Source organism: Cupressus sempervirens, chromosome 10 (genome assembly GCF_028749045.1).
Source record: "Cupressus sempervirens isolate cs-2001-9-10 chromosome 10, ASM2874904v1, whole genome shotgun sequence".
NCBI classification, from domain to species: domain Eukaryota; kingdom Viridiplantae; phylum Streptophyta; class Pinopsida; order Cupressales; family Cupressaceae; genus Cupressus; species Cupressus sempervirens.
Genome location: NC_143127.1, coordinates 190,432,641 through 190,504,729, shown reverse-complemented (window position 1 = coordinate 190,504,729; position 72,089 = coordinate 190,432,641). Strand labels below are relative to the sequence as shown.

Here is a 72,089-nt window from a genome sequence, read left to right as displayed (position 1 = left end):
AAGCTTCCATTTGGGACTCCATATTCCATTTGGTATCTCAAATAGAAGGGGTTATAGAAGTGGTAATATTTTTTACACACATTTTTTGTCTACAAAAAAATCAATATATGATCTAGGAAACATCCTAAAAATTATAAATATCTTGAAAAAAGGTTCATCTTAGTGAAAACCTAGCAAATAGACACTGATATATTTCCAAAAAAAATAAAAAAGTCTTGGAAAAAATAAATCATTCCAAGTGGTGAAAATACTAGAAAGAGGTGCTACTTGTGTCCAGTTGTGCTTTCAACTATCAACTCATGGCTTTGGAAATGAATTAGCTGGCTCTCACAACACTTGTCTCTATGGTCAAGAATTGATCCCTATCTAAGTCTTAGCAGGGGTAGCTTTTGCATCACTTTTGTCTCTAGGACAAACTGGCGTTTCTCAACACCACCTCAACCAATGTCTCTCAACACTACCCTATCTAGACATCGAGTTTTTCTCAACACTTAGATAGATTATCTTGAACTTACACCTTGTTAGCATATTTCTATTGCACTTGCAGGCATAAATCTTAAAAATATCAATAAAAATCTTTACATCGTGCTTAAATTGAAATGATCAAGTTGTGCTCAATGATATTTTTATTTATATGTTATATGTTATTAATGACTTTCATTGATTTTCCCTCCTTATTATCCCCAAGACGTCACTTGACTAGAGGACTAAGGGCATGGGGAATATAGTTTTCTTTGTCTTTTTCTTGTGAGTGTGGTTTTGACGACCCTATATGTTTGATGCATCAGGCATCTATGATAAGTGCATCCATCAAGATTGGAATGTCACATATACCTCAACATGTTTCATTTGAACACTTAGGTGAATTTGAACTACGTCTTTAATTATTTACATCATGTTTTTTTATGCAAGATTGTACTTATGGTTATCTTGGTGCTTATGTCTCAACACTGGTGTGATCTTGCAATGCTAATTAGAAACTTAACTTAATCATCTCGACGTATGTCTTTGATGTATACATTAGTTTCCTCCATTCTATTTGATAAAGATCATGTTTATATCTTCATAGTTGTGCTAGCACTAGTGAAGGTTGTTGCGATGTACCTTAATAAGGCTCAGTGATGAAAATAAAGACCTAATTAAGAACCTTGCACTATACACTTGAATTTTCATTCTAGGTTGCATATTAGACTTTGTATCTTGCATAGAGTGAGGGAAAGTCTTCTTATCAAAGAAATTTAATTGGTCAAGTACACTCATTTTTCATCTTCATCTTTCCTCAATCATACCTTTGCCATATCTTAGTCTATAGATCATGATTGTCTCTTCTCTATCTTGCAATGAAAGTGGTTAATCATATCATCATATCCGGTCTACCCAAAATGCTAAGTTTTAAAGTCATGAGGTCGATATCCAACATGAGAGAATTACATCATGGTCTACTATAAGAGTTATGCATGTATATCACAATATTGGGAAGATAAAGAAAGAGCAACTATTGATCAACATTGCATGAGCATGAAATTAAAGTACTAAAAATAAGAGCATCCATGAGTATCAACACAAGTGAAGGAGACAAGCACATGAATTCTCAAATATCGAATCTTGTATCTCATATATATATAAATGTTGTATCATGTGCAAGAACAATGAACTCAAATTTTTGATAATATCAAGATCTTGATTAATTCAAAATCTAGTGTGAGGATCTAGTCCTAATTGTATAGGGGGAGATGTGAATCAAGGATATAAAACCCTAAGTTCATCGCATAACCACTCTTACACAAATCAAAGATGGAGTCAAGGAAATTGATTTTTTTAATCCTAATTCTGAAGGACTAGATCTAGAAAGATTAGTGCCAGCCAAGTGAGAAATGATCACCAATATAAACTAGATCTAGGTGAGAATAGGAGAAAAAATACAAAAGCCTTTGATTACCCTATGAGATAATGAGAGCTAGGATATATGTATATATATAAAATAAGTAGATAAATGATAAAGAAGCTAGAGGAAAAACCTTTTAAATATGAATTTGTGCTTGTTTTGCTACTCAAAATTGATAGATAACGTCAATTCTAGGCCTAAAATGCTGAAATCTATGAAACCCAAAAATCGTTCAAGGATCTAACAGGGGTGAATTTCATTGACAAGAGTGACCTCATGCGACCTTGAATTTGAATATGACCTATTCGACCCTATAAAATTGTGTGTGACGTTGATTCTAATTTTTCAATTCCAAAGAAATTTGAAAAGGGTATCTAAATCTACAACTTGTTCGCTAATCCAATATCCACAACCTGCGATTAAAAAAAGAGAGTGTTTTTTTGTTCAATGGGGGATTTTCCTTGGTCAAACCCTAGTTTGGGAATTAACCTTGAATTTAAATAATTTAATTTCATAAATATAAAGTAAGTGTATGAATTCACCTTATAATTATAGGATCTCTCGAATTGAATGCGGTGTACTTACTTCACCAATTGATTTGGATAAAAAACATGAAGATGGATGGATGTAGAAGATGGAAAAAAGAGCCTTGAATGGATTAAAGGAGACCTTGATGATAAAATCCTTTAATTTCTTCAATGCTTTAATCCTTGATCTTCAATGAAGGGATTTCTTAAAGGACGCTTGAAAACTTGAATGCTTGAGTGCTAGTGTGCAAGAGTGCTTGGATATGAACTTGATGGATGAAATGGAGAAATGGGGGGACGAGGGTTTATAAAGGGCTCAAAATTAAATGAATTTCATAGGCCAACCCACCTAAGGGTTATCATCCTAAAACTACATGGATACAAGATTCGAGAAATGGACCTAAAATAGGGCCCAAAAAGGGATGCACCGCATCCCTGATTAGCCCATTAGGGGAACACTACATTCCTATTAGCTAGGGCCCATAATCTTTGAGATTCCCTCAAGGTCCTGAAATGGATCCCAAATCCCAAAAAATAGGTACAAAACTCGAGATGTAGTTGTTTCAATGTGGATAAGAGATTCCAAGTGATTGGATGAAGGAAAGAGAGGACCTATGAGGTTATATCCTACCTTGAACAGTATTCCATAAAAATAGGATCTTTAAAGAGGATTAATTAGGTCTTACCCCAATTTTACCTAGGAGAAAGGAGAAGAAAAGGGAAGAAAAGAAGAGAGATGAAAGGACACGACGATCTCACATTAAATAAGTGTTAAACCATCACTAAATTAGGGTTCTTCTAATGTAAGATGCCACACTAAGTATAAGCTATATAAAATATCATGACCAGTTGTCTCCCTCGTGATTTGGAGGGGGAGGTAGAGGATCTTGCATTCTATATGGAGGTTGTTCTGGTCCTTATGACCATCTGACAAACTATGAGTTATCCATAACCTGCTTTTCTGCTAAAACCACCACTGTATAGATTCCATAATAGTACCCTAATCTATCTCTATGCCTCTTATCTCACTTTATCACACTCTTGAGTTATGGTATGCTCTCTATTCTAGCCTCCTCCCTAGCATCCACTAGTTGTTGATCCCTCACTTCTATAGTAATGCAAGATTTCTATAACTCTGCCTATAATGCCCTAATATCTACTTAGAGTTACACCACTATCCCATCGTCTGTTGACTTCTCTAGCTCCCCCTATTGCTATTGCACTTTTTCCACACAATATTTAGTCAATTGTGGTCTCTTGACCTCATCCTTCTCCATTATTGGTTCAATACCCACTAAACCATGTGTACCATGCTCACCTCTCCATCTCATCTAAGGTCTTGATGAACTACTGGACGGAGCACTACTCTCAGCCCCACCATTGCCACATGTACCTCTTCCTTTATCTCACCCAAGGTCCTGATTGACTATTGGAAGGAGCACTTGTCTTAGACCCACTTTTGTCATGATTACCTTTCCCTCCACCTTTTCCACCATTACCTTGATCTCCTCTGTCATCACCATTATTCACATCCTCAATTTGGGGGCCCTTTCAGTTAGATTTGTGAATCTAGGAAATAGGTGCTCTTGTAACCATTGATGATACTTTGGAGTAACCTTGCATCCATGATCTATGGTAACAACTATCTTTTTGTCACTAAATGCAAACATATTTTTGATGCTCGTTCATGGGAATAATATTCTCTACCTTTGACATTAGTGGCAAAAACTTGATACTTCAATTTTTTTAAAACTTATATACAAATCTCTTCAACTCATAAACTCCTCCTATGTATATGCCTCCTCGATAAACAATGTATTTTTGCAAAAAAAAAATCATAACCATTTTTATTTGAAATAGTAATATAACTCCTTATATCTCTATATAATATAAAAGAACAAGCATACAAAACAATATCTCATCCCCATTCAAAATAGGATCTTAATATCTCAACCCCTTATTTGACACTAATGTCAAAAAGTACTAGTAGCAAAAATAAATTACTTTGGATCCAAACCGAAGTGATTAATAAAGTTTTTATGTTTCTTGAGTAGAATGGCAAAAATTATGTGCCAATGTGTTCTAATAAGATCAAGTGACTTTTGATCAATTTGTACTTCAACAGCAAGGGTAGTCATGTGATCTGCAATGGAGAGACCTGAGGAAACAATCAACTCCTTAGTAGTCTTAATATGATGTTCAATGACATTGAGATGTGCTAATAACAACCCTTTTATCTCATTTATTTATGCCCTTAATTTGTTTTCCTCTTCTATCATACTATGTTCAAAACCTGTATTACCTTTGCCTGATTTTGATAAGGTTTTTCAAATTGAATGTGATGCAAGTGGTAGTGTAATAGGAGCTATGTTGAGTCAAGAAAGTAAACCTGTTACTTCTTTTAGTGAGAAGTTGAGTAATGCTAAAAATCTCAGTCATAACATTACAAAAAGAACTAAGATTATTTATAAACTTTCTGCTCAAACTATCCAAACCATGAAATGATCTTACCTCACCCACATTCTTAGGTGTAGACCACTCTAGAATTTTTTTAACCTTTTTAGGATCCATTCTCAAACCACTAGCTAAAATCACAAATCCTAAATACACAATCTCTTCTTGCATAAAATAATACTTCTTCAAATTGATCAACAACTTCTCCTCTTTTAACCTCTTCAACACTTGCATAATATGCTTAAATTGTTCTTCCTCAGTCTTATTGAATGTTAGAATATCACCCAAATAAACAATCACAAACTAACCCAAAAATCTCTTTAGGACTTTATTCATCAACCTCATGAAAGTACTTGGTGCATTATTCAAACCAAAAGACATAACCAACAATTCATACAAACCATCTTTTGTCTTGAAAATAGTCTTCCACTCATCACCTTCTCTAATTCTGATACAATGATAACCACTTTTTAAATCAATCTTGGTACAATACTTTTTTCCACTCAAACAATCCATTATGTCATCCATCCTTGGCATAGGAGACCTATATTTTACTGTTATCTTGCTAATAGCTCTAGAATCAATACACATTCTCCATTCTTCATTATTCTTAGGTTCCAATACAAAAGGTACAACACATTGACTAAAGATTTCTCTGATCAAACCTTTTTGCAACAACTCCTACACTTGTCTATTAAGTTCTTCATTATCAATAGGTGTCAATCTATATGGTGCTTTATTCGGGAAACTAGCTCTAGGAATTAGATCCGTCAATGACTTATACTTTGTACTGGTGGTAAACCATCAAGAATATTTTCTACAACAATCTCCTTGTATTCATTCAACGAGAATTCAATTTCTATTAGCACTCGGTTGTTCTAATGTCACTCGGCCTCTACCATCATTTATCACTTGGCCATTACTATTTTTCGTTACTCTACCATTACTACCACAACTCGACCTTCTAGGAATTATAGCAAAACAAACTTGATTCTTCTTCATCTCTTTCTCAAATTGTTTCCAATTAGCCATACAAATTCTAACAGTATTACAATTTACCTCATTTGGAACTTCAATTAGACACAACTTTTTTTCTTTACTGCATTCACCCAAAGAGTATATTGATTCAATCTACCATCATGCACAACATGTCTATCATATTGCCAAGGTCTACCCAATAGAATATGACAGCAATCCATAAACATAATATCACATAGAACTTCATCAAAGTAATTTCCAATCTTGAATTTCACAACACATTGCTCACTTACCAACAACTTATGCTCATCCTTGATCCATGAAACTTGACAGGGCTTAGTGTAACGCCTCACCAAGGGCTCGAAAAGATTTAACCTAAATTTTTACTAAATTTGCCAAACATTTTTTTTTAAACATGAAAGATAACTCATTCACATCTAACACATAGTAGCCAAAGCAATAAGATACAATCAACTGTAACCATAGATAACAGGTTACATTCCTTAAGAATCCCAAGACGTTGAGTCACGTTTACTCACATCCACATGAAAGAATAATTAAGAAGTTCAATGTCCATATTATACTCTCTCTCTTTTGAATGCCTCTTCGCAATTAAATTTGGAATGTTCAATCATCCATTGTACATGTCACATGGTATGAAAAGCCTAAAAGATTAAACATATGTAAAAATAAAGATACATCATCCTCATTGAATCCATGTTACAAGTATAATAAAGTAAATGAAACTATTAACATACATGATACATCTATTCATTAATAAAGATATAACAACCATCGTAAAAGCTAACCATCCAACACAACTAACTAAGTGTGCGGTTCCTCCCAACCATCAATAGCATCATTAGACCATCGTGGGCCCTAGCCATCCCCCGCACGTAACATCCCAAGTCACCAAAGAGATCATCGGTATTATCATAGTAGGAATGTCACTCCTAAAACATACTACATCATATGCAGAAAGAAATCTAACATGCTACAACATATGCATAAGAAATCTAATCATGCAAAGTAAGGCATAAGATAATCCTACAAAGCAGATAACATCATCTATCACATGTTAATCATCAATATAAAGAAATATGTCAGTAAATACATCCATCATAATGATCCAAGAAGGTAGATACCAATCAAGAATGCTCCAACTACGGTGTCTTAGACGGATCTCAAATGGTAAGAGTGAAAAAGCACTACCACTCGACTGCGTGGAACCTAAATGGCCCTCTCCCACTATGCTGAGGAGATAGTCTCAAGTCCCAAACAGGATATCAAATCACATAACACAAGATAACAAATCACATAACACAAGTACTCTCTAAATCTAGGAATCCTAAAAGTATACTAACTCAAAGGTTCCGACATATACCGATATCTAATCCCAGAGGCACACAAGAAATGTAGGAAACCTACTATGTAAGCGAGAAAGTGTCATCACACAGATCATGCTAGAGTTACCCTAGTAGTCTCTCACTAGACCCCGGCCCCCTAGTGATCCCTATGTGGCCACTAGTATCCTCTCGTACTGATGAGGCATACTACAGAATGCAAGGTCGCAACCAAGTGTTCTCTCTACTCCCATCCTAGTCTGTACTAGCACTTGAGGCATGGGCGAGAACATACAATTATCTTATTAGGTTCATTTTAATCCCCATTTAGTGTAAATGTTTTCACTTATTAAATAACTTACAATGAGTTACCCTGGCAGCCACTTGGGACCCCGACCCCCATTGCAAGCCACTTCCCAACACTACAAGTAGATAACCTACCCTAGGCTCATGGAATCATAAATCAAAAAATCACCTCAGTCCTATACAAGCGACTGGAAAAATACCCAAAAGATAATCCACAATAAGAACATCAAATCTCCACGAGCAACTGAAAAGCATCCATTGATAATCATGACCACAACAGTTCTCTATTGGCAACTGAAGGTATCAATGATAATCACAATATCCATCGGTCCTCATCGAGCAACCATATATTATTCCAAAATAAATCTCACTATCCATATCAATGATAAATCACAACATCCATTGGTTCTCAACAAGCAACTAAAAAGGCATCTCAAAGCATATAATATTGATCGAAGACTCCAAAATGGTCAAGTCAAAACATGTCACAACATGACAACATCAAGAATAAATCAACACTTCAGTCCCATCATGGCGACTGGAAAGTAATCCAAGTATGATTGATCGGTGACTCAAAAATGGTTAAGTAAAGTGTCTCATACACATAAATCTTAGCTTCGAACAATAAATACAAACATCTCATAGAGCATACCATCACATTACCATGGTTGGGTTTAGAAAGATCGAGATCAAAGAACATCAGCATGCCATCACATCTCACAACCCCCAAGCCTCTAGTAGACATCCTATAACTGGTCAATGGTCTAGGACCACCCAAAAACCCAAAATAGGTAGCATAGAGAAAACACAAAATGCAAGCACTTGTTTTGGTTCATTAAAATTACATAGTTGAGATAAATGTGGGGTTTCAGTTTCATTTCTCGAATACTTTTCACTTGTCCAGGGTTCTTTGTTTAATCTATAAGCCAACCCACTTATCCCCTCGATAGAATTAGGACCTAGAATCATCCCTTCATTATTTGAATCATTAGTATAATACTCATCAACTTTCGAACACTTAATTTATAATTTCCTTAAACACACCAAGGACGATCGTTAGTTTAAAACAATCTTCATTGATTTTAAACAAGGTAACCATCAACCTTTCTAAAGTCAAACTCATTAATAATTCAACAATTATAATTCCACTAAACACTTATGTTAATATCTCATTTCTTCTAATTCGCTCTCACTTAAAAATCCATTTACTTAAAATGACTAGTAGATAATTACACTTCCTCCATTATTAACTTACCTTAATTAAATCAAACTTAATTAGATTAGTTAATAAGTTCTATAATAAGATCCCATTTATTTACATTATTAAAACATTGCTCATTGACTTTCAGGATGTGTCTCCCAACATTTAAATTCTCAAGTTAAAACCTATCACCTTTCCATTAAGTGACCCACAATTTTCCCTGAAATCATTATTATCGATTTAACAATTAAATCTTTATTATCAATTAAATTTAATTAATTCTATAATTAATTAAATTAACTAATAATTACATAGCTAAGTTAATAACTCCATCATTATTTGTTGATTAATAATTTACAATAATTTCGTAGATTAAGAATCAACTATATTTCAATCCATTAATGTTCAAATTAATAATTTAGTAATAACTTGTTAATAACTAATAACAAGTTATATTAAAAATCTCATTAATAAATCTCCAATACCAGATTCATCATTACTTTTAATAAAATAAATTCCACCTATGTACGTTGATCAATAATTCAATTAATTATTCTCCTCCAATTATTAACCAATTCAAATTGATTAATAACTTATTATAAAACTTCAATCATTAATTAACCTCAATTAAATTAACTTTAATCGGATTAATTAATAACTATTTAAACCATTTAAACTATTATTAATTAATAATTTGTTAGACCCAACAAACATTAATAAATAATAAACTCGTTAAAATTGTTATTAATCGATCTAGAGAAACCTTTCATAAACTTTATTAGTTAGTATTTAACTAACTCTAACACAATTAAGGTATATCAATAATTTATTTAATAATACATAATGTATTAATAATAACATAATAATTCAAATTCCAATTACCAATAATAAACATAGCAATGTTATAATATAACAATACATTAACTTTAATATATTTAACAATATATTTTCATTAACATTGAATAATATTAACTCTCACTATATATTACCAAATATATTAATATAAATGTAACCCAATTCATCAAGGTCTTTAAAACATTGCATATATAATATAAGTCGTGCGGCCCAAATGGTTGCCGTAGGCTTTAATAGCAGGTTGTGTGGCCTTTTGAATGCAGGTTTTGCGTACGCGAGCAGAACTCCATGCAGGCCGGCGGCGGTTAAAAAAAGAAGATGGGTTGGGAGGTTGGGACTCATTGAAGCGATATCCTTCAATTCAACATCTATGGTGCTAGCAATGAAGAGACTGAGAAATTCGTTGGGGAAGTTGGTTCCTTGATTAAGATTGAGCAGCCATGGACAACCACTTGTTCAACTTACTAGATGGGAAGTTGTCGAATGGGGCAAGATCCAGAGAATGGGGTTGTAGATTGGAAGGGCGAGAGTTGGGAAGTTGAAGGATTGTTCGTTTGTGATGACAGCTTGCTTCCGACTTCCCTAGGCGTGAATGCCATGATCACGATTTAATCTGTTGCTCTCTGTATGTTGAGGCAGAACTAGATTTACTAGCTTTTTAGACTATCCTAAATAAACTTGAAGCCCAGGCTTGCATTGTGCTGTTGGAGGAAGAGTACATTCAAATCCTAGCTTGGTTATGTTTTAGTTCTATTAACATTATGTATGCATCCTTGGGTGAGATGATTCGGGAATGTATCGGTGTAGCCAAAATAAGTGAAAAGGTGGTTGTAGTTGGTATAAATTGTTCTCCACTAGAATTTATCAAGAATGCTATTAAAATCATCCGACAAGAAACCATTCACCAAACAAAATTAAGTAAAACATATATAAGCCATGGCTTTTAAAAGGAAGGTTGTGTGGCTATTACTGCGCAATGTAGGTATATTGCGTTGGCACAGTACATCAAGCTGTGGACGCCAGTGGATAAGAGGAGAGTGGGGGTAGGGGATAAAGCCTTAAATCAAGGGCTATTGGAAAGGATAGTAGCTTTTAGTCTTGCTCTTTCTAGAGTATACATAAAGACTGATATTGGGACATTGGCTACCTAAGGACATCTTTAAAACATGATCTTGCTCCCTACTCATGTTGCTAAGGTATATATTTCTATATGTGTGATGTTGAATTTAGTAGCTCCATATGAAATACAATGCTACTATTTTATGCATTTGTGTGTATAAATTTTATTTTTCCTTAAAAGTATTTAATTATAAATAAGTGAACTTTACCACTAATATTTTGTTGGTGGAGAACTACTGTCTTTAGATAAAATTGTATGCCTACAGGTGTAAGCACAATGCTCACTACCTGGAGCAAATTTCTGGTTTCACGCATTGGTTTTAATCTTCATTGAGAGTGTTATATTTCAAATAATGAACTATAACTGTCGTCAGATGTGTTTGCAAATTTCGTGCAGCCATTCATATTATTAAATGATAGGACTAAGATTTTGACAACTCATCGTCTACATCCTCCACAATGTGTGACATGGAGACACATACGACATCAGTTTCTTGCCAAGAATTATTTTATTCATATATGTATTAAAAGACAGCTGGCAACAGTATTAGTAATATAGAAACTAAATTTGCAAATAGCAACGAGCCTAAGTCAAGCAGCGAGGAATACGTCCATGCCGAACCATAGGAAAGATGGCAAATATTGTTTAACCATATCGAAGATTCCTAAGGGAGAGATCAACCATCATAGATTATATTCTATTCTCAATTCAACATGCATGAATGAATTCTAAAATTACAAGATTGAAGATTTGTTCACAAATAACTATTCAGACAAACATTAGCAGGCATGAAGAAGACAAGAAGTAAAAGGAGTGAAATAATATGTGTGAAAATCATGAGTGTCTACATGGACACTGATGCTAAATCACTACTCCTTAGAATCTATAGAGAAAAGTCCTTTCCTTCTCCAACATTCACAGTCCCTCCAACCACGAACACCCAAGTGACTAGGAGTGCCTGTAGAAGCCTTTGGGCCTATAGAAGCGTATGAGCTTGTCCATACACACTAGGAGAGCCTGTATATAAAGGCCTCTGAGATGCATCTAGAAAGAACTAGGAGATAAGCATGACAACTAAGCACATAACTTCCACGATAAGAAGATAAACATGATGAGGTGTCTAGAATGTTGTAGACATCATGTGCTCAACAATGCGCTAACTCCTAAGTGTAGACAACATGTGCATAATTAGAGTGCAAACTCCTGTGTTGTCTACGTGACAACTCCCGAGAGTTCGCATACTCCTATGTGAATAAATATTAAAATAATGCACCTTAATTTATTTAATAATCACTTTACTCTTTTTATTTTAATTTATTAATTCTAAATCTCATGCACTTATCATGTGGTCATGAAATTTTAATAAATTAATTTCTTTTCCAATTTTAAATTCATTTTTGAAACTTAATTGATAAAATATTTATTAACTTAAATAATAATATTATTTAGCATTTATTTAAAAATGAACTCTAAATATATTATTATTTAAAATAAATATTATCACGTTCCAAATTTAAATTTATAACTTTTATCTCCAAATTTAATTCTTTTATTTAATTAATTTCCCAATTAATTAAATAAAATAAATATTAAAATATCATATTAATTTTCTATTAAATTAAACCATTAATTAAATCTTTTAATTAGGCTTAGTTAGTAGAAAATTCATTGAGAAAGAGTTCGGCAACAATAGCAAAATGCAAACTAGGGTAGGCACTACACTTAGGGTGTCTCAACCTCTACAACTACAACTTTGTAACTAACTCCTCTAATTCCAAATTCGTTGAACTACCACTGTCAACAATTACTTTGCAATATTTTCCTATCATCTTACATTTGGTCTTGGAAAGACTTCTCCTTAGGATAGGTTCTTTATTAATTATTTTATCACACAACTTTCTCTTATTGTTAGGTTTTCCACAACCTTAGGTCCACTTGATGAACCCTCAAGATCCCCTTGGCTCACAACATTTCAATTACCTTGCTCATTTTCACTAGAGTACCAACAATCAAAGGATCCATGTCCTCCTTTTCCACATCTCAAACAATTTCGACGAAAACCACATGCACAATAAGAATTAACTCTTCCTTGGTAAGAACTAGTACCTTCTTGGTAAGAATTTCCACCTTTCCACTCGTTCTTGCCTTTCTCATTACATTTCCACTCATATTTTCCTTTATCTTACATAGTATCATCAAATCTACCACTATCCCATAAGATCTATCTCTGCCTCTTTGAAATCTACCACTTCTACCTCTTTGTCGTTGCTCATGCTTCTTTGTCAATATCTCCTCATCTTTCAAGGTATACTGGTATGCTTCTTCGACATTATCCAATTTTACAAAACTTTCTTCATCTTGAATTCTAGATCTCAATCCATTCAAGTGCCTTGCAATTTTCTCAACCTCGTCACCCACATATCTAGATATGATGTCCAATCTATATAATTCCTCAATGTGCTCCTTCACAATCATGTCTTTTTTGTCTCAAATTTTGCATCTTCCTCAACAAACTAACTTGATAATCGGCTGGAAGGAACTTCTTCTTCACCTTGTTCACCATTTTCAACTAGGTTATGATCTTTTCTTTCCCTCTTCTTTGTTTATCAGTTTGTAAATGCTCTCACCACAATGAGGCACAACCTCTCAACCTGGTGACTGCAATCTTCACCTTTTTATTGTCAAGAGTGTTTTCAAACTCAAAGAACTTCTCCATATCAGAGATTCAATCCAACACAACATTGGTATCTAACTTTCCATCACAAGGAACAACTCACAAAACAGGCTTTGAATGTGCCCTAGACAACACTCTCAATAATCTTTCCTCATCTTGATCTTCCCCAGTCTCTGGGTTAGGTTTTGGTGTCATTGCTTCATCACCACTTACATCATCAAGATGCACTCCTCTCCTATTGGTTGTCTCCACAATATCTAATGTGGCTGTAATCTATCACAACATGTCTAATATGGCATTATCAACATTTCCTCTACATCGAACCATTTTGACAAATAGGTTCCAAAAAGATCATAACCCATTGCAATTTATAGGTAATATCCTTAAATGCCACCCTACAACCATAATCAATCAAGGTTCTACATGATCCAATTTCTCAAGGACAAATCTCATGCTATGATACCACTTGACGCAGGTATGGATGGGAAAATTAAGGCCAGGGGCACACCTAACAATCCAAACACCCTATAGAGTAAACACAACGAAAGAAAATAATAGAGAACATTGCCAAGGAAAGAAGAAACAACAATAACTTTATTGATTCAACAAACATGCCCAGTTGTAAGGCCTTCTGGGTTACAACCAATAAAAGATGATTACAACTTCAAGATCTTTTGCATCTCTTTCCAAATTCTCTAAGTGGTACTTAACCTAAGGCTAGAGACCTCTACTTATATTTGCCAAAATGGCTTACAAAAGATTCTAGATCTTTACATAAGAGAAGACCGACCTCAAAACAGTTTGCATGAATCCCAATGCACGATCCTTACATTAAATTCATGATTCAAATTAAATGAACAACTCAAATCATACTAAGAACCAAACACAAACAAACTTGACCAAAGAAGGAATCGAGCATTAGCAAACTAGCGAGCTCACTCAATACTTGAAGGAACTCAACAACAAGAGACCTTGGCCAAAGTAGGAACTCAACCAACACTACAAAAACTCGGCCAAAAGAGGAACTCGACCAACACTATAGGAACTTGAAAACAACATAGGGACTCAATCAATACTACAAGAACTCAATGTCAACTACAACTCAATGACAATTGACATAATGCACAAAGATTAGCAAGATAGCAAGGCAACCTAGGATTCTCCTACATTAGTACCCTTCCTCCATTGGTCAAGAAACATGCCACACATTTAAAACTTTGGAAAAAAAAAAATGTAATACAGTGCAAGCAAGAGAAAAGTTGCCTCTCTATGAAGGGCACCTTGAAGACGTTGAATGAGATGCTTTTGTATGGACAATTTGTCATAAGAGAATGAAGGTGGGATTATTGGTCGTATAAATGAAAATGGGAAAAAAATGATCTTGCAACTATAGAGTGAACACAAAATTTGCAATGGCATGCGTATGCATGTTTAGTGGATATGAAAAATATATAAACATAACATTTTATTTGATGTAAGATGTTAACCTTTAGACAATCCACTTCGAAATGTCTAATACAATATTAAATTTCAAATAAGAGTAGTTAAATTACACTTTGTCATGTGATAAAATTCATGCATGAGACCACTTTTTTAGATTTATACATGTCAAGTAAGAACTTCAAAAGGTTTGGGTAGTGGTTGTATCATATGATATTTGTAATTATCAATACATATGTTTGAATCAATACTTATAAATACTCATATGAGGACTTATATCTATGAGAACTCATCTTATGATCATTTTTACTACATAAAAATCAAAATAATAACTTTGAGCTCTTAGCTTGCATATAAAGTTATAATATATATATTTTATTTATTTTCCCCATATCTAATATATCATTAAAAAGTTTCACGTGAGTGAAATTAAAAGATGAAGATACTAAGTCCTCTCCCATTACAACCTTTTAATTTAGTTCTAAAGCAACTAATAAAAATTTGCCACGTGTGCATGACAAAAGAGATTCACAAAAATGAATCAAATTTGTACATTTACAAGGTCCAGATTCATTGAAAGGGCTTTTTTTATTAGTACATCCCGTACGAGTAGAACAAACCAATAAAAATGATAATGAATACTTCCACATGCAAAATTGTTCGGAACGAAGTAGTCATCGCTTGGAATGTGACATTTGCCATTAACGCTCTTAAAGTAGCTTACTAAGTGTGAAACCGAAACGATTCCCAGTATCTTAGATAGACGCTATCAACGCATATGCGCATATTTCTAAAGCAAACAAAAAGACGGCCCCCAAAAAGGAGAACAGCAAAGGAGGGCCATCACTATCTTACGGAAAGAGACTGTATATTTTATTCATGGGTGCTTTAGAGAATAAGATTAAAGTTTTTATTTTATTTTAGCCTAAGTTTTCATCTTGAAAACTTTTGGAATTACGATGTTTTTGATTAAATATGTATTATTATATTATTATTAGAATTTGATTGTGTATCTTTAAGTTAAATTTATTGATTTTTAGTTTAATAGTAATTGTGTGAATTAATGGTTTAGTGATGAATACATGATTGAAGCTATTATAAGTGAATTGTGGGTTCTTTCGATTTAATTTAATTTGTATTTTTTTTTAATAAATATTTAGGTGAATGAATGGTTTTTTAATAATTATATTTGTGAAGTATGTTTTATCAAAAAGAACTATATGTTAATTTTATTTAACTATATTTTTTAAAATTTTACAAACTTTTTAAAACTAGTTCTATTGAAATATAAGTCAATATAAATAATGAGATTATATAGATATAAGTATTTGTGTCTTTGAATAATAAATTTGAGTGTTAAAATTTCAGTTAGAAAGTAAACACAGACAAGTGCCACATAGTGACATATACATGTTGTAATAATTTTATAATAATTAGATGTTTTAATTTTAATATTGAATATTTTCAAATATAATCAATAATTTTATTTTAGAAATATAAAGTTATGATAGTTATAGTACCAGATATGTGTATATATAGTGTATAATAAGTAGTGATATATATATATATATATATATATATGGATAGAGTTAATATAGTATTATATATATATAGTATATATTAATATTTTAAAATATTTTAAATTGTCATATTTTACTATTTTGTATATTATAAGTTTAGTATAAGAAATAATTTAGAATGTATAAAAGTTGTATAATATATTATTGTTCAGATATAATAGTAATTTTTAAAAATATTATCATCATATATTATAAATTTATAGAACTAATTATTATATGTAAATTATTTTTGATATAAAAGTAGTCAAAACTAGAGGGTTGGCCCATTACAATAGTGGTGGAACAACCAACAAACAACCACACAGACTGTCTAACGGTTTACATCAAAAACATAAGTAACAACATAACAATAATTAAAAGTATTAGAGATCCTACTCTTAAAACTAGTAGAGTTTAACAAGTTAACGAAAAGCTTATAGGTGGTCATCGCATCGTACCACCTATAGCCTAGAACCAAGTTCAACACTAAAAAAAAAAAAAAAAAAAAAAAAAACATCACCAAAGGATGGGTAATAACCAATAGAGTACAAAAAAACACCAAGCACCAGGAGGCCACTAACATGCATCTTTTTTCTTTCCTTTTCTAGCTAGGAGAACCTTGGCCCAATCTTCAGTAAGGAAGTTATAGAGTAGCTTTGAGTCCTCCTTCCCAAGGCTCTCCTCCTCCAAACATTAGCCAGTAGTTCAAGAGTGGTCATGGGTCACCTTAGAGTGAACTTTGAGAAGAGGGTGAAACCCTCCTCCACTGCATCGCACCTATCCTTTAGCTCTTGGAGTTCCTTGTGAGTAACAATCCCATTCTCCTTAGTTCCTAGCTTTAGAGCCCTGCTATAATTCGCCAGAGAATTCCTATTGTCCTGCACATCAAGATTGTTAGTGGGGGCCTTTAGGTTTTCCAAACCATCTTTCCTAACCAAGGAGGATATAGTGTCATGGGAGTCGTTAACAGTTTTGGGGTTCTTTTGGTTGTCAGCAGAAGGCAGGGTGATGGTGGTAGAGACATGGGTGGGGTCGAGGGAGGGGTCCTTGGTAGGATTGTCCATATCAAAATCCCAATTGCCACCAAGAGTGTCATCCCATTTCTTCACTTCTTTGTTTGTCTTTTCTTTCCCCTTCTCCTGACCATCCCTCGAGATCTTATCACTCTCCTCAAAGTTGGTATCTTCCTCCTCCTCCTCCTAAGAGCATCTAGCCATTTTTTTGTATCTACCACAAGTCTTAGCAATTCTTCCCAACCTTCTGTTCCCACATATTTCCTCATTTGAATCCCCAATTTTCATTGCCACCCTCTTATCCATTTTTATTTTTTTATTGGCAACCGACTCCAAGGCCAGAGTTTTGGTCTTCCTAGCCTTAACAAGGGTTTGGCTAGGAGAGGGTTGAGAAGTAGAGGCATAACTACCCCCCACAAACTCCAAATGAAGGGGGCCCCTAGAAGGGAGGACATTATCAATGGCTATCACACGAGGAGGGCAAACGGCCAAGTGGAACTAAAAAAGATGAAAGATGAACCATTGGTGCAAGATGGTGAAATCAACCCCTTTCTTCTTTTCTCTCTAACATCCATCATAGTTTCTTCAAGGGTGTGCATCAAAAAGAAGGGAATGCAGACTAACTCCCTTTTACGAAAGTGGTTGAGCAGAGGGAAATGGTAAAAGTAATACACACAGTGTCTACCTTCCAACGTCAGATATTTCATAATCACCAGACACAAATTGTCCTAGGGCTCTAGAAGCTTATCCCTCCTAAAACCACCACGATACCAGTATGGGCCCTCATTGCCTCTGAAAAAACTAGATAAGCTAGCTTCATCTACCACCTTCGTAATCTTCTCTATTTCTTGCCAGTTATGTCCAGGCCAGTCGACATCGCAATGGACTTTTCATTCACCTAAATTGTGATGTCATTGATATTCACCTGCCTGTTCTTCCAACTAGCTATTAATTGTTGCGAACAATTCTTGTCATAGCCAGCCATGGCCTACATGTAGGGGACAAACCCTCCTTCCTTTAACATTATCCAAGTGGCCTGTCTTTTGGAAAAATCCTCCATCTTCGTGGGCTCCAAAATGTTAAGGTCCCCACCCATGGAAAGTTTCTTCTCAACGATATCTCCTTCCTCAATCTCAAGAATTCTCATTTGCATCGAGAAAATCACCAAGATAGGGCTAAAAATGATGTAACCGATGGTTAAGATGCTTGCTTTCTTATGCTTCATGAGACTGTGAATTCCAAAATGTACCGACCAATTTAAAATATCATTACAGGGAGTGCAAATAATCCGCACGTAATACCTTAATGTTCTAGCCTTAATAATAATGGGAACTTTTTCTGTAATGATCCCATTACACCAAATAATGATGGCGCTATTTTTAAAGGCAGTGTTATTTATTGCATATCCTTTTCTGTGCCCTTTCGTGATGCAATCCACATAGTTGATCCACACGAAATATCTTGTCAAAATCAAGGTGATCTTAACTATCATAAGAATAGAAAGGCCACCAAATTTGCACATTCTCCAACATTGAAAGGTCATCAAACTTGATTTATAGGTCTTTTCCCTACTAATAAGGGAATTTATATAGTTAGGTAACATCTCGGCACTCTTCCAGCTTTTTATGTTCTCAAAATCAAAACCCAATCTTGCCAAGGCATTAGCCACCATATTGCCTTCCCTGTAAGTGTGTTGTAAGTCATAATGATCAAGGGTTGTGAGACAATGCCATATGTTGCCCAAGATGCAATGTAGGGCCCAACCAAGTTGAGCACGCCCTTGAACAGATTCAATGACGAGTTCATAGTCCCCTTCTATGGTTAATCTTCTAACCTTCATCTCCAAAACAAATTTTAGCCCTCAAAGTAAGGCAGTGGCCTTCGCCGCATTATTGGTTCGCTGCCCCAAATTTCTTGAGTAGGCAAACAACACATCACCCTTTTCATTTCACATCACATCTCCAGCTGCCGCTTGCCCCTTGCGTGCTGCACATCAAAGTTGAGTTTGACACTAGGCCTAGTGGGAGGGATACACCGGGTATTTTTTCTAGCTACCACTTTTAAGTTGTCAAATGAAATAACCTTGACAGGTTATTGCTTTCTCCAGCACCAAAAAAAACTCTTTATACTTCAGCTCTGATACCACTGAAATATCCCCGGCAGGTATTTGCTCCTTTTACACCCAAAACTTAAAACTTCAAAGGTTTGACATTTCGTCAAACAATTAGCAATCGACTTACTACTGCTGGAATGAATTTGTCTCTGGAACTACTTGCAATAAAGATGGTTATACAAGGGATGCTATGATAACTGGAACACCAATAATATTAAACTCTTCGTAGTAGTGCCATGATTACAGACCCTGTTATAAAATCACTTAAAGAACCAGTACTGAATTATGGAAATTCATCTAATACTTGTCATGAAACGGCCAATATAAGGGTTTAGTCAATTCACCAAATAATATTCAGAAAGAGAAGATCTTATTATCATTAGCTTTTTAGGACTGATCTGTTGCAAGTTCTAATGCTCCTAACTTTCCCCAATTGCATATATTCCCTTAACACTAAAACTGGATGCCTATGTTTGCAAACATGAACAATCAAATCATATAACTTGCCGATAGAGATGCCGATGCTGAAGATGATGTTCAGCTGATAGTTTGCTGCCCGCGTACATTTACAATCTCGATACCACTTCAAATAAAGTCCAACCTGAATCCGACTGATATAAATAATGCACCCGCATGCAATATGGTCAGCTGTGATGAGCTCCCGGACCTCCTGTAATGCAGATCTTGGATTCCATGTTTCCCTGCGATGAATATGGATTTATCCGAGCTGCCTCTTGACCTAGCTCTGGAGCCTTAACCCGTCGCCCACAATGGTTGATGACGACCTGTTCATCACTCCAAACGTATGCTAAAACCTTGGGATTTAGACTGAATAAGGGTCGGATTGAGACCTCTGATCTAATCCGACCTGCTCCTCTTAACCCGTTGCTTGGACGCAGGGGCAATTGAAGTTGTTATGTGATAACTCCGTTCTCTGCAGTGATGCAAATCTGCTCCTGTTAATGATTGGCTCCGCTGACCCTTCAGTCCGACGCGTTTCGGCTTACATAAATCAAAAGTCATAAATACATCCACACTTGATCGCTTGTTATTGAGACAAATTTCACCTGCGGATTCATACAGACGGCTTGAACTGCGTGAAAGTCCTTCTTGCGATCTTCCGCTAAGTGTTGATTTCCAGCACTTGTGTCTTTTCCTTTCAATTTTACCTCCAATGACGAAAATGCCCTAGAGTAGCAGACTCAGACCCAACCACTGATTATACAACGAATATCCTTGGCTTTGGCTGGCAGGTTAATGCTATCGTTGTTCCACCACAAATGATCTTTGCAATTTGCCTACGGTCCAGGTTCGGCCTCTAATGATATATGAAAATGCTGGCTGGAAGGAAAAACTTGGAAACTCGTTCTTTGCCTCCAATCTGCTCACACTGCGACTTCCTAAATGGAATGCTGAAAATGTCACCTTACTCCTCTTGCCGCCTGAAATAATAATGAACTTCAAACCTTGCAAAAGCTTAAATCTTCGAATATCAATTCTCAGAATGATCCTTCAAATTTTGGCCTTGAGCCACAGATTTTGTCCCTGATGAAATGACTGAATGTCACCTCCAATCTGCAATAATTCAGATGATATTTCACACCCTCAAAATTGCGCACCAATTGAGAGTTATCGTTCTCAATGGCCAACTGTGACAATTGCAGAAACCCTAGGTTCCACAATGCACCTGTGATTGAATCACAACCTGAAAATCAAAGAGAGATAATCAACTGCATGATTCGAATGGAGCCCCGTGGTGCCTATTTATTCTTTTCTCTCCATCCTCTCCAGAGACTTCTAGAACATTTTTGATCTTATCTCTTAAGTGACTTTATTAAATATTTTCCAAGTCACTTTATTAAATATAAAGTTATCTTTTAATAACTATTTATTTAATTAAAATAATTAATTAGTCGTCCTTGGACAACCATTAATTAAATTAATTAAATCGAACTGTCACCAAAAAATTGGGGACATGACATCAAATTTTTAGAAGTTAAGGAGAATATTCCATCTCCCAACAGTATCCTCCTCCTTCCTACTCGGGGGTTCCTATGGCACTCTAAACTTAGCCACCATAACATTCTTCGTGATAGCTTTCCCAAAATCTCTCCCACAACCTCCTCATCCCTTTCCTCCTCCCAAAAGACTCAATTATTTCTCTCCTTCTAAACACCCCAACAAACATGTGGGGGGAGGAGATTCCAAAGGATTCTCAGATGAGGGTGGTAGAAGGGACAGCTCCAGTTCTCCATGAATTGTTCCATACCTCTGTTCATGATCCCAACCAATGGGAATTTATTCCATATGTAGGACCAAACCTTTAAAGTATAGGGGCATTCAAGAAAGAGGTGAACAATGCTTTTCTCTTCCTCCTTGTAGAGGTAGCATCTGTTGGTAATCGATAAACCTCTCCTTTGCAGGTTGTCGGTAATAAGGATCTTGTTGTGTATGACCATCCACAAGAAGAAATTGACTTTTGGTAGTAACTCACTATTCCAAATCTTTCTCTAGGTGATCGAGGTCTAATCTTTTTCAAAAATAAGCTGGTAGGCAAAATTAACCAAGAATCAACCATTAGTCCTCCTATCCCAAATCACCTCATCCGACTGGGTATGTAGAGGAAGTATATGGTGGCTAATCATATCCTCCGATTCTTTAACCAAAGGGTCCTCTCTATTAGGAATATCCAAAGTGGAAAAACATTTCCATTTCCTTCGGTCATCAATATAGTCCTCCACCTTCATCTCCACCCTTCTTTTTAAAGGTTCCTAGAGGTCGCTGAATTTGTTGTAGATGAGTGGTTTCCCCCCTATCCAGTTATCCTCCTAGAATTTTATTCTTTTACCATTCCCAACCAGCCATCTCACACCTTTCCTCAAAAGGGGCCTATTTTTGAGGATGTTGCTCCAAATCTTAGAGCCACTGGGGAGATTATTATTAAGGAGATTATATCTAAAATGAGTGTTGGCTAGTTATTTAGCCCTCATGATTCTTCCCCAACCGGTCTTGTTTTCGACCAATCTCCACCCCACTTTAGTGAGTAGTGCTTTATTCATATCAACAATTCTTCTTATTCCTAACCCCCCCTTTATCCTTGGGTTTGCACACAATCTCCCAATTGACAAGGCTCCATTTGTTTCTCTCCTCTATGTCAGAACAAAGGAAATTTCTTTGCAGTCTTTCAAGTTTGTCCGCTATACTCTAATTAATTTTGAATATTGAGAGAAAGTAGATAGGTATTCCCTATACAACTGCCACCTGGAATTTTAGTTTTCCCGCATTGCTAAGTAATTTACCCTTCCACCCAACAAGCTTTTTTTGCATTCTTTCTAGGACAATGTTCCAATAGGTGGTAGAGACCTCCTTGATAGTCAGGGGAAGACCAAGGTAGGTGTCTGGGAGGTTCTCTTAATGAGATCCAAGAATATTTTAAACCTTAACCTGCAAGACCTCAGGCATGTTAAAAAGTAGATCTTACTTTTTACCAAATAATTTGCTAACCTGAACGATTCTCATAATTGGTGAGAAGGATTCTCCAAGCTCTAACTTCCTAGATGGAGGACTCATCGAAAAGGAAAGTGTCATCCATGAATAGTTGAATAACCTCAAGCATCAGTGTAGTAGTTGGTTGGATACCTTTTAAGTCGCTCGACTCAACCAATCTATAAATTGGCCTTCCTAACACCTTGGCCACCATAATGAGAAGGTAAGGGGATAGAAGGTCACCTTGTCTCAGGCCTCCACCAACATCAAAGTTTCCCTAGGGGGTCTTGTTGAGCAGTACCTCAAATTGTGTGGTTTCCACCATAGTTTTTATAATATTCACATTGTCCTTACTGAACCCCACTTGTTCCAATACTTAATTAAGGAAGGTCCAATTGTTAATAGAGATATATAATTATATAGTTTTATGAAATATAGCTATATATTTTAATTAAAAATTATCATTTATAAATTGTGGAGCGAAATTTTAATTATATATTATTGTTCAAATATAACATAACTATAGTATATTATTTAACTCTTGGCATATATTACAATTCACAAATTGAGTATCAAATTTTAGCCGAAAAATATTAAAAAATGAAGATGAATTGAACCAATAAAATTTGAGATATTTAATTTTTATAATATAAAAAATTATAAATAAATTACAGAACTTAAGAAATGTTTAAATTACCTCAAAATAATTATTTTTGATTGGTGCATTTCATGGAGTCAATTGAGTTATCACAATAAGAATCACTAACTTTTGCTCGCCTTATTTACCAATCATTTTTATATTCTTTCAACGTGTTGAAATAATTTAAACAAATAATTACAAGATTGTAGTCCTAACCTCACATTAATTCATTCACAAATCCTTTATTATGTATAACATTCTAATAAATATGTTGATTAGACTTTTGTTTCTCATAACTGGATTCTTTGATTCAATGAATATTGCTCTAGTTTTCTTTGTTGAAGCATTAATCAAATAATTTTTTTTATCTAATATGATTATAACATTCAATACAAAAGTCATCTCTCTTTAATTTAATTATGGAAGAAAAAATAATTAATTAAGTTTTAAAAATATCACAACTACATTTTTCTTACATCCAATTTAATTAACTAAAATAATAATAAATATATTATTATGAACCTCATTAATAAAACAAGAGCTTTGGTCGAGCTAGAGTCCTTTGAATATTGCTCTAGTTTTCTTTGTTGAAGCATTAATCAAATAATTTTTTTTATCTAATATGATTATAACATTCAATACAAAAGTCATCTCTCTTTAATTTAATTATGGAAGAAAAAATAATTAATTAAGTTTTAAAAATATCACAACTACATTTTTCTTACATCCAATTTAATTAACTAAAATAATAATAAATATATTATTATGAACCTCATTAATAAAACAAGAGCTTTGGTCGAGCTAGAGTCCTTGCCTGATTATGTGCGATTTATACATAGTTTTTCTAAATCAAACTTAGGACATTAAGAAGAAAAATTGATTGGGTGTGCACTCCTTTGATATTATATGTGGTTACGTGATTTTATCACATTTTTGACATAATAGATATTTGCACTATCACTTCATTCTTTATAATATGAACTCTCACAATTTATGTTTCCAAATACAATCATAAACTTCATTCTTTATAATATGAAATATGATTTTTGACACATTTTAGTGACATGAATTCGGCTCATTGTTCCATTTAGATTTTGGTTGGAGAATTCATGTTTGATATATATTACAGATATTTTAATTTATCTTTATTATATAATTTTTTTAACTAGTAATTTTTTTATTAAAAAATTACTTAATATAGAATACAATAGAATTGAGGAAATTATAGAATATAATATTAATGTACAAAGTTTATAGAGTAAAAAATTAGTTAAATAATATTGATATATTTTTTAAGTTTTATTATACTCTATTTCATAATAAAATTTATACAATTTTCAATCAGATTATATTTATGTTTTTTTTTTCACTTCTTTTTAAAATGTAGTATCTTATTAATCAAATTATTTATTTTAAAATTATATTATAGATCACATTTTAAAATTATAAAGTTTAAATTTACTTATAAAATTTAAAAGTAGATGTTAAAAAAATATAAAATATTAATATATGTTGTTTTAAATTATAATAAAAAATATTTTTATTAACATTCTGATAATTGATGAACCCGGTGAAATTGGGCTAGAGTAAGTAGGGGAATTTCAATATGCTTGCCAAAGTGATGGAAGTGAAGACGAACGAGCCAGAACCTGTAGAAAATACTACCAGTGGCTTGAGCGCGTACATAGTTGCTCAGCCAGAGCTTCATCATGTCATAGCAAAAGCATTTGAATGGGCTGACTTGTAGACAATCAGTGGAAGGTTGTAGAAGTGGAGAATATTCTAGAATTTTTTTTTTCTAATTTTGCTGTCAAAAAATTAATTATATCCTTGGGAAAATTACTCCTAGCCAATCAAAATTTAAGAATTATTGATTGAAAATTAATTTTAAAATAAAATATTTTTTTTTTGATTGGTAAGAAGTCGAAGCCAAGATTCATTAGAATTATTATGTGTTGTGATTAATTATTATTATTTATTAACCTTGAATAGATTCACACCCAAGACCTCCCAGATAAGAGACTCACAATTTATAGTTGTGTTATAGACTTTTGCCTTTAAAAAAAAAAAAAATTAACCTCTACAAATTCATTTATCTTGATTGTAAAAACTAATTGTGACCACTACTTAAAAAATTAGTTCCACTAATAATAATAATTAAAACCTTTAAAATTCTAACACAATTTTTTTTAATTTTTCAAATTCTAAAAATTTATTGCTCAAACTCTTCTTAGTGCTACCTTCTTTTAGCCAATTCATCAATTTTTTCCACATCACTCGCTAAATATGAAAATCCTTAAAATCAATTATACGAAACAGTTTTTAAAAAGTGCTAACCAATGTTTTTAAGCCGAGAGGCTTTCTATGGTGGCAGCAATCTTCAATGTAAACATTTTCCATTTTGAAAAAAAATTGACATTCATTTACATGTCAGAAAAATAAAATAGAAATAGACTAAATATAATTTAAATCGTAACAATTACAGAGAGGAAATGGAAGTAAAAATGAGGCAGATCAAGAGTCTTATCATTTTCTCATGCCTCTTAGACTCACATAAATATGCGATGATGACAATTATGTGATTATTAAATGTTTTAGATACTATATTTACTTGTAGATGAATTACTAGAACATAACCATTATGTAAGTGTAACTTGAACATAGTGGCTTGTATTTGTCATAAACTATAATAGTTTAATAAGATTGAATAGTATAATAAACTTAAAATAGTTTAATAAAATAGACTAGTATATTAAACTTTAATAGTTTAACTAGTTAGAATAGTATATTAAACTTAACAATTAATAATTATAAAAGAATCATAATATTTAATGTAATTGAATTTAAATTTTAATATTTTTCATCCTAGATATAAAAATATTAATATTCAATTTCTAATTTAATTTTTTTTTTAAAAATCATATTTAATATTTTAAAAAAATATATTTTTTAATATAAAAATATTCATTAATTTATAATTTATAATATAAATATAATGATCTATCTTAGCTATTAATTTTTTATTATCATTTGTAATATAAATATATATTAGTGTCTCTGCATTTGAATTCAAAATCCTTTAAAATATATTTGATTTGTTTAATATTTTCATATATCTATCCCTCCGAAAATATTGCCTCGTAATATGGGTATGCTTCCTACAAATTCGCTCCTATAAGACCCAAATGTATAAGCCAATCATATTGAAATAAAATAATTTTACAGATTTTAGAAATTAAAATTCTTTTATATATACATTAGAAAAATTGTAAATTGAAATCCAAAATAAAAATATTTAGATGTGATTGGTTGGAATAAGAGAGATTAATCACTACTTAAATAGAAGTGATTGCAATAGTATATTGCCTACGACAAATACAATAAGGAGAATTGTAAGAACACTAACCAGTCAATGTGCATATGGCAAGACCTACTTGTGATGAGGACAAAATGAGGTATAATTTATTTTTAATAATAAATTCTGGCCATGAGCATTTGTTTTTAATAATAACTCTTGGCCAAGAGCATTTATTTTTATAATAATTGTTGACCATGAACATACCATGACATATTATTAAAATATGAGGAAGTAGGTACACTAATTTTGTAAATTATAAATTACAATAATACAAAAGTTTTTTTCCAAGAAAAAGTTTTTAACGAGTACTATTATTATTCTAAATACCCGGTAAAAAGTAATCATAATATTAAAAGGAAGGCTTTTATTGTTGGAAAGGTAATCTAAATTAAATATAGTTATTAAATTGCCAAAAACAATATTTCCTTCTTGGAGTAGGTGAAAGTTGTGATCCCTAACTTGGCCAAGACTTTAGACTTAAAAGGCCTATCATTATTATTATTAAAGAAGACCATTCACGCATTTATATAAAACTTCAATTTCAAGTTGTTTCCAAATAGTTGAGTGTGCTTCTAATGTCTTTTTCAACATGTTCACATGGGACTTAGTGACTAGAGTAAATAACTTCGAAGTAAAAGATTATATCAATGTATTTTGAAAAAATAATAATTATACATTATTATTACATAGTTAAAATTTTGATAGTATGATAAGAATGGAAGAGATTTTTGTGTGTGGAACTAAACATATAGTCCTTCATAATCAATTAGTTTTTACATTTGTGATTTACAATTAGGAAAATAGCATCTCTAAACATTGGAGAAATTAACAAACAGTGATTTAATTTCTTTTAGTCAAGTTTCTAGTTGAGTTGATTTAATGTTGATGAATAGATACCAAAGAAAATAAATAGGGTTATAAAATATTCTTTGAATGTTGATGCTAATATAAATTTAACCAAAATTATTCTTTTTAGTGCACATTTTTAGATCCCTTATATCCTTGATAAATCCTATACAATTCAAATGATATATGGTTAGTCCTCAACTATGCTATCCTCTACTATGCATTTAAAAATAATTAATGTCCTAGTTTATCATAAATGTTATTGTTTTCAAGCTACTTATGTGAGACAAATCATAATATGGTCATTTTCATGCTACCATTAAAATAATATTTTCTCCAACTCCATACCAAATTCCAAAAAGGTAACCTAAGATCTAATTCTTAAAGCTTGCATATGTGCAAATGAAACAATGTTCAAATATTTTACTAAATTTTAATGTAGCGAACTTGAGACAAGGTCTATATGAATGAATAAGGTTAAAAACTCAATGGGTTTACAATTCTTCTTCAAACTATCTATCTTGAACCTTGTGTCCATTCCATATGTATAAGCAATCCATCCTAGAAAAATAAAACTGTGTGTAACTTGGTTAATTTAAAACGTAATGTTCCTACTTGTTCAAACATAATACTAAATGAAAATTAGTCTAAATAAATATCACCAAGAAATATAACACCCATCAAATACATCCATGAGCTTTATCCACCACCTTGCTAAATGCACGCGCGCGCACACACATACACACAAATTCTCATGGATCTTAGTAAAGACACTTCTGCTTTACACTAAACGTAGCAAAGAATATAATATATACCTAGTCAATATGAAAAAGATCTTGTTGGGAGGTTGGTGCCTCTATCCCCTCTACATGAAGGTATTGTTTAGCATATACCGATGGATTTGTGACATGTGCTTAACCGCATCCCATGGATCCTTGTCTATGGTTGTTGTGACGTTCATTGACAACTTGAGCTTTTGGTGTAACGACAACAATGATTCCAACAAGTGGTATCAAAGTGTTGGGTTATGGGTTCAATCCCTCGGGTCATGTTGAGGGGGGGATTGTTGGGAGGTTGGTGCCTCTGTCCCCTCTAGGTGAAGGTACCGTTCAACATAGACTAATGGATTTGTGACATGTGCTAAACCACCTCCCATGATCCTTGTCTTTGGTTGTTGTGACATTCATTGACAACTCGAGCTTTTGGTGTCACAACAACAATGATTACAAAATATCTACAATTGAAAAAACCAAGAAATAATATTTTTAATTCGAAAATAATAAGTATAATGAAAAATAAGAATTTGCCTATGTTGAAGTTTAGCAAGATCTCATGTGTGACTTTGGTTTAAGAACACTATGTGTACTTCTAGACAATTGTTTGCTTAAAGATCCCACATGTGCCATTTTTTCATAAGAGCTCATCTCTCCTACAAAAAACATTGGTTTCAGTTTAACTTTCACTTCAAGAATTACTTATTTTGATATAACATTTTTCTGAATTTTGATGAAAGTGGAGGAGCTCATCTTTCCTGTAAAATACTCATGCTCAAGCTTAAGATTCAAATTGGAAAAGACTTCCATGTTTGCATGGAATCCATGAGGGGATTCAAAGGTTTGCAAACTAATGGCTTTACTACAACTTATTAGCATACTCTATTTCAGTTGGAGCTTCTTCTTGATGGTATTTTCTTCAACAAAACTAAAAACTCCCTTGCACTATTTATTTTGAGAAGAAAAATGCATCACAACCCCAATTAGAAAAAATAATTATAGATGCAAGTATGTAGTGGACTTTGTTTACACTTTGCAAGATAGTGCACATAATTTATGGAATTTGAACTTGTGTTCTCAGGTCCTTCAAAATAGTGTAAATGATGCCCAAGAGTTGAACTCGCATCTTAAAATCAACTAGAGAAGCAAAATACAAGAGAGGTGTTAATACAAGCCTAATTACTGAGAGGGGAGGGGTGATGAATCAATAATCACCAAATGCACCAATCAAATTGACTAACTATTCTTCAAAACATTAACCTCTCAAACATTGAATCACCATATTAAGCAAAATGAACAATATACAACCACAAGAAAATCAACTACATAATGTAAACACCAAATTTATCTCATGGAAACCCAATTTGGGTGAGAACCATAGTGTGAGATGATGCTCACAAATTTTGTACTCTTCTAGAATATGTCTTATGAGGAGCTTGCCCGATTAAGGGTTACAATAAACATTGTTAGGTGCTACCTGGTTAAGGTAATTACCTATAAACTTGTTAAAGTCTTTGCTTAGTGATGAGCAACTTGGTTAGTAGATTTTGAACACTCTTTTTGAAAGTCACCCAGTTAGAGGATTTTTACAATAGGACCTTTTAGGACCCAATTTGTTAAGGGATTCTATTGTTATAATGGTTGGAGAGTAGTAGAAAGAAAATTATATGTGATTTGCACTACCTCTGCAAGATTGAATCCAATTAAGTATTGTAACTTTTGACCATACCCAACACTCTTCTTTGGGTTGATCACACTTGATTCTTGCACTTACTCATTTACCAAATCCTTCTCCAACTTTGCAACCAACAATCAACTTCTTCTTAATTTTTTTCTTTAAGTAGAATTGCTTCCACTGCCTTGACAAAACTTGAAATCAATGAACAAAATTTGATTTGATAAGATATGATACCTTTGACCATTCATAAATTAGTTTTCTTTGATAACGCGAGCTCGCGATTGAAACTCACCTTTGAAATTATTCCATCTCATAAGTCATTTTGACTAAATTTAAACTTCTCGAATAATCCTCCTCAAACATAGACTTCGATTAATGTGAAGTCAAACCCTTTCCACAAATTACACAAATATCTTCTTTCATCTCAAATATCATCACCAATCCCAATAATAATTTGAATCTTATGACCTTTCTATAAATCTTCATTACATATTAATAAATTATTCTTGTTTACTTGTTCATCATGTCAACATCACTTTTAAATCACTTAACTACCTTTACACTCATTATTAGTTGCGCTCACCAATGCATCATATGAACATTATCATCAATCATATCCTACAATTGCTCCAACAAATAATTTACCGGTCTAAAATAGCATTCAAATCATTTAACTGTCTCACTAATTGTTTTAACAATTACCCGATTTGAGCTCATCAAACATAACTTACTCAATTCATCATTCCATAAGTTGTGATTCTAAACATAACATCATAACACATACCATAACCTTTTTGTAGAATAACAACTCCATAATCATATTGCAACTCATCCTTTACTCAATGAATATATGGTAACATGCTAAAAATGCTTAGTCAAATAATTGACATAAATCACAACCAAATAAATGATTCACCTGTTATCAAATATGTACCTATCTTCATCAAATCATCATGTAACATCCCTACAACAAAAATCTCTTCAATAATTATGCCAACAATCTCATCAATCAGTTATGCTAACAAGAGCTTCAAGGGATCCAATCACAAAGATCACAACAAAAGAAGAGATCACGAAAAGCTGCATAGTGCGTATTGTAATCATGCTAATTTTAAAAGACATAAATTTTAGAGATTTTATTATTGGTAGATTTTTTTTTTAAATAATAATAAAACCCTCAACAAAATTAAGACCAACTAATCAAAAAGAAAAATAAATTTAAAATAAGATAGTATAAATTTGTCTCTAAACTTTAGAAATTTAATAACTTTTGTTGTAAAAACTAATTAGCAAAAGCAATTGAATTTGTTGTAAAAACTAATCAACAAAGACAATTGAACACATTAGTTCCCTGCCTATATATAGGTAGGAACTAATAAGTATTTTTTTATCATATTTTTTTCATACATCACTATCATTGAACATTCATTTTTTATTCTCTCCCTTTCATTGGGTATTAATGTGTTATCAAAAAAAAATATCATCGACACCAAAACCCATTTATCTTTTCCATTCATCACAAGCCATCTCACTTAGCTAGTCCATTCATTTTGAGAGTATCTCATTCCTTAAACTCATTGATCCTTTGAGGAGATATCCCCAAAATAGATCAATCATAAAATCAAATTCTCAATCACTACACCACACTAAATTACCTATTTAGCATAAATTAAATATATGTAACTATTTTATATATTCTCCACATGTAATTTAAAATATATAGTTATCCGCTCATATAACTCCTTATGACACACTTTTATATTTAACCCATACACAATTAGTTAGTCAAATCAATAAATAAAAATGATCAATTATCCTCACCCATTTTAGATCCCTTTAATAAGTTATCACAACTCTTTTTTCATTGTCTCATTCAATACACAATATTTACACATCTTAATTAATTAATTAATTAGTTTATGTGTTCAAGACTAAATCCAAACTATCTAGTTCTTTAACAAAACATCCAAATATTTATCATACATTTAATTATTAATGTAAAACCCTATTTCATTAACTTGAAGAATGTGTTTGCATCAATAATATTTCTCTAGCATTTTTTTTTGTTTAAACTTTCTTTAGTTTGATTACATACAGGGTTGGATTTAGAAGCAAACACTTTAATATTAGTTTATTTTATAGTATAGATGATTTAGTATTTGTTCTAATGCAACCAAAATATTTTTTAATATGACAAACATAAGATTTTGTCAAGAAGAAAACAATGCAAGAGCAAGTGTGTAGCCAAGTTGGTGTGGAGGCAAGTCGTGAGGCGTAGTGTTAGGCTAATGATCTTGGTACTATGCATCAAGATCAGTTCAAGTCACACCTAGATTACCACACCCCTTAACCCACAAATGGGTCCTATAGGGTTAATGATGCATCAACTTTCGAGAGTCATAACTTTTGACTCAAATGTGAGTTTTGGCTAAAATTTTGCAAGCAGTTGCATGAGGAGGAATTATTTGGATTGCCAATGGAGCTCAACTTGATAAGTGGTTGTTTTGACATTTTTTTAGGAGCCTGAAATTTCAGCCTGACCTCCAAAATTGCATTTTTGTATTTTTTCCAATTTTTTAGAAAGTTGTTTTTTTGTAATAAATCCAAAATCATATTCTTGATTTCGTAGATTAGTTGGCAATTCATCTTGCCTTAGTTGGGGGCTTTTCTTGGGAAAAATTAGGATTCGTAGGATGGGTTTTGAAATATTTTCAAAGTTGGAAGATGGCTAGGAGAGGAAGAGGAAGAGGAAGAGGAGGTGTCACTCCAATGCAAAGATTTATGTTGGATATGCAGAGGCAGATTGAACGACTGAATAAAAGAATAGATAATCAAGGAATACTAGTAGCACAAGTAGAGGATGAATTAGATGAAGACGGAAGTCAAAGAGGTGTTAATCAAAATGAATAAAATGAAGAAGAACCGTTGGAAGAGTTGAGTTGTGAAGATAGAGTTCTTTGGGCTTTAGAAGGAAAAAATGAAGGGATCAAGATCAAAGTCTTAGATTATGTGGGTAGTCTCAAGCCAGAAGAATTGATAGACTAGCTAAATGAGATGGGTAAATTTTTTGAATGGAAGCCTATGGCAGAGGGAAAGAAGATGAAGTGTGCCTGCACAAAATTGAAGGGACATGCAATGATATGGTGGGATCACCTCCAAAAGGAATGAACTAGAAAACAAAAGGAAAAGATCAGAATGTGGAGCAAGATGGAGAAAAAGCTTTGGGAAAAGTTCTTACCTTTAGATTACTCACAAACCCTGTTTCGTAAGTTCTAGAATTTGAAACAAAATTCGTCTTCTGTATAAGAGTACACAAATGAGTTATATAAGTTATCCATGAGAATAGAGCATTAAGAAGATGATGAGCAAGTAGTTGTTAGATATATGAATGGCCTTAAATTCTCTATCCAAGATGAATTGAGCATGCAACATGTTAACAATATAGAGGAAGCCTACCAATTGGCTCTAAAGGCTAAAGAAAATTAGAAATGATAGTACAATCAGAGGAATAGAGGAGGAAGAATGGGTCCCTCAAAACTAGTTTAAGGAGGTTCTAACTATGGCCGAGTAGAATCCTCCCAAGGATTTGAAAGAAATACAAATTCCAGACAAGATCTTGCAAAACAGGAGAGAAGAAGAGGATTTCAGAGATGATGAGCTTATGGTAACGGAAGAGGATGGGAAAACCAACAGAGGCCCTTTACTTGTTTCAGATGTGGAGAAGAAGGACATTGAGCCTTTGAATGCTCAAACTATAACATGCCAGAAATAAATCAAGGAAGACAGCCTAGAGTGAACCTGGCTCAGCCAGAAAAAGAGGAGCAAGAAGTTTCACCAGATGTGGGAGAAACCCTCATGATGAGGAGATCAATGATCACCCCATAAAAAGATGTTCCTGCAAATAACTCTGATGATTCATGGCTCCAAACCAACATTTCTAGAACTAGATGCACTTCTGGTGGAAAGGTATGTCAAGTTATTGTTGGTGGGGGTAGTTGTGAGAATATGGTATCTACATAAATGGTAGAGAAATTAAATTTACAATGTGAGAAGCACCCTCGCCCTTGTCGTATTGCATGATTTAAGAAAGGGAATGAAGTAACAGTTGATAAAAGATGTTTAGTTAGGCTTACCATAGGAAATTTTTATAAGGATGAGATATGGTGTGATGTTATCCCTGTGGATGCTTGACATATGTTGTTGGGAAGACCATGGAAGTATGATAGGAAGGTCATGCATGATGGGGAGAAAAACACTTACACATTTTGGAAGGATGGCTCTAAAGTGGTTTTGTTGCCACTTAAAGATGAAAAGAAGAATGAAACCATGTTGTCTGCAAGAGAAGTTGTCAAAGAAATGAAAGTATCAGGTTGTTGTTATGCACTAGTACTAAAAAGAGGAGAAAAACAAGAAAATTTGGTGCAACCTGCGACAATAAAGGTGCTAGAAGAGTTCATTGATGTTGCTCCTGAGGAACTACATGATGGTCTTCCACCCAAAAGAGATATTCAACCTCATCTTGATCTTATTCTTTGAGCAACTTTTCCTAATCAAGCAGCCTATCGGTTGAATCCAACACAACATGCAAAGCTGAATAAACAAGAGACAAAATTGATGTAAAAGGGTCTAGTTAGGGAAAGCACGAGTCCATGTGCAGTACCCACATTGTTGACTCCAAAGAAGGATGACACATGGAGGATGTGCACTGATAGTAGAGCAATCAATAAGATTACTATTAAGTATCGATTTCCTATTCCTCGGATAGAGGACATAATGGATGAATTAGTGAGGGCTAAGTACTTCAACAAGATTGATCTCCGAAGTGGCTACCACTAGATCCACATTCGAGAGGGAGATGAATGGAAGACAACATTTAATACAAGAGATGATTTGTATGAATGGATGGTTATGCCTTTTGGGCTTTCAAATGCACTTAGCACATTTATGCAACTAATGAATACAGTGTTGCAACCTTGCATTGGTAAGTTTGTTGTAGTTTATTTTGATGATATTTTTATCTATAGTAGAAGCAAGGAAGAACACTTACAACACATGAGAATCATCTTGAGTGTCTTAAGGAAGTAGAAGCTCTTTGCGAACTTGAAGAAGTGTAACTTCATGCAAACTAGTTTGACCTTTTTTGGGCTTTGTCGTTTCTCAAGTTGGTGTTCAAATGGATCCAGAAAAGGTGAAAGCAATCCTAGAATGGCCCAATCCTTTTAGTATAACAAGAGTATGGAATTTTCACGGATTGGCAACTTTCTACTAGAAGTTTATCTAAAATTTCAGTACTATTTAGCACCCATAACTAATTGTACTAGAGGAAGGGAGCTAACATGGACATTGGATGCTATAGAGAGTTTTAGATTCTTGAAAAAAGGGGTAACTAAAGCTCCTATATTGACACTTCCAAATTTTGACGAAGTTTTTGAAGTGGATTGTAATGCTTCACATGTTGGGATAGGTGTTGTTCTTAGCCAAGCAGGTAAGCCTGTGGCCTTCTTTAGTGACAGATTGAATGAAGTAAGAAAGAAATATTCTACCTACGATCTGGAGCTTTATGCAATTGTTCAAGCATTAAGACATTGGAGGCATTATCTGGTCCCACATGAGTTTGTGTTGTTTACTGATCATATTGCTCTAAAATATCTCAACACACAAAAGAATTTGAATAGTCGACATGCCAAGTGGGTATCTTTCTTACATGGATATACTTTTTTCCTACAACATAAGTCTGGAAAACAAAATTAGATTGTTGATGCCTTGAGCAGGTGTGCTACACTATTAACCACAATGAAAATAGAGGACATTGGTTTTGATGTTATTAAGGCCTTGTATGAATTGACGTTGATTTATGGGAAATTGTAGAACAACTAAAGGCTTCATCTTTTGATAAGTTGGATCATGTGAAAGGTGACTATTTTATGCAAGATGGTTACCTCTTTAAGGGTAAACAACTATGTATACTAGGTGGATCTGTGCGGAAAATATTATCAGGGAATTTCATAGTGGTGGACTAGTTGGACACTTTGGAAAGGACAAAATAATAAACTTGGTTGAAGATAAGTATTATTGGCCCAAGATAAAGAGGGACATCACTAAATATGTGGCAAGGTACAAAATATATCAAGTGGCTAAAGGACATTCATAGAATACAGGATTATGCATGCCTTTACTAGTATCCACCGAACCATGGACTGATGTGAGTATGGATTTTGTATTGTGTCTCCCACACACTTAGTGAGGTAATGATTCTATTTTTGTGATTGTTGATCACGTGTCCAAAATCGTCCACTTTATTGCTTGTAAAAAGACCAACGATGCAACTAGAGTAGAAGAACTATTATTCTCAGAAGTTGTTCGTTTACATAGGCTTTCAAAGACCATTACCTCTGATAGAGACACTAAGTTCTTGATCCATTTTTGGAGGACTCTCTAGAGGAAATTAGGCACATAGTTATAGTTTAGTAGTGCTTATCATCTTCAAATGAATGGACAAATAGAGGTAGTCAATTAGAGTTTGGGAAATCTATTACGCTGCATTGTGGGGAGAAGCCTAAACAATGGGACTTGGCATTGCCCCAGGCATAATTTGCGTTCTATTAACCGATCCACTAGAAAATCTTTATTTCAAATTGTCTGTGGTCGAAACCCTCAAGGTGTTCTAGATCTTGTGTCACTTCCCTTGGGGGACATAATTAGTGATGATGGAGTTTCCTTTGTTGAACACCTTCATCAGCTCCAACAAGATGTCAGACAAAAGTTACAGGATAGTAATGCAAATTACAAGATTGCTGCAGATGCTACTCGAAGACAACAAATATTTGTTGTTGGTGACTTGGTGATAGTTTAATTGAGGCGTGAACAATTTCCTACATACACCCATCATAAATTGTAGTATAAAAAGATTGGGCTTTGCAAAATCATCAAAAAGATTAATGGTAATGCTTATGAGGTCAACTTACCAGCAAATCTTGACATTTCCCTTGTTTTTAATGTTTCTAATTTATACACACTCCATGGAGATGCTCCCAATGCAGATAATGGCCAAGAAGTGGATTGGCAACATCACCTCCCTAATAAGAAGGAAAAGATTGCCAAAATTCTTGACAAGCAAACTACCTCCACAAGGCATGGCCATCATAACAGATACCTGATACAGTGGGATGGGTTACCTGAAATAGAGAGTACATGGTTATCTGAGTGGGCAGTAATGCAGTTAGATCAAATAAAATTGCAACAATTCACAGATAGCCACTTGCAGGAGCTGTGTTTCTTTCAAGAAGGGGAGAATGATGCATCAACTTTCGAGAATCATAACTTTTGACTCAGATGTGGATTTTGGCTGAAATATTACATGCAATTGCATGAGGAGTTATTTGGATTGCCGATGAGCTCATCTTGATAGGTGGTCATTTTGACATTTTTTCGGGAGCCTGAAATTTCGTCTTGACCTCTAAAATTAGGTTTTTGTGTTTTTTCTAGTTTTTTGGAAAGTTGTTTTTTGTAATTAATCCAAAATCATATTCTTGATTTTGTAGATTAGTTGGCAATTCATCTCTTAGATGGAGGATTTTCTTGGGAAAAATAAGGATTCGTAGGATGGGTTTTGGAAATTACCAAAAATGAAAATTTCTTATTTTTTTATGAAGATCTGCCAAATATGGTAATTTTCAGAATTGTTTATAAGTGGGCATTTTCTTTCATTGTAAGGTAGAGTAGAGTTGGAGAAGTTTAATGAAGAATCTCATCTTCTGAAAATATGTGTTGTGTTAATAATATTTTCTAAAGTATTGTTTTGAAAAGGTTTGGGCTACATCAGTTAATCCCCTCCCTCTTTCTTCTCTAGATCTCATTCAATGGGAACACCACAAGAATGATGTTATAAATGCAATTTTGATGGTGCCTCAAAAGGGGATTTGGGACCACCATGCAAGTGGAGATATTGTATCACTAGATGGAAAATGCCTACAAGATGGCATAGACAATATTGCTAAAGCTAGAGAAACCCTTTTCGCTATTAGAGCATCAACAAAGTTAGGGGTTAAAAAACTGCATGTTGAAGGGGACTCTTTAATTATTATCAACGTCATCATAAAAGGGGACATATATGCATGACATTTACAAAACTACATCCACGATATAAAAGTTGAGTTGACCACCATTGAGGACTTTAAAATCACACACATTAAAAGAGTTGGAAGCAAGGAAGAAAACATAATGTCAATATGGGCTCTAACTCTCAACATGTCCAAGATAGTTATGGAAGATTTTACTGATGTCAGGTGGGATGATTAAATGTACCTAACATTTATTTTTTCCATCTCATTAAGAAACAACCACAAATTCTTTAATGAAGCATGCATTTGGGTATCACGTAAAATGTACCATTCCTAAGTACTGTATATGAGGATTAATAATGCAAAGAATACTAAATATCAAATCAAAAGTATTCACAAAACTAAATAAACATAACTTCAAGATAGACTAAGATGAGCTCTCAATTGAGAATATGAGCCATTAATGGACTCTCTTAATGAGAAACTCTCTTGTTGAGTAGCTTTGTCTAATTAGATAGGATGTATGCTCGATTCTCCAAAGGCTTCAATGGTGTTCTTGATGGATTTTGGCTTGGGTGAATGGATTTGATGTAAAATGGCTTCTCAAAAATGGCATTATGGTTTTACTTCATGATCAAAATGGCATTGCTTTGTTACTATGGGTGATTGTGTTAAAATGGCTTGGGAGAGGATTCGCTAAATAGGCAAAGGGCTTGAGGGATCAAGGGCTAGGATGCAAGGATGGGAGAAAGCTTATGGAAGGTTTAGATTGAATGAGAGGAGAGCACATGGAATGTGCTTCCTTACAACCAAGCAGGGAGTGACACATGTCATAGGGTCATTGGTTAGAGCAAGAGGGGTTGAGGGGTCAACAAAGGAGGCTCAAAGCTCATAAAGACCCTCATAATGGCTTGTAAGAGCAATGAATGGGCTTGTAAGAGTCATTTATGGCTTTGTGGGCTTCATAAAGTTTTACGGTTGGGATATTTGTGAGAGAGTTGAGATATTTTGACTTGGGTTGGATTAAGAAAGTCTTAAGCTTGACTTAGGAATGTGCAAATGATTAAGGCTTGGATTAGGTTTGGGTTAAGATTAGATTAGGCTTGTTAGAGATGGGCAAGTGGATGGCATTTAATGAGGGTGGGTGAAGGAGGAGATATTTGTTGGCTTTGGCTTGGGTTAGCAAGTCTTAACCCATGTTTAGGGAATGTGACAAGGGGGGGGGGGGGGGTGGGTGGGTGGGGGGGGGATTAGGATTAGGGTCAAAGATAAGGATTGACATCTTCTAGAAGAGTTTAGGCTTTGGATGAGGATGAAGACTTTCTAGAAGAGTCTAGAACTTCCTAGGATGAGGATAAATAAGGTTTTTAGGAAATAAATAAAGTTTTATTTATTTCAAGGGTTTGGGTAGAGGAGATATTTATTAAAATATTTTTAATAAACATGAGGATTAATATTTAATCTTAATTAAATATTTTGAGTTGGGATTAGGGGTAGGAAATGATGGGATTAGCCTTTAATCAAAATTAAAGAAGGATTAGAAGATTTTGGAAGAGGTTAGTGGTCTTAAGGAAATTGGCCAAGTTTTGGGCAAAAAATAAATAAATTATTTATTTTGAAATTTTTGGTCAATTTATTAATTAAATAATTAATAAATAAAGAAATAATGTTTAAATAAGATTTAAACATTTTTGGGAGGGATTCCTTAATTAAATATTTTTAATTAAGATAAAGGGATTTAATGGCATAAAAATAAATAAAATAAATAATTAATTAATAAATGATGATGTCATCAGGGACTTTTTCAGAAAATAAAAATACTTTATTTTCTAAAAGATTTTTAGGTGTCTACAAGTACTACTACTTTGGATGTAATTGACATCAATTAAAAGCCATCATTCACCACCCTTATGTTTATTTATGCGAGATTTGTTTTTTATGCTTACACACTTATCCATGTGTAGATAATTTATGGGGTTTGATTGTTTGGTGAAGAGAAAATGGAGAGTTCATTCACTCTACAATGTTGAGAGCAACATAATTCATTCCATGGCCATAGTAGGAGGATTGGAATGGACAAGATGTTCAATTTCATCCACATCAGATTAGAGGATGTTGTCGACTAGCTCTTGGGTGAGATATCTTATCAGATGGAGAACCGCTATCAAACAAGCACAAACATTTACTCAATGATCTTAGCTTTAGCGCTATAATTGGGCAAAAGGAAGGACATAATCCAATTCATGATGCATCAATTGATTTTTGTAGAAGCTTTGATTGGAATAGAGGATATATTAACTACCTTAATTCCTGGAATTGAAATTAATTTGGAGGAGAGTGCTACTGGCATTGAGAAATTGTCATGCACAAAACATATGCCTTTCATGTGGAGGTTTTTTGAAATCTCTGAGACACAAGCATTTTAAAGAAGCAATGAAGGCTTGGTTTTGCCTCAAGTTGTTAGCTATGAAACACATCATTGATCATGACATTACCTAGATGAGATCTAGGGTTGGATGGATAAATGTAGATGAGGCACACCTTAGAGAATTCTAGAGAGTTTGAGAGGAATATAACAAAGCGGAGGAAGATTGGTTGGAAGCCAAAATCAACGCAATGCTCTAAGAAAGAATTGAGAGCTTCATTACACGAGCTCTATGGTGAAGCAAGGTGATGCTTATTATTCTCCTTTCCCTTTTTCATGATGTCTTTTGGTGGGGTTGTGGGTTAAGAGTTTTTATTTTTTCTTCTTTAAAAAAGTCATCTCTTTGTCTAAGATGAAATGAAGGGTTATATGAGTTTCTTGGTTTTGATGGGAGGTTGTCATTTGAAGGGAAAATATTATAAATGTTAGTTATCATACCAACATTTATGGAGCAAGGATAATAGAAATCCTATAGGTCAAAGTTAGAATGGGTAGAGCTCTTCTCTTCTTGAACTTTTTGGAAAATGGTGTCTAGTTTTTGGGAGTAGTCATGGAAACAATGGTTTGTCTAGGGTGTTAAAGGCCTCAAGGTACCTGACGAACAATTTTGCACCCCTCTTCCTCTATCTTTCAAGCAACATTTACAACATGTGCAAGTGTTTCAATTTTGGGGCTATAACATGGTTAGGTGGAATCATAGGTTTGAGTAGATTTGCAAAACAATTAAACCTAACTGATCACATTTTTGGTTATGTGATGCCCACCCTAGTAATTATGAGACTAGACATGTTGCTTAAATTCTTAGTTTAACATCATACTGTATGCTTTACATCATGGAATTAGACATGTTGTTTAGATCTATAGTTTAACGTCCTATTATGCTTTACATTAGGATTAGACATATTGTATGAACTTCTATTTTACTATTATGTTATGAATCATGTTTTACACCCTTTTTGAAATAGCTTGTTTGGATACATTAATATTATGGGCATTGTTTACTCTTTATATGATGTTCTTTTGGTTTATGACTATGGTATTTATAGACTAACCTTGCTAACCCACCATATGTCGTATTTATGTATATCACTACTTGGTGTGTCTTTCGGATGAGGGGAGGCACTCGTAGTCACTCCTGTGGGAGATCTACATGATGTCACACTCCTCCTTCTTTGTCACTATTTGCATATATGGTATGTTGTTAGTCGATGATGCAGGTGTGTGCAGGTACTAGGCATCAACTCCACCCAAGGCTAGATAGGTCTGAGCATGCCTAAAAAATCCTCAAACAAGTTATTGATTTGGAGATGGTGTCATGATCCATATAGGCACCCATACCTATAATTGTGTTAGGAAGTCGATCACATGATTAAGATATTTGGGTTTTATCTTTTAGTGAATTGGAAATTGATGGTACGCTAAGTTAAATATGTTTATGTTTGTTATAATTTCAATGGTTATTGATGTGTGATTTCCTACTTTAATGTCTAGGTGTACTTATCTGAGTATACATGGGAGAATACATATATGGCCAAATAAATATATAATTATTGCATTTGTGGTAGTTAACTTTAAATTGCATCATTATGTTCTTGCATTAAATGAGTAAGTCACATTAAAAATAATAAAATAATAAATAGGAGTAGAAACTAAAAAGGATTGAAAGTTGATATTTAGATCATCCTACCTCTCGAAGACTATAACCATAAACCTCTCAATAACTAAGTAGTAAGCTACCAACTTGTCACTAATGCTCCTTGATGTGAAGGGTAAAGAAGTTATCCTTGAGTTGGTTAAGAGAGATAATAAATAAAAAGGAGAATTAGAAAACTAGTATGAGATTAGAACCTTGGACCTTAGAGTGGAGAGAGGATGTTCTTGACCACTGAGTTGCTTGCCTTCTTTGAGATAAATGCCCTTAGGATGTTATGATAAGGAGTGAAACATATTAGTCATAAAAATAATAATACTATAAAGTTTGATTTGATTAAATAAAAATAATTATTTAATGAATCAAACCTTAGAGTTGCACGGTTTGCAACTCCTACAACCAACACAACCATAAGGTTGCTTATAAATCTATTTGTTTTGGAAACCATGATCTAGCAAGGAGGAATTGATGTAGGGAATGTTAAATAAATTAATATTTTCTTATTAAGATTTAGGCTTCTAGGAGTTTCAAAGAGTTGAGGAAATTTTGTATAACAACTAGACAAAGACTAGGAAGGAGGAGGAAGGTTTACAACAAGCATTTGAATCCTTAGCCCTCTCAAAAAAGATACCAATCAACCAAGAATCCAATAGGCACCTTTTTCTCATCCTTTAATCTACAAGAAGAAATTAAAATGGATAAGGAGAAAAAATTCAATAAGATTAAATCTTACTTGACTAATTTTCTATTTATACAAATTTATATGAGTGTTTTCATCGTGTTTAATTTATATGAATCATGTTTGTGCAAAGAAAGTCAATATCTTATTGTTGGAAGTTTAAGGAGTCTTGATTGATTTGGCTTGAAGTCAAGAAAAAGGTTGAGTGTGATAGGGATTCCTGACTAGAATCCAATCTAGGGGTAGAAATAAAAACCCTATCATGCCCAAATCTGATATGGACTTCAACATAGACCAATCAATTATACTTTTTACACCGTTGGGTATAGATGTCCAAAAATAGTACACACATGTGCACAAAGACATCATGAAGGCACAATTTCTATTGCATCTATCAATTGTCAATATTGTTAATAAGTTACACAAATGCATAGGTTCTACCTAGAGATGCACAAGCTTAATATAAGAGCAACACAATCTAATGAATGCATAGGAGTATTGCGCAAATTTACAAGATTTTTTAGTAAAGTGTAATTTTATGATTTTTAGCTAGTCAAACCTTCTAAACGATTTGTTTAAGTTTTTTAATATCTATTTTGGGTCACTAGAGGCATTATTATTATTTAGTTGTGATACATGTATGTCCATCATTCCATTATTGCTTACGATGTGCTTATTACATGTTTTTATGCATTTATTGCTTATTTGATGAGTTAGGGTTAGAGGATTAATCTTGGGGTATGAGACTGTAGAAAAGTGCTCTAAACTCATGTATACTTATGATTTTGTGAGTAGGGGTAGAAGCCCTATGTGAGTGGCTCACCATAGGTGTTAGGACCCAAAAGTGGTTGCTGGAGGATCCTATCATGTGTTAGAGACTAGAGCCCTAAGTAGGTTAGATCTACATGCGAGTTTTGTAATCAAGTGGAAACATTAATAAATGAATGGGTTTTGGGGGCTTGGGTATAACTTTAATCAATATAATTGGATATTGTGACCACAATTTTTTTTGGAGTACTCCAGGCAAGGACGTTTTGTAGAAGGTTTGAGTGCAACAGGGTGGTCCTTAGCTCAGGTGGTTGATGCCAACACTATAGGAATGTGCGATGACTCTCAGCTAGTTGCGGTCTAAGCCCCCACTATTGTTTTGACTCTAGTTATCTGTTTTGTTGAACCTTCTATATTTGTTATTTTATTTTGGTAAGGGATAACCCAAGCCTTAAATTGCCTTAGAAACTATGTGGATCTTGGTCTTATTTCCTATCTCAAGGGAGTGGACCATTTATAGTTCCACATGGTTGGGTGGTAAAATATTTCAAGGTATTTTTCATGGTTCAAACATGACATCGATGAAGATGAAAATTTGATATTATTGTATCATTGTCGTTGTAAAAGAGATTTTATATTGATGTATTATTATTATTGGTGTAAAAGTGTTGTAAACCTTAAGAGGGGCATGTTGACATACTTATGTAAATTAAAATAAAAACAATTTAATAAGGGTCGGTAGTCCATGAAAAAGGGAATCAAAGGGAAAAGTAAATGTAATTTGTTAGGAAATCCTCCTCCCCTCCTCTCTGTGGCAAAATGTTATTAAACACTCTTAAATATATATAAAGAAGGAAAAAAGTCTTTATAAAATGGTATTTAAGTAGTAGGATGTATTCAATGATATGAATTGAAAAATTGTATACTTACTATTAAATCTTTACTTAACTTTCCTTATCAGAAAGTGGATGTTATAATATTTAGGTTACACTTAAGGTTAAGATTACTCCTTACATGTCAATGGATTTACAATCTTATAAAAGACAACATGTGAATGATGTTTCATTTATTTGAAAGTAGAAGTTACTTTTAGTCAGTATAAACATAATTGCTGAACTTAAAACTAAGAATGATTACTTTAAGAACAAATCGTTAAGGAACCACTTAGGACACTTAATTTTAGGTAAATCATACAAGCAAAAACCATAATGTTTTTTTTTTTAATTCACTAAACTTAATAACATTCACCCCTGTCCTTCCGAGTTCCTTGGTAGGGTGTTACATGTTCTTATTTTTGTTTATGGCACTCATTGGATGCTTGGAAGGCTTTTGGACATGCGAGGACTCGACAATTTGAGTCACAATTATCTTCCATTCACTGTCTAACTTTTTTTGCCTAGTAGTTGTAATCCACAAGGTTAATATTCCCTAGCTTCATTCTTTGTTGTTTGAGGACTTTTGTTGCTTTGATACCTATCTTTATGTTGGCAATGGTTATTTTGTGACAACTACATGCATATGTTCTTTAGCTTGAGAAGATGGTTGGTATGTGTTAATGAGGATGGATTGCTCAGTGATGAGATCCATCATAGTTTCACTAGTTTCCTTTAATGCAATCCTTTATGTAATGTTCTATTTACTTCAACAAATTCAACTTATTACCAAAAGAAGAAGAAGATAATAATGCATTTCTAATTCCATCTAAAACCTCATATGTTATAGATAATATTTCGATATTAAAAACAAGAGAATTAGGTCAATGACCTAGCTATTAACCACACATAAACAACACACTGACAAAAATGTTTAATATCAATAACAATTTTTTTAAAAAATAGTATTAAATTAACGATATTAGTTTTCCACAATATGTAGAGATTATTTCAAATATTTTTTAGTTAGATTGTGTCGAATATTTTATAACACATTTTTTGTGTCAAATTAATTGTTAAATAATTGTCTCTTTAAAAATAAATAAATAAATAAAATCAAAATTTCACAATTTATTCTAAAAATATTAAATACTTTTTAATTAGATTGTGATAATTTTTTTTAATAAATATATTTTAATAATTTAAATGAAAAATAATTATTTTTAAATAGCTCCCCCAAAATACTCCAACATAATTTAACTAAAAAAACGTCTGCAAAAATGACAAATTATAACATATTAGTTTTAAATATGTGGAGTGTGTACACACTAATTGTTATCGTGGGCGAGACCTACTTTAGTAGGTACTGAGGTTAGCAATTTACTAAACCTAATCTCTCCCCTAGGTGAGTTGACAAACTCAACAATGAAACAGAAGTGGTAAAAAACATAAACCACAAGAATAAATAGGCAGTTATAATTTATGTTAGTTAATTTCTTCTCGCATCGTGAAGGCGTAACGCGGCCACGCTCTTCGATTGGTCTACATTATCGCCTCCAAAGTAGTTTGTGCCTTAAAAAGTCTAGCCGTAGATCCCACGGACCCATCCACACCGTCGATTTAGTCCTCCAAATCGTCAAACCGAGGAAGCATTTTGCGCCGTCTGATGCGACAACGAACGGTCGAGATCAACTTTCCTCCATACTGTAATCTTTGCCAGGAGATATAAAATCAGTCGAGTAGAGCAATTTCTTACTGCAGAAAGCAAAAGCATCGTCGAACCGTTTGGAATTCTAGTGAGGTAGGCATTTTTAGGAAATGCTCACAGTTTTTAGGCTATGTCCATTTTTGAGGTTTGCCGTCCTTTAATGATCTGATCGATGTTGATTACGGAGTTTTGAACTGCTTGTATCGATATCGATCGAAATAGAGAAATTTGGCAAAACCCACAAAGTTTTGGGGCAATCCTCAAAGCTACGGTGATGCCCACAAATCTGGTGATCTGATTTACACGATTTTGCCTTTTTTGTTTTTTTTGGCAGGCGAAGCGAAGAAAGCAATCATGGTGAAGGCATATCCAGAAGTGAGCGAGGAATACAAGAAGGCCATCGACAAATGTAAGAGGAAGTTGCGAGCTCTGATTGCTGAGAAGAACTGTGCTCCCATTATGGTTCGTCTCGCGTAAGTAGCATAGAAACGATCATCGCTATTCATATTTTGAACTAATTGTTTGGCATTTGGTCATATGGATAAGATGCTTATGTAGTTTTGTTGTGTAGATGGCACGCCGCTGGTACTTATGATGTGAAGACGAAGACTGGAGGGCCTTTTGGAACTATTAGACATCCTTCCGAGTTGGCTCATGGGGCTAACAGTGGCTTGGATATTGCCATAAAGTTGTTGGAGCCTATTAAGGCACAGTTCCCCATTGTCACTTATGCTGATCTCTATGAGTTGGCTGGAGTTGTGGCTGTTGAGGTCACTGGTGGCCCTGATATTCCATTCCACCCTGGCAGAGAAGTAAGTATACGATTTCTGATCGGCATGTTGAAGGATGTTGTGAAATGGGGGTTGTTTGAAAGTAGAAGATCATGAGAAATGGGTTTTGATTACATATAAATTGGGTTTCTATGTTTGAGTCATTACAATGCGTCTATTTGATAAGAATATTTAATAAGATTGAGGGTTTGTTTGGATCGGGTTCGATATGATTTAACGGGTAGTAGCTCACGACTCTTGAGGTCATTGGTGGACCTGATATTCCATGCTACGCTTACAGAGAAGTCAAGTATATGGCTTTTGATTGCGCATTTGAGGGATATTGTAAAATGGGGTTTGATAGAAAGTAACAGATGATGAGAAATTAGTTTATATTATAAGTTAATTGGGCTCTGTTGATTAAGGGGTGACGGTGTGCCTATTTGCTAAGAAACTTTTGTTCGAATCGAGTTTGATTTGATTTTATGGGTTATTTCATGGATGATTTGTTAAAACTTCTAATAGATATCTATTTCGAACCGGGAATGAGGGTTTATAGGGTTTTAGGCTTCTTCTGTGTAGTCTGTAGGAGTCGTATTTGGATCTTCAAAAGCGATTCGATGGTCATTGGTAACCTCCAGCTTGCCTTGAATTTCAATTCTTTTAAAGTACAAGGGAAAAAAGGTTCGAGGGTTTAGGGTTCCCTTCATCCAATTGATGATGTCGAAGGCTCGTATGTTAGGTTTCATCTTTTAAAGCCTTTATCCGACTAGATTAAGTGCCCCTCATCCAATTGATGATGTCGAAGGCTCGTATGTTAGGTTTCATTTTTTTAAGCCTTTATCCAACTAGATCACGAGTTTGTGAGGGATTATTGTCCTATATAGTCAATTTGAACTATCCTTGTGTAATTAGAGATTCAATTGTGCTTTTTAATGGTAGAAGGTGCGTTGAAGCAGAAAAGGGGGATTGATTTGATATTCAGCATCTGATGCAGGGGAACCTGCATTATCTTTGTATGTGGACAGTGAAGCTTACAATAGTTTCAAACGAAGCTTGGAACCGAGTTAGCTCATTGTAATCTCACGGTCAAAATGTTGTGATTAGGTATAGATCCAATCATTGACACCTTCGTTCTTGGTTCAGTCGTGATTTGGGTGGTTGTTATCGATGCGTTGGAGATCCTTTTGAATTATAATAACGCTTTCCATTTTCGTTGAAATTAGAATAGAAGAATTGTTGTGTTCAGGGAAAATAATAGGTTCTTACTGAAGATGTATTCCTCGAAATAATCTATCTCCAGAAGCTCAGTTATGTGCCTTATTGCATGGTTCGGGAAGGGGATGTATTCTGTTCTCCCTCTTGCTGTGAGGGCATCTAAGATACCATACTATTGTTTTGGGAGGAATTTTTGATGTTGATTGTGATTACATATACATAGTCGTCTATTGCGGCAGCGGCTATGCAGTAGTTAACGTACCAACGGGAATTGGTATGCTTAGTTCAAAAAGAAAACCGTTGTCTCTTGTATTATTAGGGAAAAGTAAATTTGGAATATTAAGCCACAGAACTCGGTCCAAATAACTTGCTGTATACCGTTGTCTCTTGTATTATTAGGAAAAAGTAAATTTGGAAAATTAAGCCCACAGGACTTGGTCCAAATAACTGGCTGTATAGCCGTTGTCTCTTGTATTATTAGGAAAAAGTAAGTTTGGGAAGTTAAGCCTGCAGGACTCCTCCAAATAAGTGGCTGTATAGCTGTTGTCTCTTTGTATTATTAGGAAAAAAGTAAATTTGGAAGTTAAGCCCACAGTACTCGGTCCACCTCATGATTTTGGTGTGTTTATATGGGAATTAGTTTTAACTTAGTCATGAATGGAAATTATGGGTTTAACCTCTGAATTCTGTTGTTTGCCTACGAATTAACATTTACAGAGTTGCATTAAGAAGACTAGTTTTAAAGTTCTTGCCCTTTAAAATAGTCGGGTCGGTTACGTTAGCACATGGTTCAAAAGAGTCTCAGCAAGAAACGTTGACCCACTTTTATCAATGATTGCATAGCCCGCTGATTCCCTACCTTTTGGTTTCCAGTTTTAATTTGATTGATGAATAAGGGAAAAAAGGGCCAGCTGTTGTGTCTGATGTTTCTTGAAATTGTGGGCGTATCTCAATTTTTAGTAGTATGAGCTATGCTCCTCTCACTGGTAAAGCTATCGCTTCAGGTGGATAGCTGATCGTTTGGTGTAATTATTTGGTTTTTTGGTTTCATTTAAGATACGAGTTGAGCAGTGATCTTAATGTGAACATATTTTCAATGTGGGTTCTATTTCAATGACCTTTCAAATATTTGAGATAACTAAGGTTTAATCTTCAATGAATTTGTGAATCCTTCAGGACAAGCCTGAGCCACCAGAAGAGGGACGATTGCCCGATGCCACGAAAGGTATGAATGTGTGAAATACTGTATAAGCCTTTTTGTACTGCACTTTGTAGAATCTTAAATCGATGCTCAGATAGCTTGTTCGTCTAACGTGCTAGGAAGTTATCTAACTGCACTCTGAATGGACAGAGCAGTTGACCAATCATATTGTGCTGTTTGTTATTCTACCTTTATTATATTGATTTGTGTAATATCTCATGCAGGAGCTGATCACTTGAGAGATGTTTTCGGTCACATGGGATTGAGTGACCAGGACATTGTCGCTTTGTCTGGTGCCCACACTTTGGTGAGTTGTATGGTCTGAATCGCTTCTTTATGTTTCTGTGTACGATGTCTGTTTGCTATGAAGATTGCTGAATTCTTTCTCTTGTTTCAAAACCAGGGAAAATGCCACAAAGAGAGATCTGGATTTGAAGGTGCATGGACTCCCAACCCGCTCGTCTTTGACAACTCCTATTTCACGTAAGTGCTTATGAGTTATTTGTATTATTTTGTTGACAATCTTTACCATCATATTGTATTTGATTCTACTGTTTAGTTTGGACTTTTGGGGTAGGTAACATGCATTGCTCATGACAATTCGTGAAAATCTACACGGTTATGCACATACATAGAGTGTATTTTCTACAACGATCTATTGTACTTTTGTCTCGTATTCTACCAGTCACAATAAGTGTAAAATGGAGCCACTTCAAAATTGTTTTCCAGTTACTTCAGCTTGTTTATAAAGGGTAGAGAGACATCTTCTGAGGTCTTTCATGCAGCATTTGCTTTTTGATAATATGCTTTATTCCACATAATCAGATCGAACTTTTTTGGTCTTAGGAGACGGGGCTTAAGAACTGCTAAAATTACATTTGTACTTTATCTCTTACTAAGAGAAGTGCAAGATTCCGGGTTACTATTTGTTCCTTGTTTCCAAATATGGAGTTCATTTTTTGTCAATTAAAACAATTTATTTATGTTTAATTTACTCATGGTTACCTGGATACTGTACCTGGAGACGGAGACACTTCTTGGAGATGGAGACATCCCCTGGAAATGTCCTCGTGCACAGGGTTCTGTGGCCGCCATCTTCTGCTTTCTCCAAAGTTGTTCAACCACAAATTTCATTTCTCCTGCTAGAGAACTTGGGTCATGACATGTATCATTAAAACTAAGTGTAATCCATGATTAAGAAGGAATCTTGAGGTAGTTTCATATGATCATAATCTATATATATTATTTAGCATATGGACATTCTTATTTAAGAGACAATTGAGTGTATGGTGTTTCACCTAGAAATATTGTGTGTTTGATTGTGCATGTTGTAGTGGAACAAAATTCACATCAACAACACCTAGTTGTCTTCAATCAATCAAAAGGCCCCAGTTGCACATGTCCAAGCATAATTAGATCATGCCAAATGTACGAGTTAAGTCTATAACATTTCTCTATCTAACTTATTTTTCTCATCAGACAATAAGAGCAATCGAATTTTTTTAGTGTAATATGGAGACTCGTTCCCTTCCTCCATTGCAGTTGGGGATGTTCCCCACCACCACCTTTGCACCACCATCTCGTGGCTGTGGGTTTCTGCAAGCTAAATTTGAAGCTGCGAATATGATAGAAAGGGGGTTTACTGGTTACCGGAAGTGTCACTGACACACACACACACTACACATGCATATTCATTACATGATTTTGTAATTCATTACATATTCATATACAAATACATTACCTGTTTTTGTACTTATCTTGATATCATGTTACTCTCTGTAATCATCTTTATGATATTCATGTTGCAATTTTGCTATGTTCAACTATCTGGTATTATAATTTATTAGTTGTTATATTTTTATACATCATTTTATAACTAGTATTTCAAGTACTATATGTAAAATATATTACAACACCCCTCCCATGCTACTGTCCTCCTGTCGTCCCAAAATTTTGGCCCTCCTTTTCTCCATCCTCGAAACCAATCCTGATGTCCCCTAGTGCTTGTGTTACACCCTTGAAAGGTGAAAAAGGAAAGCAAATAAATAAAATAAGTCTGTATAATGTACATGCTGATATTTTGGATAATTGGAAAATCCTTGCAAAGTTAATAGTGATTGGATCAACCAACAGTGTGAAGAGGGACATAAACTACTGTATGTCTGATTTCTTTTCATTGTAATGGTGTAAAGAAAAATTGCTTTTACCATTCACTGTTCCTGAATGACTGATTTACTCCTCTTATTTTCAAAGTTATTGTCATCATATTTTCTGAAAATTATTAAAATTATAAAATATTATAAAAAATCCAACACTGCCTCCTATTCGTGAAAATTCTCTGTATTAATTTACAGATCTCTAGAGTCTCCCGAGTACCCTTTCTCCTAATGACTCTCTTATCATTCTGTATATTGCTTTGACTCTGTATTGCCCCTTGTGAAAGTGTTGCGTTGGCCCCGGTTTTTGTTAGCTCTCTTAAAACAAGATCTTGGAGCAAACTGTAGGTGTTTTGGCTTTATATATTGGGTGTTTCTTACCTTTATGGTTTGTGCGACGGTGAATGGGTAATAGGTTCTGGATTTAGAATTATCTTGTAATAGTTTAGCTCAAATTAAACTCTCAATTAGCCTCGTTTTGCATTGTATTATTTTGGTAGCCCACATTTATTACAGAACCGACAATTGTATCCATAAATTGCTTTCCAACTTGATAAACTTGTTTCAGTAGTCGTTCCATGATTTATAGCTTGGGTGTTTCTTACCTTTATAATATTTTATCTCAAATCAAATTCACAATTAGCTTTGTGTTGCATTGCATTTTTTTTACTTAAAATTCATTACAGAAATGTCAATTGTTTCCATGGTTGCTTTACAACTTGAAGTAAATTTGTTTCAGTAGTCATTCAATGATTTACTGCTTTGGTGATTGTTCTGATGAGATATACAATTTGTTATAATTTTTACAGAGAACTTGTCACTGGAGAGAAGGAAGGTCTCCTGCAATTGCCTTCTGACAAGGCTCTACTAACTGATCCTAAGTTTGCACCCTATGTCCACAAGTATGCTCAGGTATAAGATATGTTATATAGATCTGTTCGCCCCATCCCCCTACGTAAGAAATTTTGGTTCTCGATGAAATTGTTACATTCAGAAATTTTATATCGTTATTCCGGTGGATTTGACAGGATGAAGATGCCTTTTTTGCTGACTATGCCGAGGCCCATTTGAAACTTTCTGAACTTGGGTACGAAACTGTCTACGCCTTAAGTTCTTTAAGCAATGTCAGTTGTGGCAATAACAATCATTGTGTTATAAAGTCGGCGTTGTATTCTTATATGTTAATTTATCTCTTTGGGCAGGTTTGCTGAAGCGTAGATGTTCAACTGAGGAAGGACTCTGTTCACCATTCCAAGAAAGTGCTATCAAATTGTGAACAGAGAAAATGTCATTTTGATTTTTGGTAGTTGGTTCAGTGTTCCGATAAACAGAGTCCTGTCATTTCGATTATTCGTAATTGTGTTTTGTGGACTGGTAGTTAGTGTAAACGTGTACATTTTTGGAGCATATTTTATATGTATGTGACTGTCGGTACCTAAATTTCTAAGATATGAAATAAAATGATCATGGAGTTTTTAAAAGTACTTTGGAGTTTATTAAATTATCTCGGAACCCAGATCGATACTATAGTTACCTTAGAAACTACAATGGTTTCCTTTGAAACTACAATGTTTCATAAATAATCTTTGGGGAAACTGAATATTTCAAGTTAACTGAAGAAAATGATGTGTAGCATTTAGTCTGGTGAATTCTTGGCACTCGGATTTTTGCTTAAATCAATTTTTACCAGGGGTTAAAGCCTGACACACCTGTTTGTAGTTTAGCCTAGGATTCAAAATGAGCTGTCTTATTATATTTACAAGTTGATATTAAATTATACTTCATGTTTTAGGTAGACGGATTTTATATTCAGATTAAAGGGGGGATCTATACGGGCAAAATGTAATTTATTTTAATTCATCAATTTCCATCAACACTGTGCCTCTGCTTCATTGGTTTTCACTCCTTTAATAGACAAATGGACATTTTTTTATTGAATTGTATTTCTAGAATAGGTAAGTAGGCTAAATAATAGCACCATGTATTAGTAATATCTACTCAACTATAAAGCAATTTGTGCTCTTTTAATTGAGAAATAAACAAAATTTGCTAATTTTTGCATTTTTAGTATTTAGAGGTGGAATATTAGAAATATAAATTTGTGAATGTAAGCACATTGATGTCTATTCTAATTGACAAAAACATCACTTGGAGATCATGATTTTTTTGGGACAGGCTCTCATCTGCATGCAAAATGTACTAAAGACAAAACAGTGTTTTTTCCAATTTTGTTGTTTTGGACTACAAACTAGGCAGATCATGAAGATCAAATGCTGAAATTTTCAAAAATATCTAAATATTTTTGATTTTTTAAAATTTTGGTTTGTAGGGAGAATAGATGTGTCCTATATATTTTTATGTTGAGAGTAATAATAGTGTCATAATAGTACTTCATACTTTTTCTACTCTTTCAACTAACAAATTCAATAACTTGTGATTATAACTCGTAAGAAATAATGTTTTTGTTAAATATTAGGTGACATAATTTGATCACCAAGGGAGACCTTGAGGATGGCAGGCCTAAAAGTTTAGTAACTCATAGGTTGTTTTAGATTGTGCAACATTGAATCAAAAGGTTAAACTATTCGTTGCTTCTCATTATTCTATTAGGCTAAAAGCGAAATTACATTACATTACATTACATTATATTGCATTACATTACATTACATTACATTATTCTATAAGACATTACATTTTAAAATAAACTATTCGTTGCTTCTCATTATTCTATTAGGCTAAAAGCGAAATTATGCAAATCCCAAAATTCTGCTCAAACTGGGCTGTGTGATCCGCGGGGTAATCAATTCTGGTTGTGGAGTAAGAATTGGATGACAATGAAACTGAGGTGATAGGAGACAATCCGGCCTGTACGGTACCAATGCAAGTAAATTATGGCTGAAATCAAACATTTTGCATTTTTTGAAAGTAATAATTGAAATGGCTTGCTTAGTCCAATCAATGAAGACAAATTGTCAGTAATATTTGGAGAGATCACTGTTAAATAAGTAATAGTTTTGAAAGTTTCGAAGGCTTGGCTTCTTATACCATGTAATCTAGTTTTTCGGATATACTTCGAATCAAAAAGCTGGCGGATGTGAAAAAACAAAATGAAAGAGACAAAATAATACAAATTATTCACCTATACCCATAAATGAGCAACAAGAGAATCAGTTATCTTAGAACTCACAGATTCCATAGCAAACATATGCACAAATTGAAATAGAACATGAAAAAACTAAAGTAGTGTAAATACTTGAGTCAAAAGGGAATGTATATAAATATAGATTTAATATATATTTTCTTTTATTTGATTTAAAATCAAATAGCTGGACTCCTTTGTATTTGTATATGGATTATGTTTAAAACAAAAGTTACTTTCGAATTGAATTCTTGTAATTGATTCCTACCAAATAGATAACTTTGCACTTGTATAGGGATTATATTTAAAACAAAAGCTACTCCAATTGAATTTTTGTAATTGATTCCTACTTAAAGAAATAATTGCATAATAAGGCCTTTCATCTTTTTGTGTACATAATATTTAATTAGTTGGAGAATATAATTTGCATATTAGTTTGCGACTTACCAAAGAAATGATGCCAAAGCAAACTCTTTGAATGCCTTTAGGTGAGGTTCATTTGTAACTAAGGCCTTATGTTGGCTTGTTTCATCACATTAACCACTAATGCACTTTGTGTCTCTAGCAGTAGCTTCTTTCTACACACCCACCTTCCTTCCTTTCCTTTGTTGACTATTTCTTTCTTTTCATAAACTATGTTGGCATTAATTTAGGTGCTTCACCTAGATGCAATGATGTAGTGACTTCTAAGTGTTTTAATCATTTTCATGACACATGGGTTGTGTGCACTAGTTGTGAAACAAGGGTCAATGAATTCAACAAAAAAAAAAACTACACAATTAAACCTTGATAGCAATATCACTATTAATATAGATTTTCAAAACTTCTTTATTTATTTTGCTTAGCCTCTTTCTAAGTTTTTAAACTTTTCTTTTATCAACTCTTTAGTTCCTCTTTGTAGACCTCCCTTTTAATCTTTGTTGGGTGCTTTGATGGTTTTGAAAATTCCTTGGCTTATTGATATATTCTTTATTTTAAGTCTTCAAATTAGATTCTTATTGTTGGTACATTGACTTTATTTGATCACTCATCTTATGGTTGACATTGCTTTATGCATTTTGAATAACAAATCATTGATAAAATTGTCCTTTTAACTAATCTCATCAAAGGTTAGGCTGGATCTCAAAACCTTTCGACTTAAAGAACTACACAATTTTCCTTTTAAATCTTAAAGCTACCTCCTCTTATCAATACTTTGTTGAGCCTTAAAAACTCCTTTAACTGTTAACATAAGGTTTTTTCTTTGAGCTCTGACCTTATAAGAGGTTCAGAAGTTTTCTAAAATCGTAAGATTTGCTCACATATTTGAAAATACAATAGAAAGTTCAAAGAGTTACTAGAATTTCTAAAGTTAATTAATATATAATGAAATGCCAACATACACAGTCAAATCTAACAAATTAACATACAAATTATAATTTTTTTATGAATTAACATAACTAAATAGACAATGAAGATTTTCTCATTTTGAAGAATTATTAGAACCTATAAAGTTTTTGAACTACAATAAAATGCCATAAAATGCCAAACACAAAAAAATCTAACAATGCTAACTTATAATTTTTAAAAACTTTAAAGTTAAATCACTTTTGGCTCAACAATACAAAATATCTGAAGAAGTGATGGTGAGAATACAAAGACTTTGATAAAGCTATTGACTAGTGAAACCTTATGGGCTAGCAATGTGATTTCCAAAGCTTTCAAAAAAGTGTAGACATTGGTTAAATATAAAGGCTTTTTATGAAGGGTAAAGATAGATTTTATCATGACATTCAGATGCCATAGTAAAATTTATTTGAGTGATGACAAAATTAGGCCAACAGTATTTGTAATACAAAAGATTGGAACTTTAAAACACAAGAAACCTATATATTATACGACACTGACATTTGTTGTACGGAGGATCGGTAGTAGTCACTACAAGTGAAAATGCATCCTCCTGGAAGATTTGTTGTTGCAATATTGGATTGTTTCTAATATTGAACTGATTCTTTCCTAAACTATTCTTTCCTAAATTGATTATTTCCTTTTCCTGTAGTTGTTTCCTTTCCTGTAGCTTTATGTATTTGGCACACAACTATATATGTACATGTACAGTTTTATGTAAATACATGAATGGAAAATATTCTTCTTGATTTCTGATTTTCAAGTTGGTATTAGAGCTTTGAAGCTTGAATCATCTGTATCCCTTCATTGAACCATGGCCGATTTAGATTCGGAAGTATTTGAGAGCAAATATGCTCCCATTATTATTCAATCCGAAGGTTCATTGTTTAAGGCAAGGATTACACTTGATGAAACAAACTATGATTTGTGGTCTCAAATCATGGAGATGGATATTGTTGAGAAGGAGAAACCCTCTTTCATTCGTGGTAACTCACAACCACCTATTGAGAAGGATGATGCATATGAGAAGTGGTATTCAGACAGTCAAAAGGTCAAAAGATGGCTGTTGATATTTGTCCCCAAAAATTATGAAGCGATACATTCACTTACCCATTGCTCGAGATATTTGGAAAGCTCTTTCTAAGGCTTTTTATGATGGAGCAGATGAATTGCAAGTGTTTGTCTTGAATCAAAGGGCTTTCTTTGCCAAACACAATGACAAAACACTCTCTATGTATTATGGAGAATTAACTGAGATTTTTGGTGAGTTGGATCATCATGATAAAGTGATCATGGAAAGTGAGAATGATGTTGACTCTTATCGAAAATCAGTTCAGCGACAAAGGGTGCATATTTTTCTTGTTGGATTAGATGGTGACTTTGAACAAGTTCGTAGTGAAATTTTGAGAAAGGATCCTATTCCCGAATTAAAGACATGTTATGCATTGGTCTGCCATGAATCTGTTCGACGCACAACAATGATTGGAGAACTAGAAAAGACTAAAGCTTCGACCATGGTGACTCGAAACCGATCTAATCAGAATGGGCCTCCTCAAAACCCACCTAAGATCACTAATGGTATTGGTAAATCCACCTACAAATGCACCCATTGCAATCAAACTGGTCATACCAAAAGTCACTGCTTTGAACTTGTTGGGTATTCAAAATGGTGGGCTCATAGCCGCAATTCACAGAAGAAGAATTCCAAGAAGACCTCTAGTGCAATGTTTGTTGAAACAAAGACATAAGATAATGTTGCTGGACATATCTTGACATTAGCAGCATCGACAAGTAATGGTGGTAAGTCTTTAAACATGTCTACACTTGTTTCTAATAGTGTATGGATAATTGATACAGGTGTTACGTATCATATGACGTTTGATTCTAAACAGGTCTCATCCCTTAAACCGTCCTCACAAAAATTTGTTTCCACTACCAATGAATCTTTGGCCCTAGTTATTGGAGGAGGATCCTTATCTCTCACTAATACTTTGAATGTAGATTTTGTTTTAGTGGTTCCGTCATTAGATTACAATTTGTTGTCAGTTTCCCAAATCACCACTACTTTACTTTGTGTTGTAATTTTTTGGCCTGATTTCTGTGTGTTTAAGGACATCCAAATGAGGCAAACGATTCGTTATGGTGTTAGGCGAGGGAAGCTATATTACTTGGACGTGGTGTCAAAGAGTTCAGACAAGTTGCATCAAGCTCTAGTGATGGATAGCTCTGAGGGGGACAAGCAAAAATATGAAATCTGGTTATGGCATCAACATCTAGGACATGCTTCCTTTGGTTACCTGAAGAAATTATTTCCTAGTTTATTTGCAAAATTTGACGTTTCTAGCTTCCGGTGTGAAGTTTGTGAACTTGCAAAAAGCCATCGTGCTTCTTTTCCTTTAACTTTGAATAAAATTTCAGTTCCATTTACGATCATACATTCTGATGTTTGGGGTCCGTCCAAAGTCACTACCTTGGGTGGATCACGTTGGTTTGTTACTTTTATTGATGATTGCACTAGGATGACTTGGGTATGCTTAATGAAGTCTAAAAGTGATGTGAACTTGTTATTTCAAAATTTTTATAACATGATTCATACTCAGTACAATACACAAGTTCAAGTTCTTCGTAGTGACAATGGAGGTGAATATTTGAGTTCTGAACTTCAGTAGTATCTGGAAGCACACGAAACTATTCATAAAACTACTTGTTCCAATACACCTCAGTAGAATGGGGTAGTTGAGAGAAAAAATCATCACTTGTTGGAGGTTATTCGTGCTTCTCTGATAGAAGCTCATATGCCATTATCCTATTGGGGCAAAGCACTTACCTCTGCAACATATTTGATCAACCAGGTACCCTCCAGCACTGTTGATTTCCAAACACCATCCCAGGCTCTCACTGAGGCAGTTGTTGCTCCAGTTGTCCCAAATTTACCTCCTCACATCTTTGGTTGTGTAGCTTTCATACACCTCCATAAGCATCAACGCAACAAGTTATCTCCTCGAGTGCTGCGATGTTTCTTTCTAGGATATGTTGCTTATCAAAAGGGGTACCAATGCTATCATCCTCCAACCCAACAAATGTTTATTACATTGGATTTAGTTTTTCATGAAGACTTGATGTATTTTTCTTCTAAGCTTGAACTTTAGGGGGAGTACCAGAAGGAAATTCAGACTCTAGACCATGATGATCACATCTCTAAATATGTGGATGTTCATATCTTTGAAGATGTAGGTAGCTTGGACATCTCTGAAGATGTGGATAACACCTCTGAAGATGTCGATGTTCACATCCCTGAAGATGTGGGTAGCTTGGTCATTGAAGAAGGGGAACTCTCTGAAACTGTTAATCAAGTAGGTGAAACTTTGGATCAAAGTAGTGATGAACACCTAGAAATTGAAGTTGTGGGTCCACCTTCGTCTGAGTCCCTCACACCACACCAATCGCTTACCAAGGATGTTCTTGAACCATCTAGAAAACAACTACCTCAGCATTTCACCAGAGGTATCCCTAAATCCACATATGAACCCAAACTTTCTAGTAAAGTTAAATATCCTATGAGTCATTATGTGTGTTTGTCAGAATCAAATCAGTCATTTGTAAATCAATTATCTACTGTATCTATTCCTAACAATGTGCAGGAAGCCTTAGCTGATCCAAGGTGGAAAGCCGCTATGAATGAGGAGATGAAATCATTACAGGATAATAATACCTAGGAACTTGTTGACCGTCCACTAGGAAAGAAACCAGTTGGATGTTAGTGGGTTTATACTGTTAAGTACAAAGTAGATGGTACAATTGAATGCTTTAAGGCGAGACTGGTAGCAAAAGGGTACACCCAAACCTATGGGATCGATTATACAAAGACATTTGCACCTGTAGCTAAAATTAATACAGTATGAGTCTTGTTCTCTCTAGCTGCAAACTTGGGTTGGCCATTACAACAGTTTGATGTGAAGAACGTCTCTCTACATGGAGAGTTGTCCGAAGAAGTCTACATGGAACTCCCACCTAACTGCATGATATCAGAAATAAATAGTCTGAAGGTGTGCAGATTAAAGAAGTCACTATATGGGTTGAAACAATCTCCGAGGGCATGGTTTGGAAGATTCACAAAGTCAATGAAAGCATTTGGTTACCGTTAGAGCAATTCAAACCATACTTTATTCATAAAGAATCAACAAGGTAAGATCACTGCACTTATTGTGTACGTGGATGACATGATAGTTACAGGAAATGATTCTGAAGAAAGGAGGGCTCTACATGATTACTTGTTTAAAGAATTCAAAATGAAAGACCTTGGTTCCTTGAAATATTTCCTTAGGATCGAAGTGTCCCAATTTGATAAAGGGATTTTTCTGTCTCAAAGAAAGTATGCCTTAGACTTGTTACGGGAAACCGGTATGTCAGCATGTCAACCTGTTGATACACCCGTGGAAGAAGGATTGAAGTTATGTATTGAATCTAATCAGGTGCTAGTTGATAAAGGAAGATTCCAGAGACTCATAGGAAGATTGATGTACTTAGCACACACAAGGCCAGACCTTGCCTATGCATTAAGTATTATTAGCCAGTTTATGCATAATCCTGGAGAGCAACATATGAATGCAGTTATGCGCATTTTGAGGTATCTAAAATCTGCTCCTGGAAAAGGAATTTTATTCACTTAAAATGAGGATTATCAAAGTGTGGATGCATATACTGATGCTGATAGGGCTGGAGTAGTAGATGAAAGGCGTTTTACTTCAGGTTATTTCACCTTTGTAGGAGGTAATCTTGTTACACAGAGAAGCAAAAAATAGAATGTTGTTGCACGATCAAGTGCGGAGGCAGAATTTAGAGGTATGGCACTTGGAGTATGTGAAGGGTTGTGGCTAAGACTTCTCCTAAGAGATTTGGGCTGTTCGCCTAGGTGGCCAATTCAACTATATTATGACAATAAAGTAGCATGTGATATTGCTCATAATCCGGTTCAACATGATCGTACAAAGCGTGTGGAGGTAGACAAATTCTTTATTAAAGAGAAGTTGGATGAGAAGATTGTGGCGCTGTCTAAGGTTCGATCAGAAGATCAGTTGGCTGATATTCTTACCAAAGTAGTTTCAAGTCGAGTGTTCTTGAAGTTTTTGGGCAAGTTGGACATGTGGGATATCTATGCACCAACTTGAGGGGGAGTGTTGCAATATTGGATTGTTTCTAATATTGAACTAATTCTTTCCTAAATTGATTCTTTCCTTTTCTTTTAGTTGTTTTCTTTCCTGTAGCTTTATGCCTTTGGCACACAACTGTATATGTACCTGTATAGTTTTATGTAAATACTTGAATGAAAAATATTCTTCTTGATTTCTGATTTTCAAGTTTTGTTTCTTGATGGCCTTTTTATCACTTGATCCAAAAAGGACGATGGCTGGTCTTCTGTATCCACTTATTTTTTCAAAATAATCAAGTTAATTATGAACCAAATAACACTACTGAAGATATCAGATAGGTTCTTATTTAGCCCCAAATATAAAACTGATTATGTTTGCCCTAACAGTCCAAACTTTCACCGTCCCTCCCACTCCAATCAAGCTTCTATATAGGAATCTCTGTAATTATTAAAAGAGTCAGTATTCTTTAAATTTGCTGCATAAAATTAATGCTAGAATTAAATTTAAAGCCTCACTTATCATACGAAAATCTTAGAATTCAAAAAGTTCTGCCGCAACACAGGGGGTTTTGAGCAGCACAAGAAAACCTTACATATTACCATTATTAACATCAGAACGATATGGTTCCCATTAAATTATAATGCGGACAAACAGAAAGTACAAGAAGGTCTTAAAATTGGCACGAACACCAATTTTGACGGACACAGTTACCCTTTTGTTATTTGGCTCAATCTTAAATCTTCCAGTAAAGCTCAATTATACAACAAAACTATGAACATTGAGAACCCTAGAATTTGACCACAAATAAAAAACAGAAAAAACGCAGATCTAATGAATCAACTCGAAATGCAGACTGTAAGTGGTAAAATCCAGAAAATGTAAATAGTGTAGACAAATTTTGGTGTGCTTCAATTTCTTCCCATGGGAGAAGGGTAAAACAAATATACATAACCATTAAAAATTTCCGTAGTGTACCTCACAATCTCCAGAAGTTCCCGTGTTTCCTTGCAATAATGCTTCGTGTTTCGCCCTTCTCAATGGGAATAATGGTTTGTTGGAAGATCTGCCACTCTTGACCAGCGATTTTACTTTTATCTGTCACATAGGTCGGTTTCTCCGGAATGCACTGGATAAAGCAAACAGTTTTTCCAGAAGGCACTGGATACAACAAACGTCTTTAATCTGATATCTTTTGCCAATAAGCAAGCACGAAAACGCTAACGTGGCAACAGCTGTCGGGTGCCAGAAGAGCTGTGGTGTTTCGGATGTTTAAGAGTTGTAAAGAAGGGCCAGTCTTAAACATAACACATTAAGGAAGAAATTAACCCTGGAAAAGTAAGTCAAACTTTGACTATTTAACACTTTTGCACTAGGAATCAAGCCTTAGTGTGTGATGTTTAAGCCGTACGAAGCAGGCTTACATATTTTCACCTGAGTTAGCTTCATGTATACTTCACTTCGTAGTGACATCAATAAATTCTTTTTTGATTGGTAGTTGATTAATTATAGCAATAAATTATTAAATAAGTGGTTGTTTGATTGTAAATTAACAACTATTAGCCAAACAAACATACTTTATTGATATCACCATTAAGGTAACCTATATATCGCTAAGGTAACCTATATATCTAGCTAACAAGCATAATTAGTGAGAATATGATAATGGAAAGTTGAAAAATACTATTCAATTATGGATTTGAAGAATTCTTCTAATGTTTAGGAATAAAAGTATCGTCTTTGTGTAGATGTAAAATCAATGGTTTAATGGTGTTCAAAAGTTTGACGGTCTTAGCATGTTCTAGCTCCTTGTAGTTGCAAACATAGATATACAAATTGAATTAGAATGTTTGAGTAAAACCTAAGAAGTTTTTGCTTCTTGGAGACTATGATTTAAAATACTCTTCGTAAACTCAACATATGACTTTACCTTATAGTATCCTCCACAATGCTATAATGAAAACCAATGTCCAAGATGGTTTTCTACCAATACAAATATGATCAAAGATAGTAGGTAAAAGATAGAAAATGTTATTTTTTTAATGGCATTGAGTCTAATGGTGAGAGTGACCACAAGTTTGCCTGGTAGCAACCCTCGAGAGGGAAACACCTCTCAATTTGGAGACCAAATGAGTTTTCATGGTTATTAGGTGAAGCACATTAGTATGGTTGGATCCGTAGAGAGAAAAGTGACAGGGTTTGGTTTTTGAAGGAGAACTTATGACCTTGTCTTAATATGATCTAGGCTTCTTGGGTATGCTAAATCTGTTGTCTTCCTTGAATGGTTTCTATTTTTTCCCTCCCTTGCACTTTTCCCTAACAACATCCCTATCCACAACTTGCCTATAACCTTTCCCAACATTATCTCTTTTGGATTTCTAGCCATAAATTCTCCTAAATCCTCTTTTCTTGGTTTTTTGAGGACCTAATACCCTTGTAGCATCTTAAAAAGTCTACACTTTCTTTCTAAGACCTTATAGCCCTCCCTTTTGGTGACCTCTTAGAACATGGAAGTATTTATGCTTGATGTGCTATTTTTTTGAGTTGTTTGTATGTTTATGACCATCTTTTCTCCACCTCAAAGATCTTAGAGTGCAACCTGATGTAGAAGGTCTCCTGGATTGAGGTTGAGGTTCACCTAAACCCGAGACATTTTGCCTCAGTATCTTAGGCCCGTTCCTATGTTTTACCTCAGAATCTTTTGATTTTGATGCCAAAAGTTCTATAAAAAGGAGGTATACTCATTTCATTTAGGAATAAATATACATGGACACAATTAGTTCTAGAGACAAGCTATTCATTTCCATCCATTACACACAAATGATCCATATTTTCAAGCCTACAAATATCATTTGCAAGAAAGATTTCAAGGTGGACTCTAGGAGTTCAAGTCTAGAAAGAAACGATTCATAGAAGGCCCTCATTTCATATCATCATTCATGCATTTCCTTCTCAAGATCTAGCTTCTTTCTTTATTGGAGATAATTGAGTTGGCCATCAATGAAGGAGATCCATATCAATCTTGCACATGAATTTAAGCATTCAACCCTTCAAGTGTTCAAGAGCATATTTACATTCATGGTTCTATGATTTGGCACTTGTAGATCCATTTCATTCGTGGAAACATTGTAAATTATCATTCTACATCACTTATCTACATGCAAGTATTCATACATCTTTGAGGATAGCAAATCCAATCCTTCCATAGAGATTTGGTAAGTAAGATGAATATTCATATTTGTATTACTTCTACATGCTTTCTAATTTCAAGGTTATTTCCTAAACAGAGGCTTGACCAAGGCAAGCTCCTCACCCCCACCCACTCACCCCCCCCCCTGAAAAAATAAAAATAAATCCATTTAAAAAATGTTTAAGAGCAATAAATTTAGATTTTAGAGCTAGGGTTTCAAGATTTTGTCAGATTTTCAAATCTCAAGTTTTTGGTGCAAAGAAAATTAAGGTCAAACTCAACCTCCTTATCCTTAAGTCAACTTGGGCCCTCTAGGTCAACCTCAACCAAAAGCTCCCATATTTTCAGGATTTGCAGATCTCAGTTTTGGGTTCCTAGATTAAACCTTGTTTCAGTTTTTGACACAATTTAACAATCGGTTCTCAAATTTGAATTGGCCCCTCCTACTAATCTCCAAGGTGAGTTTGAATCCTAGTTTATCTTTTCATAACACTTAATTTGATGACAACATATGTTTGTGTGATCATGATAGACACAAATTCTATATATTTCAGGATGCTTGTTAATACAATAAAGTTTGTACATGAAAAGATATGTTATGTGAGTTCAAGTTTGTGTAGAAGAATGAGTATAGACATCATGTCTATGTTCATAGAGTTTTATGTTTAGTTCTGGACGAGCTACAATTTGTTTGGTGAAGACTGTTAGGAGAAAAGTGTACATGGATCAATGACACAAAGAATTAGACATATTTTTATTGTATCTTATTAGAAAACATGAATTAATACTAGCAAGATTGGGATATGATAGAAAATATTTTCATCCACGCATGTTCCAAATTGAGAGGCATTTGGGCTACTCTCTAAAGGCTACTCTTGTGTAACGTGTAGTAGATTTTTTTGGAAAATGACAATGTTAAGGAAACATATGGTTCATCATTGTAAAATATAATATCTTTATTACAACATGTAAGAACTTCACTGTAATATTTGTAATGATGCTAATGAAGGCATGTGTGCCTTAGCATGGACCTATGTAATTAAATGTACATTGGGTAACATAATTAATTATTTGTAAGGGGTTTAAAGGAAATATGTTTTCCTTGGTTGAGATATCATCTATGCTATGTATGTGATCAATTGATTTGGATGTGAGATTTCATGCTAGATGATCAAAGAAAAGTAGTTCTTATGACGGATAATAGGTGAGCTTCAAAGGAACTGTTTTGGAAAGTAAGTTGCAGAATAGTCAGTTTATGATTTTGGATATGTTATCCTGAAGGTTTATTCTTCACACTTGCTAGAACACATGCAATGGGTATATTTGTTTCCTATCAACCTTTAATAGTGTTGGAACCTTCTAACCAAGGTTCAAGCTCTCCTAACAAGGATATATCTTCTAACATGAATTATTGTACTAAATGAACTTTATTTGACTTCAATCAGGGTCATATTTTTTCACAAAGAACTTACATGTTAGTACACTATCTTGTGGGTACCATTCCAACGTAAGTTTTTCCTTTGATCAAAGATTTGTTAGAAATAGATAATACTTGGGGGGGGGGGGGGGGGGGGGGGGGGTGGGGTGGTGGGGTGGGTGGTGGTGAATCAGTATTCTATAAACTTTTACCCACAAATGAATATTGTTAATTACTTTATAACTTGCATATGAAAGTAAACCAACAATGCTGAATAGTAAATAAAACCATACACATAGAGAACTCATAACAACATTATTTGTTAACTAGGGGAACCCTGGCCAAGAGAAAACCTTGGTGGGGATGATACCCAAAAGATGATCAACTAAACAAAAGAATTCTGTTACAATTTTTGACCCTATTAGGAGTCTATCAAATACATATAGTGTCTCAAATCCTTGTTAGAGGACTAGGCCCTGTTAAAAGCCTCAACCCTATTAGGAGTTGCTTCAACCCTATTAAGAATTGGTAGAATAATTACAATGTATGCAAGAAGAGCCCACTGCCCTAACATGTAATATACAAATAAGTTTCTTCACAAGTATAGATACACATACAATACTGTCTCACTATTGCATTTTGTGAATCCTTTGATCATATACCAGATCTCGCATCATACAAAGCTCGCATATCATATAAACTTTCTTCAAAATGGTTCGGATCACATCTTATCTCTACATTAGTTGCGCAAGATATGATCTTTACTTATACCTTGCAAACTTATCAAAACTCTTGATTAGTCAACCTTGAAGCTTCCACATGCTTGGCTAACTATAAAAATGAGTCGGGGTTAACATCTAGGATGTCAGCCCATCATGACTAAGTAATTATTTTGTTACCAAAATAATTCTTTAAGCCATACAATCAATTTTACTATCTTGCTCTGTTATGTTTTGTTAATTACCTGTACCGGTAATTCCTCTATAACTGTCACCATGCTATCCGTACAGATCTGTGCACCAACATACATCATCATGACTCTATTGTCTATTAGTCCTTAATTGCACATGAGCTAACTTGAACTCTATCATCTGTACATATCGAATATCTCTCTGTGCTGCTGCAAATTGTTCAATACATAGACAATTTTTTGTTTATGATTTCACAATAAAATACCAAAATATATATGGTACCATAAATGACAACACTTTCTCATCTATCTAGCCATATTGCCAACAATCTCCCCCTTTGGCATTGATGTCAACATTTAGGAAAATTGGCTAAGTCCCAAAATGATGTCATACAAAACAACAATAAATATAATAACTACTCAAAACTAGCCTTCAAAACTTATCAATGAAAAAGGCGTCATAATATGTATAAAATAAAATTATGTTACCATTCTCTGTTCATCTAGAAATTCTAGATATACAATTTGCAAAACCAAGTCTTAACTTTTCAAGTTTTCCTCCAATTATCTTTGACTGTATCTGATACACTGATAAGTGTGCATAATGCATATGATGTAATTTCAACTGTGCTCAAGTCAAATTGTTATAGGATGCCTTAGCTACAAGACACTCTCTCAATTGCCTCCACAAAATACTAACTTGAGGAGATAAATATTCTCTGAGGATAGAGATTCTCTTCATTGCCTTCTCCTTTTCAGATTCAATGCCTCTGATAACATTGTGAACTTTCTCAATTTCTACTTCAATGTCCTTAATGCTCACATCTAGTTGCTGTAATATGGTAGTGAGTGTTTGAGGCTCACTCATTCTGCCTTTGATCTAGTTATCAAATTTTTATAGGTGATTGTATGACATTGTGCATTGTCCATACAATTTATTTCCTTCATCTATGCTCTTCCTAGCTCTTTAATGCAAACATTCAAATTGTACAAGTCATTTATGACATTTGTGCATACTATGTCAAACAGTGATGCATCAGTCTGAGCTTGCACTGAAGTAATATCAAACAAAGTGGTGAACTCTGCATCAAAAGATCTTATCATTTCCTTAGCCTTCTTCTAAATGTTAGGTTCTGCAATAGTGGTCTGTATTATCATTTGCATTCTATCTGCCAAAGTTCTCTCTTAAGTCTTAACAAACTTGTTCTTCTCTAACAATTTTCTCAAAGAAGTCATCAATTCCTTTTGGTCATCATCATCTTCACATACTACTAACAATGTAGTCACTACTGCTGCTGGGGTAGCTATTGGAGAGGGTGTAACTACTTGTGTAAAAGTAATTACTGACACAACATAGGGTATGTTAGCTTCATGCTGAAAGTCTACCCTCTTAGATTTTGTCTCTACATGTCTTAGATTGGGCAAGAATACCGATTCTTGCATTACAACCTTCCAATTCTGCTATATTTCAACGATCTTCATTTCTTCCTCATTCCTTATGTCTTCTTTCTTTCTTTCCTCTTCCTCTATCTTCTTCTTTTCTCTTCTTCCACATCATCCTCTTCATTAGAACTAGAGTAGGCTGTGATATTGCCAACAATGTTGGTCCCATATTTTGCAAAAGGATTTTCTTTATCATCTACTATTTTCTGTGAGTACTATCCACTTGCATGGATTCAATCCCAATAACTATATGTGGAGGTGAGTCAATTCTCTAAATTTCCTCAGCCTCTTCTTCAACATTAGTAGGTGTACTGGCCTCAATATACATTGGGTTTGCTTTATCTGATTGCGAACTCTCCTTAGTGGCTTTTGGCATAGAAGTCATATAACTAACTATGGCTCCCTTAGTTTCCTTGTTTATCTCTTCATATTTTCCTCCCATAAGAAGAATTTCTCTTCTCTTTTTCATCAAAAAAGGCTTAATACCTTTCAAAATTCTTTCTATATCCTCATTAGTGCTAACACCACACAATTTCTTAATCATATTTTCTTTCAATTTTGTATCTTCCTCTACTACTCTTCTCTTTTTGTTTAGTAATCTATTATACAAGTCTTCAAGAATTTTATTCTGAATACTATCAAATCTTTTATTTATCAAGATCAATGCTCCTCACTATAACATTTTCCAACTACCTTCTATCCATGTTGCTGTACAAACTGTAATATTTATTTGACTGAACAAAATTGTCATTCTCAATAATCAACATATTCAAATTGTCAACCTTAGGTTTTTAGGATTTCTTACCAAATGGTTTTCTTCCTTCACCAACTACCTATTCCACATATTTCTCCCTGGTTTCTTCCTTAGACTCACATATCTGTAGTGTTTTCCTTCTCTTAACCAGACTACTGGTGGTTTGCTAGGTCCTCTTTCTAGGAATGGTGTAGGTTCTTGCTTTATCTTCACCAATCTTTTAGATTTCCTCTGCACAAATGCTATAACTACCACATCTCCATCATGTTTCTTCTTCTGTTCTGACTGCTCCTTGATTGGTTGCACTTGTGCAACTATGACATAGGGTGTAGTAGGTATCTGTGAAGTAGATTCTACTACTGTCACTCTCTCTGAAGGTGCTGATATGGCAATAGGAGTAGCTGCCAATACCTCTATTTAACCACTAGCCCCCTCATTTCCAAGGCTATACCCTTGATCTCATCCAATTCCTGCCTTTTCATTCCCGATTCCTTAGGAATGGATTCTATCCTTTTCTCAACATTCTTCTTGATTTCTTTATTGTGAAGTTTAGAGAAAACTTCCTTCACCTTTTCTTCGTAAGTTTCCCATCTAGGGCATTCAGTATCCTTTTCAGATTGAAGTATAATCTTGGCATATCTTTCAATGAGTTCTTCACTCATTTCATAACCTATAGGTTCCATGAATTTAACTCTTAGTTCCACTACCTCCATACAAGTTGTGTCAGTCTCTACCATAAAACATATTTCGTCCTTGTATTTCTCTACCATAGCAGGAGGGATTCTATATCTCTACTTCATTTTCAATTAAATGTCCTTCACCATTCTGTCAATGTCCTTATCCCTGACATCTTCACATTTTTCCCTATAACACTGAGTGATAAGCTTCATGGTGTAGTCATCACTATTCCAACTAGTTAGGCTAGGAAATTTCTTGGAAAAAAAATAGGTCAGTAAAGAATCAAATCTAAAAACTATATTCTTAGATTTCTTCAGCTTTGTAATGTTATCCAACAATTGCATTATGACAATCTCGCACATGTTCACCTTTTTCTTTTCAACAACCATCACATATGCTGCATGTAAAAATCCTGTTGGCACAAAATTTTCCCTTGAACCATGATTAAGCTTATATATAATAAGCTTGCTCAACACTCTACCTCCAATATAATTAATTAGATCAACCATCATATTTCTTCCATCAAATTTGGTCATTAGATTTGTTTCAAAAATCTTCTCAATGTTTTTGTCATTTTTACTAGATTACAACCTTCATTTCTCAGTCCAGTGACCTTATAAATTAGGTCATTGTCAATGTCAATAGGTATATCACCTATCCAAAAAATCTCTTCATGTACTTTTCTCAGGATAATCCTACTCCATTCATGATTATCAAATTTCGTATAAAACATATACTTGATCAGATTCAACTCATTTAAGTATGCGTACTCAAGTTTCAAGTTTAGGTTTCCGTTACACATAATACTTAAATCCTTATGAATGTCTTCATCTCCAATACTCTCAAATTTATAGTTAATGTAGCTTCTAACATCTTCTACATGAAATACATTAGGTGAGATTTGCAAGAACGCTCCCAAAGGATCATCAATTAAAGAAACAAACAGGTTCTTTTTAAATTTATACCTTGGCCTCTCACTAACATCACATATAGAATGGCTTTCCATTATGCCAATTGACTATGCTGAAAATTTCAACTAAAAGCGTATTTGGCTTCTTCAACTTCACACTTCAAACACTTTAGTTTGCTTCTTAATTCACTGTCAAATCACTCACAAATGCTCCAAATTCTTTACACAAACAAATGGTAATAAAAATCTATTACACTATCCTTAAATCATTTCAAATTTAACTTCACATTAAATGTGTATCTACTTTATCTTCAAAATCTATTTCTAATTACCAGTAAGCTTGATTTCTTTCGTATGACTTACTATGATCATAAAAATGCTTGTGCACTTGACAATAGCTTCCTCACTATGTCTTCTACCTTTTGCTGACTACGAAACTTCTAATTCTCTTTCTAACATCAATTTTGATCAAATGATGCTCTACTTCTACTGGAAATGCTTAATTCAAATAGGATGAGTCACAAACAATTGCTGACTTCAATCCTCCATCAAGTGCATCAAAATAACACTCTTCTAAAATTGTGTAAGAACTTCCTAGATTAGTAGCATTAAAAAATGCTTCCTTAAATTCATCAACATGCTCTTTCAGTGCTTCCTTATGACTGTTATCACTACCATTATCATTTCTTTTGTCATTTTTGTTATTGTTCCTTGTGTAATGAGGATTCCTATTGAAACTTCTTCTATCCATTCTACAAAAATTGTTGTGTGTCCAAAGTTATTGCATAGCTTGCATACATGCACATTCCTTTTTTGATTGGTTCCATTCTAACTATTAGGTGCTCTACAATTCCTTGCAATATGTCTAGGGTTGTTACATTTGTAACATGCAATATGGTTCCTTTCTCCATTAGGTCTTTCACCATCATTAGATCTGCTTTGTGATCTCCCTCTTTCATTACCTAGAAGGTTAACGTTCCTAAACATTCTACTATTTACATTAGTACTATCAAACTTAGGTTTCTTACAATCTACTGCTTTATGACCATAACCATACAATTATAATAATATAAATTACTGATAGGTTTAAAGGACTTACTTGCCCAATCTCTCTTCATATGACCAACTTCATTGCATATAAAACATCTACATCTGAATTCATGTCTAACTTCCTTAGGTGATTGTTCTATATGCTTAGGTTCATCATGTTTCACAGATGGATTGATTTTCTCTATTTCCTTAGGTTTGTCATGTTTCTTAGACAAGTCAACTTGCTCAATTTCTTTAGATACTTCTATGGATGTGCTTGCTTATATCCTACACTGATCAATTTCTTTAGGCTTAGGAATCTCAACAAC

At 34.1% G+C, this 72,089-nt stretch overlaps 1 protein-coding gene and 1 long non-coding RNA gene across 2 annotated transcripts; one reads left to right on the top strand and one right to left on the bottom strand.

The window, feature by feature from the left end:
- The first annotated feature begins 46,458 nt into the window (after nucleotides 1-46,458).
- Nucleotides 46,459-53,241, top strand: LOC149533285 (L-ascorbate peroxidase 2, cytosolic-like). The gene is made up of 9 exons (XM_089803560.1): nucleotides 46,459-46,505; nucleotides 46,747-46,885; nucleotides 46,984-47,224; nucleotides 49,577-49,625; nucleotides 49,826-49,908; nucleotides 50,005-50,084; nucleotides 52,567-52,669; nucleotides 52,786-52,844; nucleotides 52,960-53,241. Exons 2-9 carry the CDS (start codon nucleotides 46,767-46,769, stop codon nucleotides 52,973-52,975), a joined length of 750 nt encoding a protein of 249 aa, XP_089659686.1. The 5' UTR covers nucleotides 46,459-46,505; nucleotides 46,747-46,766; the 3' UTR covers nucleotides 52,976-53,241.
- A 1,149-nt stretch (nucleotides 53,242-54,390) lies between these two features.
- LOC149533284 (uncharacterized) lies at nucleotides 54,391-62,673 on the bottom strand. The gene is made up of 2 exons (XR_016357729.1): nucleotides 62,408-62,673; nucleotides 54,391-54,622 (listed from the first exon to the last, which is right to left on the bottom strand). It is a non-coding gene; the product is annotated as an uncharacterized LOC149533284 (long non-coding RNA).
- Nucleotides 62,674-72,089: the final 9,416 nt, after the last annotated feature.

Coding starts and splice junctions, on each gene's coding strand:
- LOC149533285 (XM_089803560.1), top strand. CDS start 46,767: ATGGTGAAGGCATATCCAGAAGTGAGCGAGGAATACAAGAAGGCCATC. Junction 47,225..49,576: donor CATTCCACCCTGGCAGAGAA/GTAAGTATACGA, acceptor TGAATCCTTCAG/GACAAGCCTGAGCCACCAGA. Junction 49,626..49,825: donor ATTGCCCGATGCCACGAAAG/GTATGAATGTGT, acceptor TATCTCATGCAG/GAGCTGATCACTTGAGAGAT.